This window comes from Gigantopelta aegis, chromosome 14 (assembly GCF_016097555.1).
Source record: "Gigantopelta aegis isolate Gae_Host chromosome 14, Gae_host_genome, whole genome shotgun sequence".
In the NCBI taxonomy this organism is placed as follows: Eukaryota; Metazoa; Mollusca; class Gastropoda; order Neomphalida; family Peltospiridae; genus Gigantopelta; species Gigantopelta aegis.
In genome coordinates this window covers 20,138,110-20,201,082 of record NC_054712.1, presented here as the reverse complement: position 1 = coordinate 20,201,082, position 62,973 = coordinate 20,138,110, and the positions used below count along the sequence as shown (strand labels likewise).

Sequence of the window (62,973 nt, the reverse complement as noted above, 5' to 3'; positions counted from 1 at the left end):
CAAACTAATTTGGTATTAATTAAGCCTATAAAAGCTTTATTGAACGTTTAACACGTTATTTATATATCATTTGCGGAAGTAAAATAAAAAGAAAGAAATGTTTTATTTAACGACGCACTCAACACATTTTATTTACGGTTATATGGCGCCAGACATATGGTTAAGGACCACACAGATTTTGAGAGGAAACCCGCTGTCGCCACTACATGGGCTACTCTTTCCGATTAGCAGCAAGGGATCTTTTATTTGCGCTTCCCACAGGCAGGATAGCACAAACCATGGCCTTTGTTGAACCAATTATGGATCACTGGTCGGTGCAAGTGGTTTACACCTACCCATTGAGCACTCACTCAGGGTTTGGAGTCGGTATCTGGATTAAAAATCCCATGCCTCGACTAGGATCCGAACCCAGTACCTACCAGCCTGTAGATCGATGGCTTAACCACGACGCCACCGAGGCCGGTCATTTGCGGAAGTATGCGCGTTACTATCAAGAAACACAACTACCATTACTAGCATTAGTGGCGTGTATGTCCAGAGAAGTTATATCCCTTGCAAGGTATTCCAGAGACGTTATGACCTCAGACCACAATTAATTTCACTAGGTATTCTCATGTAGCCCCAGTGGCTGTAGCACTTTTATTGATTTCACCAGGCCATTAGCATTTCACGGGAAACATTACCTGCCTGGGCCCATTGAACACTCGAAAGGACGACATCTGTTGTCCAGCTCTTTTCCGCGTTATATCAATGTAAACAAACACACGTGGGCCAAGGGACCGAATCACACCCATTTCTCTGTATTTTACACAAATTTTGCACGACTTCAATGTGCTCTGGGGGACATTATGCAGTATCCAGTGTAAACCAAGTGCACATATTCACTAACTGCATCCTCTTACCTGTCAAACCCAGTGTAACAATCCAGTATACTAAGCAGCTCCCCAGCCATTAATCACATCACAAGAAAACTACATTTTCTCGCATTAGTTTCCGTATTTTGGACAACCAAATGGGTGGATAACTCTAGTCTGAGGCCTTATGGCCCTTGCAAAGTACTTTTCCGGTCACCATAAGTACTCAGTACCAACGTTTCATAAATAAACAAACTATGAATACGATTGTTTTAAAATATGCCACTGGTGAATATCATTTATGAAAAGTATTTCCCATCATATTATAAGCATATGAAGTTGCGTCTGGATGTTTAAATACTTTTAAAGTATTTACCCATGTTTGTAAAAATAATTTCAATATCTACTTTGCACTAAAATGGCAGAATCACGTGATTTAATGCATTCATCACCCTAGTTTACATATCCGGCCCAATTCCCACGATTACCCTAGTTGTTAATGTACGTAAGGCTGGAGAAAAATGAATGTAATCGGAGACGCGATTTTGTCAAAACGGAAAAATGCGTTTAGAGTAGCGGCCCTTTGCTCGCTCATCGCTACTATAAATTACAAAAGTCAATAAATGGCAAAATGGTTTCCCCTGGGTTGTCATGCCACGATCAGAATAGATCAGGCCCTTTCTAAGGGCCCTATGGGCAACCTAGGGAGACACCTCATCATCCGAAGGTCTTAACTACGAGCTACTCTCGGCATACTAAATTCCAATCCTATACGTAGCTCCCTACCTTTTATTTTTATAACGACCATCAAAATTGCGCTAAACTCCTTCATCAAAATGCGCACTCATTTCCCTTCGGCATAATCCTTTGGCACTGTGGTCCCATTCGGTTTGCCACAAACGACCAAAGTGCGACTCGGCTATTGAGCATATCTCGCTGTGATTATAACAGACCAAAAGACCGACCCTCCCGTCAAGCAAAGTTTTCTTTGCATTGACGTCTGCCAGCTCGTTGCCGCCTATGCCGACATGGGCGGGGACCCACTCTAAGATGACCTTCACCTTCTTGGTGATCAACCTGTTGTAAAATTTGTAATTTTTAAAAATAATTTCTTGTCTGACACTAAAAGAGCCCACTATAGCCTGCAAAGCACCGAGGCTGTCAACTATTAGGGCTATTAACTTTGTGGTAATTATCAATCTATCATAGCATAAAGGATGGTCATTAATTCTGAAGTATAAACCGAAATGTTATCTGTTAGCCTAGCCCTAATAGCTATCGTTTTTGGGGTGGTTTTTTTAGAAAGTTTACAATTTTTTTAATAAAGGGCATACCGGCTTTACCAGTGGTGGGATCCTTGGACCCATCGGTAAAAATGTGTGTAAATTCAGGGTACAATTCACCCACCACAGCTAGAAAAATTAAAATTTTTAAAACCGGAAATGAGACTTTAGATACTTCCTCACGGATGTGGAAATTGACCATTAGAGTGCCGATCTGCCATGAAAATTCCAAATTAATATTAGCTCTGCTAATACCAGTGACTGCCATTTGACGGGGGCGATCGCGCCCACGCCCGTATAACGCCCGAAAATCATATCTCGGCGCGTAAAAAAAAACCCCGCTCCCCTTATATAATTGTTTGAGAAATTGAAACTGCAACCAAAAGCTTTCGTTCAGAAAAATAAAACAGTGGTGTCTTCCTTAATATAACATGCATCAACTGTTCTCATTGGATGTATATAAGCGGAAGTCGTACTGTCTATCGGAATATTCCGATCATTCGGGACACTTTGGCCTATTTCTATTCGTAATCAGCCGAGGTGTTCCGAATTATCACGAATTTGCAGAACGGGCGGGTGAGGCGTGTTGCTTTTGTAGCAATCTCGCAAAACCTATGTCAAAATAAAACGATATTGCTATGTTTATTTACTTGTTTACTTACTGGTATATTTATATTTAATTATCGGTTTTACAGGGGTGCAGAAAGTACATGCCCGCTCGCCAAATGCGAGTAAAATTCTGACGGACGAGTTAAAAAATGCATCTAGGCCTACCAGTTCGACGGGCGATCTATCTTTTTCTGATTGATTATAATTTGTTTTTATTATAATTTTATTTATTTATTTATTTATTTATTTATTTATTTATTTTGCATTGAATCCGCGTTTCCAACATCAGCCATGCAATAATTCTAAACCATTCAAACAAACGGTTCAGAAGGATGCCATACATGCACCTCATTGCCAATAGATCAGGGTTTCACATGACGTAGGAATCCTGCGTATTTGACGCAACATATACCTAAAATACTCCTAAATAAAATGGTTGACGCATGTTAATCGATTTTACATTCATTTTACTTTTTAATACATAAAAACCTAACGACTAATTCAAATTAAATTTCAAGTCAATTTATTGCACAATACCAAACGAACTGGTGTCGGCAAACAGATAGAAAAAAGAAAAGCATACATCAACGAAGTTCAATACAATAGCCGAGCGGTTTAACTGGTTCCCAACCTTATCAATACGTGATCTTGTTGTCTTGTTAGTTGAAAGAAAGAAAGAAAGAAATGTTTTTATTTAACGACGCACTCAACACATTTTATTTACGGTTATATGGCGTCAGACATATAGTTAAGGACGACACAGATTTTGAGAGGAAACCCGCTGTCGCCACTTCATGGGCTACTCTTTCCGATTAGCAGGAAGGGATCTTTTATTTGCGCTTCCCACAGACAGGATAGCACAAACCATGGCCTTTGTTGAACCAGTTATGGATCACTGGTCAGTGCAAGTGGTTTACACCTACCCATTGAGCCTTGCGGAGCACTCACTCAGGGTTTGGAGTCGGTATCTGGATTAAAAATCCCATCCCTCGACTGGGATCCGAACCCAGTACCTACCAGGCTGTTGACCGATGGCCACCGAGGCCGGTCTCTTGTTAGTTGAGACTAACACTTAACAGTTAGCATGCAGCATTGGGTGACTAAAAGTCAAAGGGTGCATAAAAAGATAGTGCAGGGCGCACAGTTAGTCAATATTTTTCTTAATGTGCAGGGTGGGTTGCTGACCTCTATTTAGCCAATTTAAAATGGCGGGCAAATGTTTTATGTTGTTGTTGGAAGATTTATTTTTACAATAATGACGCAAGTACTTCAGTCTGGATTTAGTGAATAAGGTAGGGTATACATTTTTGATTTATATGTCCATTTGTTACACTATTTCGGTTGAGAAACGGTTGAAACAGGGTGCCACACGTTTTGAATACCAGCTATATAGAGGATATGTAATAATATTCGGACGTAGAAAGAACCACACTTTCTACATCCCTTCGGACTACATAAAAAGAGAAAAAACACTAAATTATTTCTGACGGACGAGTTAAAAAATGCATCTAGGCCTACCAGTTCGACGGGCGATCTATCTTTTTCTGATTGATTATATTATAATTTTATTTATTTATTTATTTATTTTGCATTGAATCCGCGTTTCCAACATCAGCCATGCAATAATTCCAAACCATTCAAACAAACGGCTCAGAAGGATGCCATACATGCACCTCATTGCCAATAGATCAGGGTTTCACATGACGTAGGAATCCTGCGTATTTGACGCAACATATACCTAAAATACTCCTAAATAAAATGGTTGACGCATGTTAATCGATTTTACATTCATTTTACTTTTTAATACATAAAAACCTAACGACTAATTCAAATTAAATTTCAAGTCAATTTATTGCACAATACCAAACGAACTGGTGTCGGCAAACAGATAGAAAAAAGAAAAGCATACATCAACGAAGTTCAATACAATAGCCGAGCGGTTTAACTGGTTCCCAACCTTATCAATACGTTTAACGTAACTTACGTGTTAAAACTAGTGTGGCCTATGTAGTATGCCACTCCCTTTGTTTAAATTTACATCATCGCGACAATGTATAATACGCGGTCTTTATACGAATATCAGCCGCGAGTTTTTGTGTTTTGTTTTCCCACTGTCAATCGCTTTAACATTAATTATTATTTTTAATTTTTTAAACACCTAAAAACCTAACGACGAAGTTTAAGAACAATATAGCCTAGAGGTTTAATTGGTTCCCAACCGTATCAATACGTTGCGTAACATAAGTGTTAAAAACAGTGTGGCTGATGTAGCGTGCCAGTTCTTATCTAAATTTAGATAATCGCGACAATGTTGAATGCGCGGTCTGTTTACAGACATCAGATAATAGTTAACCAGCTCGGTCAGTTCGGTCTATCTGTCTAGTTTTTTGTTTTGTTATTATTATTTTTCTGTATTATAATACATGTAGATGGTTGAGCAAATCTCATTATGGAAGTTAGTCATAATTATTGCGCAGACGCAGCTACATGTATGTTACAAAAGCAGGTTAGTGTTACGTGTTGGTTTTAGTATTATCTGAACCTTTAGTGTAATACGTTAGGACTGTGGCGTCAGAGGTTTTGATGTCGATCTGATAACGTGCTGTGTGTGATCTTGTTGTCTTGTTAGTTGAAACTAACACTTAACATGGTGGTAGCTGCGGTTGACTGTATATAACATGAAACTGGTGGTAGTTGATGTTTTTTTGTGTGCTAGCTATTAAGAAAAATGCTCTTCGTTAAAAACGTTTGACAAGTTTGTTGAGTTCAGCTTTGATCTTGAAAAAGTATCGCTGACCGTGACTTGAGATATGGGAGACAACTCTTCCGATTCTGAAACTGAAACGAATATGCCCCTCCAGTCCCCCCCCCCCCCCACACACACACACCCCACCCCACCCCAGTCCGATTCCTACTCATTTCATTTCATTTCAACTTATTTTCGTGCTTGTATCCAATTAAGGTTCAAGCACGCTGTCCTGGGCACACACCTCAGCTATCTGGGCTGTCTGTCCAGGACAGTAGGTTAATTGTTAGTTGGTTAGTAGTTAGTGAGAGAGAAGAGGGTGTAGTGGCCTTACACCTACCCATTGAGCCCTTAAGAACTCGCTCTGGGTTGGAGCCGGTACCGGGCTGCGAACCTGTACCTACCAGCCTGTAGTCCGATGGCTTAACCACTACGCCACCGAGGTCGGTGATTCCTACTCGAGCTAGCGATGAAGACGGACGCTGTTTCATGCTCTCTCGTGTTACCCCCCAACCTGGGGGGATTATTTGCTTCGTATGGGACGCTGATAGAGTACCGCGTCGCGTACACCGGGTCACGGACAACCGTGACTTTGGTGTACTACGACCCTGCTCCACAAAAGAAGGGAAGAGGACCGAGGAAGAGGAAACGTGCGCCAAGGGCGGCACAGGGAGGAACAAAGCTGGCGGCTCAACCACCAGCGGCGGTCCCTTCTGCGTCGTCGCCCCTAGCCCAACCGGACAAGCCAGCCAAGCCAGCTGAGGAAACCCAGCAAGCGAAGTCTGACGAGTCGACGCCAGGAGAGGAGCTGAACATCGCCATGTGCGAGACTCCACGGCCGGCGTCTCCCGTTCCTGCACCTTCACGTTCGACTCCGTCGAGACCCCTACCCACAGGGAACTCCGTTGAGACGAGCAAGAAAGTTGGTGTTGCGAAACGGAAGGCCGTCACTCCCCCGAGTGACCAGCCAGCCAAGGCACGGCCTTCCGCCTCTGGCTGAGGCAGGGACCTTGCCGCATGGAGTCTCGCTGTCAGCAAGTTCAAGAGCCAGTACTCTAAGTACTCGGTTGCTGATACATCACACGTGGGCTCACTGCCGGGAGGTATCCAAGAGGGAAATTTCAAGCGCTTCCCCGACGGCAGTGAGGTGGCCATCCACGATACGGACTTACGAGATGGGACGCTCTGCCTAGTGGTGACGACGCGCCGGGAGGGTCTGTACAGACAAGGAATTATTTTCAGGGATATGGACAACAACACCGTCCACAGAGTACTCAAGGTCATCGCCGGCATCCATTACGTCGAGCTAGCAAAAACCCTGTTAGGCCACAGGTGGAGGAAACCTGTGCCACACTTCAACGGCAAGCAGTTCATCTCGTCTCCGTAGGCGCCAACCTCCTCGAGAACAAAACGGCCAAATCGGACTTTAAACTTTTAGACCTTCGTTCAAAATTTTATGTCGAAATTACTTTTTTTTACAAATATTATTAAATAGTCCGATCCTCTCTTCTTTCTCCTATTTATTTTTGGACTGTCCTTCTAAAATGCTCCAAATTCTTATTGGAGGTCGGACTCTGGATGGGCGTGTTCGAACCCCTAGTGGTATATGGGCACGTTAAAATAGTTATCTATCTATCTATCCACCCAGTCTTTTGACATTTGGATCGAATGCATCTGAAAATTGGAAATTTTTCAAACAACGATGGGAAACTTATAGAGTTCTATCAGAAGTCAATAAACGACCCAATCAGTACCAAGTTGCACTGTTTCTTCAGTTTGTCTGATGAAGCGTTGAACGTGTACAATGGTTTTCAGTTTGAGGGGGAAGAGAATGGTCGAACAATAAAGCAAACATTAGAACAATTTGAACTGGCTAGAGCGAGAAATAGCCCAATGGGCCCACTGACGGAGATCGATCCCAAACCGACCACTCGGATTGAAAACATCTGAACAAATGGAACTGATAAACATTCAAACTGAGAATTTTGATTGTGTTTCTCAGCTTACGCCTAGTAGAAAACTATGCTGATGTGTTTGATGACTCGCTTGGAACACTACCTGGTCTTTAACATCTTGAAGTTGACCCCAATATCAAACCTGTTATCATGCCAGACGGGCGGATTCCCATTTCTGTCCGCCCAGAATTGAAAGCAGAATTGGATAGACTTGTTAGTAAAATGAGCCTACCCCATGGATGAATCAAATTGTTGATGCAAAGAAATAGAATGACAGATTACGAGTCTGTATTGGCCCACCACAGCTAAACAAACCCTTAAACGTGAACGTTACACGCTTTCAATACTAGAAGATGTCTTTCATGAACTTGGACAGTCTACTGTTTTCTCGAAGGAAGATCTATCATCAGGTTTTTAACATGTTCAACTAGATGAAGAGCCATCTACCCTAACTACATTTCAGACATACTTTGATCATTACAAATGGCTTCGACTTCCATTTGGCATTTCATTCTCATCAGAGATTTTTCAGATTTTTGATTGTCTTACAGGAATAGTGTGTGTTGCTGATGAGGTGATAATACATGGAAAGACACTGGAAGATCAAAACAATCACCGTGACTCATTTCTGAGACGATGCCGAGAGAAACACATTAAACTAAACAAAGAAAAACTGGTTCTAAGATCTGACAGCATAACATTCATGGGACACCAAATCACGAAACAAGGACTGAAAACAGATCCACAAAAGATAGAAGTCATCAAAGACTATCCTTCATCCAAGAATCTTGAAGAACTGCGTAATTTTCTTGGGATGGTTAACTACTTGTCGCGATTTCTATCACACATCACATAAGTTATTCATCCATTGCATAACTTGTTGAAGAAGGGTGTTCCATGGATTTGGTCAAACTCTCAATAACAAGCATTCTTAAAAGTGAAAGACAAGATCATTGAAAGCCCTGTCCTGGCATTCTATGACCCAAACAAAGAGCTGAGTTAATGATGTCTGTGATTATGGACTGGGCTGTGTGTTGACACAGGAAGGCAGACCAGTAGCCTTTGCAAGTCGTACACTATCCAACACAGAGAAACAAATATGCCCAAATCGAAAAAGAGATGTTGGCTATCGTGTATGGTTTGGAAAAGTTTCAACATTACATATACAGACGTTGGGTCCATGTGGTCCATAAACCTTTGATTTCTATTATTTTGAAACCACTGTCAAAGGCCCCAAAACGCCTCCAATCGATGCTCCTTAGGGCACAGATGTACATCTTTACTCCACAGTACAAGCCAGGTACTCAGATTCCAGTAGTTGATGCTCTGGTACAAAAACCACCAGACTCAGAATTTGAAAATGTAAATTCTCTCACTTTCTCACCTTTCAACTATCAACGACTAGCAGAGATCAAGCAAGCAACTGTTTCAAACAACTCACTAACTGAACTCATGGATTCCATAGTGAAAGGATGGCCACATAAAAGAAGTCATGTTCCGCCCAGTATCACTCCCTATTTTGACTACCGAGATGAGCTTACAGTGCAAGATGGCATAGTTCTAAGAGGAGAACGAGTAATAATACCCGTATCCATGTGGAAAGACAAGGTTCATGTAGGAAATTTTGGCATCAACTCGTGTCTCCGCAGAGCCAGAGAACTCATTTTCTGGCCAAGAATGTCTTCAGAGATAAGACATTATATTGAATCTTGTGACATCTGTGCTTCTCACAGCAGAAAACAGTCCACTGAACCCTTACATATGCATGAAGTGCCAAATTGACCATGGGAAAAAGTAGGAACTGATATTTTCACAATTAGAGGAAGAAACGATCTCATAACAGTCGACTATTTCAGTCAGTTCTTCGAAGTTGACTACCTCTCAGACACCATATCAGAAACGGTGGTTCATAAGCAAAAACACCATTTCGCTCGACATGGAATTCTAGACGTAGTTGTGAGTGACAACGGACCTCAATATTCATCGGAACATTTCAAATTGTTTCCAAAGAAATGGGGGTTTTGCATATGAACCGAGCAGTCCTGGACACAGCCAAGCAAATGGGGCTGCAGAAGCTGCTGTCAAAATAGCAAAACAGATGATGTTAAAGTGCCACGATGCTGGCGAAGACCACTATCTGGGTCTTCTGAATCTCAGAAACACTACACAAGAAGGCATGACAACAAGCCCTGCTCAACGCCTGATGGGCAGAAGAACAAAAACTATCATCCCAATGACATTCGATCTCTTGAAACCATTGGCACATGAACGAATTGAAGGTGAAAAACTAAAAATGGACAACAAACGATATAAAATAGCCGAAAGTCACATGAACAAAAGAGATTTAAAACCTCTTCATGTTGGGGACGTCGTACGAATGCAGCCCATTGGTAACACCAGCCATGAATGGAGAGAGGCAACAGTAACACAGAGACTCACAGATATGTGAAAACCAGTAAAGGCAGAACATACCGACAGAACCAGGCATTTCTGCGATCAATGTCACATACTCCAACTCACGTCGATCTAGTATGGGACCAAACCTCAACCAGCCCGTCAGTGATTCATTTTCCTCTTGCCAACCAGATGATTGTAACACCAGGATACAGAATCCCTTGTAATACCAGACCCAAACCCCAAAGTGATGGACGAATCAATTGTGACTAAAAAACAAGAGGTTGTCCAAGAACCATACAAGATCTGGCAGAGTGATCAAGCCAAGAGATATATTGGACCTATAATGTATTTAACCTTCTGGAAACACAGTTACATTAATTTTGTTTAAATGTTAAACACTTCAGTTTTGTTTTTTAAGTGTTGAAAACTTTTCACTGTGAAGGGAAAAAGAAGAGAACAAATTAATTGTAATTTTATTTTTTTTGTTACACACAAGTACTAAGTTAACAAAAGTTTGGGTTTATTATTTTACATAATTAAATTGATTAATATAATTACTCTTTATTCCAAAAGGGGGAAGATGTTACATGTCATTTTTAATATTATCTTAACCTTTAGTGTAATACGTCAGGACTGTGACGTCAGAGGTTTTGTGGTATTAAGGATAACGTGCTATGGGTGATCTTGTTGTCTTGTTAGTTGAAAGAAAGAAAGAAATGTTTTTATTTAACGACGCACTCAACACATTTTATTTACGGTTATATGGCGTCAGACATATAGTTAAGGACGACACAGATTTTGAAAGGAAACCCGCTGTCGCCACTTCATGGGCTACTCTTTCTGATTAGCAGCAAGGGATCTTTTATTTGCGCTTCCCACAGGCAGGATAGAACAAACCATGGCCTTTGTTGAACCAGTTATGGATCACTGGTCGGAGTAAGTGGTTTACACCTACCCATTGAGCCTTGCGGAGCACTCACTCAGGGTTTGGAGTCGGTATCTGGATTAAAAATCCCATGCCTCGACTGGGATCCGAACCCAGTACCTACCAGGCTGTTGACCGATGGCCTAAACACGACGCCACCGAGGCCGGTCGCTTGTTAGTTGAGACTAACACTTAACGGTTAGCATGCAGCATTGGGTAACTAAAAGTCAAAGGGTGCACAAAAAGATAGTGCAGGGTGCACAGTAAGTCAATATTTTTCTTAATGTGCAGGGCGAGTTGCTTCCCTCTATTTAGCCAATTTAAAATGGCGGGCAAATGTTTTATGTTGTTGTTGGAAGATTTATTTTTACTATAATGACTGAAGTACTTCAGTCTGGATTTAGTGAATACGGTAGAGTATACATTTTTGATTTATATGTCCATTTGTTACACTATTTCGGTTGAGAAACGGTTGAAACAGGGTGCCACACGTTTTGAATACCAGCTATATAGAGGATATGTAATAATATTCGGACGTAGAAAGAACCACACTTTCTACATCACTTCGGACTACATAAAAAGAGAAAAAACACTAAATTATTTGCAAGAAGAAAAACAATGGATATAAATGTATATGTATTGTACAGATACAATAGTGGATATAATATATGCATGTAATATAAACGAGACAGTTCTTCAGTTAATTATGTGACTTAAGAAATATATATTATAGATGACTCCCATTTTTGAATGCATGACTCCCAAAATAAAACTCTGTGAGTCATGATGACTCCCATTTTCCAGATGCTAGGTGGAACGACTTCAGAGTTCAGAACTGCGCAAGCGCGACATTCCGGAAGCAGGTTATAGTGAAAACGGAACCATGCCAAAACGGCCTCATATGAAAATGGAACCAAATTGGACGAAACAGAACCTAGTGTTGGCTGAAACGGCACCACAATCTATGGCTATATGGCTAAAACGGAAACCCCAAAAATGTATTGGTAAAACGGTATCATTACACGAACGATAATATCTTCAATAAAACAACAGCTATGTTAATCATTTTTATTTATTTTTTATTTTTATGTCTCTATAGCGGAGATAGAAGTATTAGCAGTTAGCTAGAAGTCGTTCAGATGCAATCAAATGAAATGCTGTTACAGCTTTAAAAAAAAAAAAAAAAATTATTGTGGTTCCAGTTTTGCCTAATTCCCAAGAAACGGGGCCTGTCAAAGGTCAATAGTTCCTAAAAATTATTTGTTTACGTTGAAAGTATGCTAGCGATATGCAGATTTGGTAAATTTATATGAACGAAATGTGAATAACGTATACGTCGTAGTCTTGATAAGAATAAATATTATTTCAACATGTATTGATTTGTCAATCAAGGTTTGGGGTTTGATTTCGTTCTTTTGCCACGTGATGTAGATAACCTACCAAGTGTACTTAATGTTTTTGTCATTAAATATATAAATGTATATATTAAAATATTGCTAAACAAAAGTATATTTTCTAGGCTGGCGGACTAGTAGAAATTCTGGCGGGCTAGTACATTTTAGTTGGTTCTGGTCCGTCGGGCTAGTGAAATAGTTTCCATTTCTGCACCCCTGAAAAGTTTTACTTTCAAAATGTTCGCGTGTTGTCAGGAGGCGGAAATTAGCGTTTGCCGAATTTGTCGCGTACATTTACGCCTGACGTCAGTGAAAACTTCAAAAGAACAGTTATTAATAATTAACTGTTTGACAGTGGTGGTTATATAGTGATAGTCGTAAAGTTCATCAGTGAAAATGGTTACTAATTAATTATTAATGAGCAGTTAAAACTTCAAAATGACAGTGATTAAATTAATATTGGTTTGATGATTATTAGTGGTAGACTTGTTAATAGGACTATAATGAAAAGTAAGGATGGTTTGTATAATTTTAAATGACAGTGAAACATGAACAGATATTAATTTTATTGTTGAATATTATTATCAGTTTGGTGACATTTACATTTTAACAATTAAAGTATACTAATTTCTGAGGAGAGCAATGACTCTCGCAAAAAAATAAAAAATCAGGGAAACTTTTTTTTTTAGCTCCTGGAGACACTGCTAATGGGCAGACAGACAATTCGAAAGTCATTAGGGAATTTATTAAGGTATGAAACAATAGATATGTTTCTGACTCTGACAGTCTCAACCCTAATTGGCTTTAAAGGGTTAACAGGAGAATCAGACACAAGGTTTCTGGTTCTATTTAGGTATTTAATGCCCTGCCTAATTCTCCTTAAGATGAGTGGCAACACTCCTAACTCAGCCAAGACGCTATCATATGGTGTAAAGACAGTTTCCCAAACTATGATTTTAAGGGCCCTGCCATTATCAAGCCTCTTGAGCTGACTGTCAGTGGCGCAGCCAAAGGCCAGGGCTCCATACTGTAATCTGGACACAATAAATGCCTCAAAGATCATGAGCAGAGTTTTCCGGTCGGAGCCCCATGGAGTGGCTGATAATATTTTAAGTAGATTTAAATAAACTGAGGCAGTGGTCGAAGATCACACCCACAAATCTGACAGACTGTACCTGAGTAATAATTGTATCTTTTCATTTTAATTCTAGATTATAAATTGATTTAAATTTCCTTGATTTAAAAAAAAACAAAAAAAACATTAGTTTTGGCTTGGGAAATGGTAACATGGCCATCTGTTTAAATTATTTATGTCCGACTGGAGATAATGTTTAATATCATCAAAAGAATTTTCTATTCTCCAGAAAGCAGTATCGTCGGCAAAAATCCCGATACTCAAACTAGTAGTTATACTTTTGTTAGTAGTGATAAGTGCCTGAGCCAAATCATGAAAAAAATTCCAGAAAGAGTTGGCGCTATCACAGAGTCCTGTGGTATTCCATTTTAAAATTTCAAAATGGGTAATAGATAACCATTTAAATTAACAGCAAATGTTCTATTTTCCAATAAGTTCAATAAAGGCGAACATTGCTTCTCTAACTTTAATTAACAGACCGCGTCGCCAGACCATGTCGTACGCCTTTTCTATGTCCACAATGACCCCCCCCACCCACCATTCCGAAATGTATCTTTAATTTCGGTTTGAAGACGCACAAGGTAATCTGTGGTTGAGTGGTGTTTCCTAAAACCACTCTGGAAGACAGACAACAAACTGTTTATCTCCAGATAGTAGATAAGGCACTCCATGGTCTTGCAAATGCTTGCAGTTAGCGATATGGGACTATAATTTGCTGGGTTAGAGGGGTCTTTCCAGCGTTTTGGAAGACGAAACACTTCAGTGTGTTTCCAATCCAGGAGAAGATAACCCAAATTAAAAAGTTTCAGGAAGAGCTCAAGGGTTCTGGTAAGCATGTGGGTTTTTTTTTTAAAATAAATAAGTAAGCTTATCAGGCCCAGGAGCCGAGCCTTTACGTTTACCGAAAGCATTGAGCATTTAGTTCCTGGAGTTTAAATGGTGCATTATAACTACTGTCAACTGCATGCAGGTATTGGACACTGCTGAGATGATGCAGCTTGACCACATCAAATAACTCTGTGACATATTCCTGAAGAAAAGTCTCGCACTGACCGCTGAAAATTGTTTAAATTGATGGAGATTTTCTAAACTTTACAATTTACACGATTTGTCCAACAGATCATTTTCCTATTTGGCTGACGAGTTTGCTGATTTAGTTAAAATAGAAAACGTTGTTCAGATGTCAAAGGAAGAACGTATGGAAATCATTTCAAAAGAAGAGATGGAATGTACCGAAGACATTATTCTGAAAGGTGCCATGACGTGGACTGATCATAATAACCCGGATCAAGATGATGTGAAACTGATTTTTGAAAATGTGCTTCTTGATACTGTAGATTCGCATTTTTTAATTGATACTGTTGTATATTCGGATATTGCTTGCAAAACCAAATCTGTTCACGAAATGATACAAAAAGAGTTGCATTCACATTGACAAGTTACAGCTCGTTCACGAGTCAGTCCCAAGATACCTGAAGTTTTCCTTCTCCATTATAACAAGATGTCACTTCTGTCTCGCTTTACGTCAGACAACAAGTGAGAGGCACGTCCCACCAGCCCCAGTAGTCTTGTGCCCGTGCTTATAAAACGTTTAGAGTCCAGACTAACTCTTTAATGACGTCGCACGCATACCATTTGTATGGCGTTGTCATGACATTAGTCATGACATTAGTGTCTCAGACTCTATTAGTTTTATAAGCACCAGGCCTGGAGTTTGGTATTTAGCAGCAGGTTTGGATGACAATATCTATATCACTGGTGGACATATCAGGAAGAATGTGTAGACAGTAGGTCCAGATTTTACACATGACCACTGCTGTCACTGTATGGCCACATCTAACTCTAAAGTGTACTCGATAGATGGTGGTTGTAGCAACACAATAGAGGTATTGAGTGAGAGTGAGACGCACTGGAAGGTTGTTGGAGATTTGTGATTGAGACGATGGCTCACTTTCCCTGTTACAGTAGGTGAGGACATTTTCGTTATGGGAGGAGAGATAGACCCAGTCGGGTCAAACTGTCAGTCAGCTGAACACAAAGTTACCGTGTAGCTCTGAGTAACTAAGAGGCTCTGTTCACCTCCCAGATGTTTATCTGTTAGACAACGACGGCCACCTGATGCACCTCCAGGTCACCAACACGGATGGAGAAACCAAGATTCAGGTTTAATTCACAGCGGAATGGATTATGCTTTAGTGTAACATACCAAGATGGAAGCTTGCTGTGTTTTACAAAAGCTGGAATCAGCAAATTGAACCCCGCTGAAGGTAAAGGTAAATAATAGATTACATTCCCCATGTCACCTAGAAATGGCGACGTGCACAACGTGAGTACGGTGTCCAGTGGGAAAACATCGCGATGATTGTTCAGTGTGTTAGCTCTACAAACAAACTACTGGACACACTGTTAGGATTATTCATTAGCTTTCGTAGTTTGTTCTGAGACACTATTAATGCTACAAACAATGCTACTGAAGACACTATACAGATTGTTGACTTTTTACTCTTGATATCGATTTTAGTTTCACCACAACAACTAAATATTTTTTTTCAAAATGGAGTGAAACGTATACATATATGCTGCTTTACTTACACTGGTACCCGACTTACATGACTTAAAATATGTCCTGCCGTGTCCATTCTCTCACGCTACTGGGTGAACTCGTGGGTCAAGGCCATTCTTCACTATGTTGTGCAACTTTAACCGGTTCTGGGTGTCAATATAAAGTAAAGTTTGTTTTATTTAACGACGCCACTAGAGCACATTGATTTTTTATCTTATCATCGCTATTGGACGTCAAACATATGGTCATTCTGACACTGTTTTTAGAGGAAACCCGCTGTCGCTACATAGGCTACTCTTTTACGACAGGCAGCAAGGGATCTTTTGGGAAGGGATCCCACGGGCAGGATAGCACAAACCATGGCCTTTGTTGAACCAGTTATGGATCACTGGTCGGTACAAGTGGTTTACACCTACCCATTGAGCCTTGCGGAGCACTCGCTCAGGGTTTGGAATCGGTATCTGGATTAAAAATCCCATGCCTCGACTGGGAGCCGAACCCAGTACCTACCAGCCTGTAGACCGATGACCTAACCACGACGCCACCGAGGCCGGTGGGTGTCAATATACGACACAAACCCACACGTTTTAATTTCATTTGTCCAAAGTCTGTAGTATAGGCTAATTCAGCTGCAGATTATTTGAAAATTATTAGTTAGTACTTAGTGTCACGGTAACAGGGTATTTTATAAAAATGTACGTTATTTTAAAACCTTATATTTTTTTATAAATATATTGATATAGTTTTATTATAATATTGGTATAATTTGAAATGAAATATACCAGTACATTTAGAATATGTTATTCGTGTCATCTTTTGAGCGTAACCATGTCCGATCGGTAACTCGCGTAAGCGTCGATCGATCGCACTGCGACATCTGTGGATCTATTGTTAGTGTATACACTGAGAAACACCATAGTGCAGTGAAATGTACGATCACTACCATTAGGCGTATGCTTCTGAAGGGTCGGAACGTAGCCCGCTGGTAAAGCGCTCGCTTGGCATGCGGTCGGTCTAGGATCGATCCCCGTCGGTGGACCCATTGGGCTATTTCTCGTTCCAGCCAGTGCACCATAACTGGTATATTAAAGACCGTGGTATGTGCTATCCTGTCTATGGGATGGTGGATATAAAATATCCCTTGCTACTAACGGAAAAATGTAGCGGGTTTCCTTCTGAGACAATATAGAGGGCTCATATTTCACTGCCTCGTGACCATTTTTCGGGCACCAAAGTTTGAGGGTGGATTTCAAGTCTTTGGGACCATTAGAATCAATTTAGCCCCCATGTACCTCGCGAAAGTTATGGCTAACTCCACCAGAGAGCCAAATCCATGCTGTCCGCCGATGGCCATACTGGAAATAAAAATCGCCATATCTCGCTCAATATGTTAGTTAGAATCACTAAGAAGGTGTCTATTTGTATTATACTGAGGATGCCTAATCTCCTGGTGGGGTTATGTTTGCAATTTGAGGTTATCTTTACATTCAAATCCAAGATGGCCGTTGTCGATCATGTTGATAATTAAAAAACAGCAGCTGAACTTTTGAAATATTTGAGGTAAATCATAAATGAAGTGTCTATTGGCACAACCTTAGAATGTACAATATTTAGGTGAGTTTATTTTTGCAATATCAAGTCATCTTGATCTTAAAATCCAAGATGGCCGGTTTTCATTGTATTTAAAATAACAACATGCTAGAGTTCTAGAACTAACTGGGTTAGAATAATAAATGAAGTATATATTTATACAAAATAGGGGATTCATAATAATTGTTGTGTGGTCATTTGTGCAATTTGAGGTCGTTTTGACATTGGGATATAATATGAAGGGCGTGGCAGCTGTATTGAAACATTAAATAGCGCAATATATTTCAGAATAATTTTATGCACACTGGAACTGCAAATTAAATGGACGATTGGTATTAAATGGAGACCTACTCTGTTGCACAAAATTGAACTTCATTCCTCATAACTATAATCAGACTCGGACAAATCAAATTCTGATGTTGTGATGTTAGCATCTGTGTTACCATATGTGTACTGGTTGATCCACAGTTAGGATTCATGGGAGTACTGAGCAAATGTTTGCAGATGGCACATCATTTTCCAATGACCAAGTGCCAGTCAAGATCAATAGAAAAAGGTTGTGTGACAAAGGAATGGCAGAGTTGGTGATTTTCTCCGAGAGAGTCGCTGTCTGGTGGGATGTATTGATTGTTCCTCTGTTATTCTGTTGATACCACATTTCAGCCTGACCTTCTGTAAGATGTGAGCTCTTCATTTCACCATACACAAATGGTTTAAGGGCATCTTTAATTTATTGGAGATAGGAAGTGATGATACAAAGTGACGCAGGAGAGTTAGAGCTTCCTTACTCACACTGCGCTTCTCAAATTTATTCCACTTGCTATGAACCTGAAAGACCAGAGTTACTATTATCGCATTCAGTCATATTATGCTTAATCAATAGATTGATCGCCTTTCTCTCGGCCAAAGAGTTCAAAACTGACGTAGATATATCCTTATCACTATATACTTACAACTCCGCACCAGTAGTTATTGACACCAGTGATACTAAAATGTCAGAGCATGATCAGAAAGTACATGCATCATGTCATACCTTTATGTACAATATTTAGATGTTTTCTGGGGTTTCTTTCTTTATTTATTTGTGTGGACACCTCATGACTGGATTTGATACTGTATCTAAAGGAAAGGTATGGAGATCACTTTGCAATGAAATAATGACCCCAGTTATCACCATCGCACTATAGCATACATATTGACTGAATCTGGTAGTAACTGTCATATCTCTGGTCATGGCAAAGGGGCTATATACAAAAAATATACTAAGGGAAAAAAAGAAACGAGCTCTCCGAGTTCATCACTTCCAATCTCCAAGGAAACCATGAATGTTCTTAACACCTTTGTCATAAACTTTGTGTATGGTGACATGACTAGCTCAAACCTTGCAGACAAGTGACATTAACAGAATAAAAAAGAAAGTTCCCACCACACAGCGATTATTTTGAACAACACTGCATAGGCACACGTTACCTCGCCTTCATCTAGCTCTGCCATTCCCTTCTCACACACCCCTCTTCTGTTGGTCCTGGCTGGACCTTGGCCGGTGGTAAATATTTAACTGTCGCGCCGTCTAGTATACAGATGTTAAACATGGGGGCTAAATGTTTGCTAAAGGTTCAAAAGACTTAAAATCCACCCTCAAACTTTGGTCCCTAAAAAAATTGTCACGGGGCAGTCGAATATGACCCAACTAATATGTCAGAATTACTAAATGTTTGACATCCAATAGCCGATGATTAATAAATGAATGTACTCTAGTGGTGACGTTACACAAAAACTCCCACAATCCTGCATGCTTCTGAGATAAAGAAAGAAAGAAAGAAGTGTTTTATTTAACGACGCACTCAACACATTTTATTTACGGTTATATGGCGTCAGACATATGGTTAAGGACCACACAGATTTTGAGAGGAAACCCGCTGTCGCCACTACATGGGCTACTCTTCCGATTGGCAGCAAGGGATCTTTTATTTGCGCTTCCCACAGGCAGGATAGCACAAACCATGGCCTTTGTTGAACCAGTTATGGATCACTGGTCGGTGCAAGTGGTTTACACCTACCCATTGAGCCTTGCGGAGCACTCACTCAGGGTTTGGAGTCGGTATCTGGATTAAAAATCCCATGCCTCGACTGGGATCCGAACCCAGTACCTACCAGCCTGTAGACCGATGGCCTGCCACGACGCCACCGAGGCCGGTGCTTCTGAGATAAAGTCCTTACGTGAAAAGTATTGTACATGTACTGGTTATATTTCCTAATTTTAGGGAGTATTATGTTTTATTGTTATTACGTTATATTGTATTTGTTTTATGTATTCAATCATCGATATATAATTTGTTTATGGTAAAAAGTCGTTAATTATACTGGGCGCAGATAATGCAACGCTCTCATTTACTACCATTACAATATATATATATATATATATATATATATATATATATATATATATATATATATATATAAAGAGAGAGAGAGAGAGAGAGAGAGAGAGAGAGAGAGAGAGAGAGAGAGAGAGAGAGAGAGAGAGAGAGATTGATTTCGCAGAAAATAATAGTTCAACAATATTTAACTCCATGACACTCCTGCCAGTCAACAAGAACAAAACAGAACAAAAAACCGTTTGGAATGTTCAGGAATATACGATAAAATTGAACAAGAATATAATAGTTGTTGTCCGTTGGAAAACTACGTGTGATAACTATTTTAATCACTGACATTGTCTAAGACTACAGGTCTGCGACGAGCTGTGGAATGAAAATGGTTGTTAAGTGTTTTGTTGAAAGTTCCACCAGAAATATTGCTGGAGCCAAAAACTGATTCAAAGCGAGTGTCAGTCGTCGACATGGAGAAATTATTTGCCGTTTGGTGCATCTGTGAATTTTGTTCAGTAGGAAGTAACGCGTTTGAAAATGCCGATCGACGCAACTCATTCGAACTTTGACACAGTGTAGGGGCTTCACATGTGGCTCGCTGGAATGTCTGTGATCCAGATAAGATGGACGATATTTGTCAGTGTTGATCCTCATTTAAGTAAGAGTAGTTGTTAATACTGATAATATTTTTGTGACCGCTGATTTGTTGTATTTCTGTTTCTAGAATATTGAAATCTATTGGTGTCTGAGCAAGGTGTTTGCCGCCACTGCCATACGCTTCATGATCGATTCAGTTCGTGTACGCCAACCGGACTACTTTTACACTGCTGTGTACCCGGTAGAGGATTTCTTTATTGTTGTACAATACAGATACAATGGAGTTTCAGGGGAACAAGAATCAACTTAGCCACGAAATCAATATCCCCTACTTTTGGCAATAGTTTTATGTCCTTCATTACAGTCCTTTGCAGCTTTCAAGATACTGTCCTGTGCATCAATTGTCACACACCGAGAAGGAGTTTCAAATTTATTCACACCACCAGCTCGCATTCTAAAATGAGGACAAAATATGCAGTTTTTATCAAACACCCCTAAAGAAGTGGTGGCCAGAGATGAAATTGCAGAACGAAGCAGGGTTCGTCCAGTCTGGCTCTCTTTGTCATCATCAGCGGCTTTACTGGTAGGGATAGTAGGGCGTACGGTTGATGTCTTTTTCTCCAATTGCCGTGAAATTGCGACAACAGCTGTTATGGTAAACATCATATTGTCCATACTCTTCTGGAAGCGATTGGCATACCAGGATGTACTTTGAATTTTTGTAGAGACCCTCAGCCCTGGTTTTCGCAGCACACCTAACGGCATCCCATGTTTGGGCAGAAAATGGACGAGTCGATTCTGTACAGTTGGGTCCTATATGCAGGATACAGCGATATTGGCGGTTGTCAACACTTGTTGAAGGCGCATTAGCATGATCCGACATCACTGCTGAAAAAAGAACAATTACAACCTACAGACGATAGTTCTATAGAGGCTGTGCATATTTCTGATGGATAAACTGTAAAAGCTTTGACAAATATATATAAAACAACTTTGGCAAATATCTGAGGCAAATATCTGCAAATTCACTTTTGAAGTAAGAAAAGTGGCTATTTTGAAAAAAATTACAAAGTTTTTTAATGTATAAAATTTGTTCTATAAAGTTGCCAGCTATCCTAAAAACTTTCCTAGCATCTTGGCTAAGAAATAAAGGCATTAAATTGATTTTGTTTGAAATGTATTTTTGGTGAATTTTTCTTCACGTTTGTGTCTAGATTTTAGGCAGTCGTCAAAATCGGTGACCTGTTGACCTCTGGTGACCTAGTTATCAAAGTAATTTGCATATTGCATATTCCAGTTGAAAAAGTTCACCAAGCCACACATTTTGAGTGGTAGTATGATGCAGTAGAGTAAGAAATAAAGAATCTACAGCAGTTTATGTTTCCCCTACCCCATAATTTTCGGTGAAAATATGTGGTCACGAAATATGAGAAAAGTGCAAATTTTTCAGTAAAGCACAGGATACAACTTGCAAGACTGCCAATTCCTCATGCCCCAGGATGGGCTACACCAAGAAATAGCCGCAGAAATTTTGCAACAGAAAACATGATTAAAGTGGTGTCAGGTCCTGGACTAAATGTGAAAACATTCGGGTTTATGCCGAGGGTATACGAAATGATTCGGGTGAATTACGAAGTATGCCAGAAACTAATTTCAATATAAAACCGTGATGGTATAGCCATAAAATCTGTTTATACTAGTATACAATCCAGAGTTTATTACTGCACGTTTCCCCCTGTTTTTACAATGTTGAAATAGATCAACAAGTTCGCCTATTGCATAAATAGTCTCGACCGATATTTTTAGAATGTGTATGCTCCCGAATAACGTTATAAAAGGTGAAGTGTAATTGGTCGATATTTAACTTGTTATTTATATATGAAATGTCACCTGGACATGGCAGTCCACGCAATGCTGTTAGATCTACTGGCGAGACCAGTAGAGCTAATTTTAATCAGATCGATGTAAGCACTTGTAAATTATAACTTTAAAGGGCACTATTCTAGGAACTGGTCTGTCTAGGTAGGGCAGATATACATAAAAATGACAGAGCCTACTGTACATTACTAATTTTGAAGATAATATTCTTAAATTAAACTAAAGACAAGACATTTAAGTTGTGTGTGTAGGCGACAGAGACTGTACAATAACTACCTGTTTACATTCCCTACCCACTGACGCGATACTGTTTGGAACAGCCCTAGAAACCTGGCCTGGTGCTTATAACACTTTTAGAAAATAGACTCGAGTCTCTAATAAATAGAGTATGAGACATTAATGGCATTACTACGCCATACAAATTGTATCTGTGTGACCTCACGCTAGCATTATTGACATTTGTAACAACTGGGACACAAGTCTCGTGACAGCCATTTTGTCAGATGTTCTTTCTCTTTGTGTAGAACAGTAAGTAAATTATTAATATATATATATATATATATATATATATATATATATATATATATATATATATATATATATATATATATTACCAGTCATCAGTACACCGTAACTAGTCAAGTATATTATGAGCACAAAGTGTAAGTTAGATCAAGTTGTCTCTACTCTATGTTTTTAATATAAATATTATTCTCACATATAACGCGAATAGAGCTACAAGACACTCGAGCTATCTGTAACTGTTTTGGGCGGGCACAACTGATGACAGGTAGGTTCGGGGTGGCGTCAAACATTCTGCCGACCAGTGTTGAGAGAGGAAAGGGGCGCCAGGCAATGTGGGGTCGTACATTCTGCCGACCAGCGCTGAGGGAGGGACGGGGTGTCAGGCAATGTCGCTTATACTGTAAACAAACACTAAGAATTGTATAGCGATTTTAATCATGTTTTTTCTACGGCGGACACATAGGGATGGGGTGGAGGGAAGGTCGCACATACTGCAAAGACTTAGAATTGTATAGTGTTTTTAAACATTTGTAACACCCAGCATCTAGAAGTGCAACATAGATAACCGGAACCATACAGCTGACGAATCAAGGCGTGTGCATTTTAACACCCAGCATCTAGAAGTCTAGTCGTTAAACATCTGTTCTATTATGTTCTAGAAGTCTAACACATATCTCTTGAAACGTATATCTTAAAGGGACATTCCTGAGTTTGCTGCACGTTTGAAGATATTATCGAATAACAATGACTGTTTAACGATTGTAATTGAATATCAAATATATTTTTCTCCATAAAATATTAGTGGCTAAATATTAAACGCGTTTCTGGTCGGACTAGGTTAAATTTTATTTTATTTCCAAAAATATAATTTTTTCCTACGTACGAAATTATTTGAAGACAAAATCCAGTTTGGGCTTCTTACAAATATTAAGACGACCAGAAACAAATTGAATATACAGACACTGATATTCTAAACAAGAAAATATGTTTAATATGTAAGTTTAAAGTCGCACGCCCTAGTTTCAGTCCGCGAAAATTAATTCTAATTTTGGTTAATCTACAAAACTGTCACACACTTAGATCACTTTTTTATAAAATAGAGTGAAAAAGCAGGTTTTATATCGATAAATACCATGGGAATCCCCGTGACCCAATTACTTGAAATAATTTTGAAGTTAGTATTCTGATGTCACCGGTAGATGTCGTTCGAAGCACAGAAATGCCTATGTCACGACAAATTTCCCAGAGTGCACACAGACTTGGGGTGCGTTCCTTTCAACTCTCCTGGGCATGTTCTAACTGTTCTGTTCTGGCCAGCGAAAGGGATGAGTTTACTTTACCAACATGGGTGCTTCTGTTGAGGAAGTGGCTGCTGCAGCAATCATGGTACTTGAATCGGAATAAGACGACAATGATAGTCCGTCACTGACCATGTTGACTATACTACAGTGTTTGAAATAATACATTTTATATATAAACCACAATTAGCCTACATTTGCTATTCGGCACCGGGTACTAGTGGCTAACCTACTGTTATTAGCAATTAGATGCACCATTTATTATTGTTGGTAGTGGTAGTAGTAGTAGTAGTAGTGGTAGTGGTAGTGGTAGTGGTAGTGGTAGTGGTAGTGGTAGTGGTAGTGGTAGTAGTAGTAGTAGTAGTACAGTCTGTAGGAACCAGAGGTGGGGAGGCACTTCCCCTCCCCAGGACGAAAATGGAAGGTTTTTTTTGTCCTACTCTATTTAAATAAAGGTAACAATATAGTTTGTGCCCCCCCACCCCCAACCCCCAAGGTTGTATCCCCTCTCCAGATATCGTAAGACTTAGCAAAATTATTGGTTTTAAGGGTTTGTAACGTTTTGTATTGAGATACTTACTTGTCTGAACTTTATTGTTAATGAAAATGTTCACGAACTGAAGAAAAACCTCACAAATGAACGACAAGCAAACGACAACAAATCGGATATTGATTGCGTGAACCGTGCACGAGAAAACAAACCGAACCAAAATGATAACGGTCACGTGGTATACCAACGTCTCACACGCGCGTGCGTTTTAAGAAATACGATAAATGCATTTTGTGGTATTACAAACACCAGGATTACCAGGATTACCAAAAAACACTTCAGGTGAATGGAAATGTATATTCTAAATAATAAAATGTAAGTAAAGTGCAATTTTATTTGTGAGAAAATGGGTTTAATAGCGAAAAACAACGGCGTAATAGTTAACAAATAGGGCGTGTCCCTTTAATCGTAGTTTGTAGATAGAAGGGAAGAGACTGCAAAATAACTACAGAATATAATTTGTATCCTGTTTGGTAGTGCATTGTAATGCAACTATGAATAACGTTATCCAGATTCATGCATTTTCTTTTAATTCAGGCAAAAACCAGCCTACCTTCCCCCACTCCACAACAAAAATGAGAACCCGTATGCCTATGTTCTTAAAAGAAACCCCAACTAAATACAAGATATTGATGTTTAGTGTGTGAGTGATAGAGACTGTACAATAACTACGTATTTACAGTCCCTACCGACTGACGCGAGATTGTTTGGAACAGCCCTCGCAACCAGATCACGCTGTCAGTATTGACAACAACTGGGACACAAGTCTCGTGTCGGCCATTTTATCAGGTGTTCTTTCTCTGTGCGTTGAAAAGTAAGGAAATTATTAATATATTTTTGCTTACAAATCATCAGTACACTGTTAACTAGCACATAAAACACCTATAACTTTATTAATAATGAAACACGTTGACGAGATTATTGCTTGCACAGCCGACAAGTATATTTAGAGCACAGACTGTAAGTTAGGTCAACTTACCTCTAGTCGTATGTTGTACATATATTTTCGCATATATCTTAAAGGGACATTCCTGAGTTTGCTGCACTTTTTAAGATGTTATTGATTAACAGACACATTTTAACGATTGTAATTACATATCGAATACATTTTTTCTGCATAAAATATTAGTGGCTGTATATTAAACGTGTTTCTGATCATTCTAATATTTATACTAGGTTAAATTTCATCTTATTTCCTAAAACATTGTTTTTTCGTACGTATGAAATTATTTGAAGACAAAATCCAATTTGGGCTTCTTACAAATATTAAGACGACCAGAAACACATTGAATATACAGACACTGATATTCTAAACAAGAAAATATATTTAATATGTAAGTTTAATCGTAGAAATATTTTATTAGTAGGAAACGTCTTATAATGCAACAAACTCGGAAATGTCCCTTTAACATCAATTTAGTTTGAAGAATAAACAAACTCCATAAACCTATGAATGTCTGAATAAATCATGTAGTGTGTCAGTTCCAGTCATTATTATCTGGATTACTGAATTTATTTTTATATTCTTATTTAGAGACATTAGTGTATTAATGATTAATATGTGACATATTTGTTATTGCGAACTCAAGTGTTATCAATATAATGGTGTTTAACGTCAAACATGGGATTAGTCTTATATTAGAATGGGAATCTTTGCCTACCCGGCGGTAGGCAGAAATTTTGTGCATTCATTATCTCTGACTGAGAGAGCGATTCTAACTGCCCAAATGTCCATCTAGCTCTAGAACAGCAGAGCAGGCCTTTTTGGGCTAATCACTTATGATGGAAAGAGATAATTGAGACCAGGTCCAGCTAAACCACCACTGCCTACAGAGCGACAATTGGACATTTGGGACATACGTTTTAAACTAGGTTACTAGCACACGTGTTTCAAATCGATTTATAATCATTGTTGACAGTTGTGTGTTTTTAACTAGCTATTGCTGCCTACGTTAATACGTGAAACATTGTCGCTGTGACATAGCGCTTATGACATAAAATAAAATAAATAAATAATATTTTAGTAATAAAAAATAGTGTTTTACGTAACGCTGTTCAGTACACTCACCCACAACCTGTAACGCTACAAAACTTTGGACATACCCCCCCCCCCCCCCCCCCCCCCCCAAGCGTTACGTACTATTTGATGTCTAGGGCGAGCCGTAGCCCAGTGGTAAAACAATCGTCGGACGCGAAGTAGGTCTAGGATCGATCCCAGTCGGTTGGCCCATTGGGCTATTTCTCATTCACGTATGTGCACCACGACTTGTATAGCAAAGGCCGTGGTATGTGCCACTAATGAGAAAATGCAGTGGGTTTCCTCTCTAAGACTACATATCAAAATTACCAAAAGTTTGACATTCAATAGCCGATGTTTTTGTTTTTATAAAGATAAAAAATGTAGCCTGTGCCACCCCACTAGAGGCTATGTATACGCCCCCAACCCTCCAGATATCGTACCAATTCCACAGGCCCAATGAGCCATATATATAGGCTATGTGCTATGGGACAGTATCTTTAATCTCTTTTAGTAATAAATTCATGTTTATAGTAGAACAAATTTAGAAACAAAATGGCCATACTGGCAGTATTTTATTTTATGAATAAAAATGAGATAGTTGTGTTTTCGGGGGGGGGGGGGGGGGAAGCGGTTAAAGTACGTACCTCTTGACAATACCCGATCTCTACCCCATGACATTGTTTTGTAGCACATCCCATGCTATCCACTCCCTCCTCCTAACGTATCTGTATGTTTTACACTGAATACTGTTTATAATTGTTTTCCTCCCCCAACCCCCTTCTTTCCCGGACACTGGCGAAGCCAGCGATTGTGCCAGGGAGAGACGTGTTCGAACCGTAATTGGATATAGGCACGTTAATATGTTATACAATCCAATCTATAATTGTTTTGGTGTTCAACTCAAGGTTACAGCCATATAAAGACAAAGAAAACGTCATTATATGTTATTGTTGTCAAAACACTGGCGTGTGACTGTCTTTTAGGCTTTCACAACTGCCAAAAAGCTCTTTCATTTTCATAAATTCATGGCAACGTGCTCCGAGACTTTTGTATTTTTCTCTGCCAGTGACGGAGGGATGTATCATGTCGGTGCTAATATTATATCAGTAGACATAGCATCAACAAATTATCATTTCTCCACTGAATATGTTTACAATAATCCGTAAACTTTGAAATTTTAAACTAATAATGATTGTATACGGGTCATTTTCACAAAATGGGGCAAATAACGGTAAAGACATTGCAGCTCCAATATTTTCCACAAAACAGTATATAATGTAAATAAACAGGGATGTACATAAAAAGCATCATCACTTGATGCCCTGGATATGATATTTAGCCATGCAGTTGCCTTAGAAAAGCTTGTGGTTGAAATTATATACCCAAAATGTCCACTCCGTTATTGTGCACAAAAGCATATGTTATCGTTATGGAATCAAAACACTGCCTAAAATATTAAGTGTTTGTCTTTAAACTCCAAAAATGTAAGTAAACCACTCACAAATACTTAAGTTTCTTAAATTTCAATTTAAAATATTACAATAAAACTACACTGCATACAACTTTAAGTTGCACCTTTTATTTTTCATTTTATTGTCTTTACCGTTATATTATCTACAAAAAGGACCAAAATGTTATTCGTTTGAAAGTTGTCCACCAGATGGCGCTGACACATCTAGATCAAGCTTAGATCAACATGTTAAGTACACGAATACTAGATGGATATCTTTACAGACAAGTTATTTTTAATTCTTAAAACACTTTTTTCAATGATGAACGACAGGGCGAGCCCTGCAAATGTCCGATATCGCATATGTGTTGCGAACAACAAACTCGTCATCTACCATGTTTTTGTTAGTGGCAACGTTTTGAGATTCTACATACTTTGGGAAATTCCGTTATTTTTTCAAAGATTTGTTAATGGAACACAAACAATTATTAACATTTGACATTTACTATTTTGGTTTTTAGATAATTTCTTGAAATTATGTATTTTCTTTCATGACACTGATAATTTATTTCTCGGAAATTTCCGTAAAGTTATCGTGCACGGAAAGTCCCGAAGTATACCGGTACAGTACAAAACGTACCGGTCCGTACCACGACAGAAAAAAAACCCCAGTATACCGGTAATACCGCACACCTCTAACATGTGTCCAAATTTGGTCCAGTTTGCTTTATTAAAATTCCAACGATGTTTAGTTTTATCATTATCCTGCCAATCGTTCAAAACAAGTAATTTTGATAGGTAGGTGATCGCTACCTAAATCATCTAGGACCGCCCATCAACATTTAGCAGCTATGCTGTTAGAAGTCAGAATAACATCAAGACAAGACCAAGTATTATGGGAGTCAGATAAAAAAAAATATATAACTGCCATCAGCAGGGTTCAAAATTAGCAGTCGCCCGGTCGCCCGTGGTGACCTTTATTATCACCGATATTATTTTCCATGTTTGTAAATGACTACGAAATACATTTCTTATCAGATAATTGCCCCTATATTGACATCCAATCACTAAATATATTTCTACTTATGTATGCCGATGATATGGTTCTTCTAGCCGAAACACTAGAAGGGCTTCAGACAATGCTAAATTCACTATCAAAATATACAACCAAATGGGACCTAACTGTAAATACAACTAACATTAAAGGAGCTCAATCACGGATTTAGTGGGCCTTGTTTCTCTAAATATGCATTATAAATGGAAATTACATTCATTTGGAATACCAAACCTAGTTACTGTATGATCCAAAACATTTTAATTGAACTACGATCGAGGGAAATCCACGACACGCTTCATTTTTAAAATTTGGAAGTCTTCTTGTAAAAAGTCATAAAAATACGGAAAAACAGACTCGTAGTGATGAGGCTATATATACGACAACCGTATAATGTATTTGTGGATTTTATATAAACGATCGCCATGTATAGAGACTTGGCAAATGAGGGCCGGCTATATGCATGACAAATAATAAAAAAAATATTATTTCATGACGAAAATAACCGTGAATACGCTGAAATAAAATAATAAACAGTCGGAACATGAACTCACCATTTATTATTATTATTATTATTATTATTATTATTATTAGGCGCGTGTGCAAATTATTTTGACTGGTTTGCAAAGTGGTATTTCGGTTTTAATGTATAGCGTAAAAAAACAGTGTACTGTTGCAAAATGTTTTGTCGTCCAAATGTTGGCTAATTATTACTTAACCCAGTTGAATCCAGTTCTACGTGCAGGGACAAGTTCAGCCTGCCGTTTGTGCGTGTGTGCACGCACGTTAATCTTGCATTTTTATAGCCAAAACTCCTTCAGATAAAACACCGCCCCTCCACCCCAAAAAGGTAGTAGTAGGCTAATAATAATAATAATAATAGTAGTAGTAGTAGTAGTAGTAGTAGTAGTAGTAGTAGTAGTAGTAGTAGTAGTAGTAGTAGTAGTAGTAGTAGTAGTAGTTAGTTTCTCTTTCAGTTAATCTACCTCAGCCGCTAATAATTTCTAATTGTTATTTTTATTTATTTGTTTGTTTGTTTGTTTGTTTGTTTGTTTATTTATTTGTTCATCATCATCATCATCATCATCATCATCATCATTATTATTATTATTATTATTGTTATTATTATTAATTATTTATTATTTATTTATTTATTATAATTAATTTTTTGTTAGTACTGTAGGGACAATATGACGCTATTCATATATCTATGGAAAACGTACACAAAAGGGTCCGCTAAATTCATATACTCCCCCACCCCGTCCCCTGTTCAGAAAATGCACTGTTCGTACAGTATGTATTCCTCCTGTTCCAGATGGTTCGGTAATATGAAACAATCAAATGCATGTACTTATTTACCGCTTATATACATTTTTGCTGTGAATATAGCCAGCCCTCGTTAGTGGAGGCTATAGACACGGCCTTCGTATATATAGTCACATCGTATATAAACACCGTCTAGTTCAGAGTATTCTTTAAACATGTTAACAATTCCTATCCCAAGTCAGCTGTTATGGCATATTTTGTATAATAATGAATTTGACAAGGTGGAAAATGACGGTGTTTGTGATCCAGTTTTTCGCGTACGACTAACGATAAATTTACCTATAGATGCAAAGGCCTAACTAGTCGGGATTGGCGACGTTTAACATGCTTCTGTTACTAAAATAAATTAATGTATAAGCTTAATATCATTCAGTACATGTTTTTATTAATTTTTAATAACTTATTTTCATTGGGATTGTGTTTTTTTCTATTTACCCTACGTCGCAGAGGACGGTCAAGTGTTCTCGTTACACGAGCTTGGTAAATCGTTTTGGCACTGCGGTTATTCGGGGAATGCCCGTCACGTGACTCAAAATAATATGTCACATCTCTGCTCTCCAAATAGCCGTTATTTTTTTCAGAATTATGGACCGTACCCATAATTCAACTATTTTTATAAAATATCAATAATAAGTGTGATATGGTGGTTATGTAGATGGTTCAGTAAAGTACTTTTAGGTACAAATCAAATGTATATATTGTCATATAATACTTTGTTGGGTCAATAATTAGGTCAACCATCCGTGACAGAGCGCGTTTAAGGTCGTTATTTTTAGAAATGGGGGAACATTCGAGACAACGAAAAGTGGTTATACAATGGTGAACAGTTAGAGGTCGTAAATGAATTAATTTATCTTGACTTTCTATGTTGTTATAACGGTAAATTTAATCGAACACAAAAACGATTCGCTGACCAGGGACAAAAAAATCCTTGTTTTCATTATTAAATGTATGCAAAAGAAATTATTTTAATATTGAAAGAATGTTATCTGTGTTTGACACCTATGTTAACAGTATTCTTAGTTATAGGTCAGAGGTCTGGGGATTCCACTGTGCAAGGGATGTTGAAAATAGTCATACACAATTCTGTAAAAAAAAAACCTACTTGGGAGTACAACAAGGGGCATGTATTGAATTTATATATAGTGAGTTAGGACGTTTTCCTCTGTATATTATGAGAAAATTAAGAATTTTTCAATATTGGATTAAAATACGAAAGACTCAAATAACACTTTTGGAGAAAAGAAATCCAGTATAAATAAAAAAAATTCTTTACAAATTACCAGTAAATTATACATATTAAATCTCATTTTTAATACAGGGGTGAAGACAAAATGATAAAAAAGCCAAGGTATGCAGCTTGACTTGCATTGTCTGAAGTAAATAAAAAAAAAAAAAAAAAAAATGTTGTACAAAGAGAGTAAAGGTAGAACTGCACGTGCTTTAGTATATATATGTGTAATCCGGATCTCTGCGTAAACCGGTCCATTTCTAAAGTCCCGTTCAGCTACCGTTTATCTCTTAGGCATTTCTAGTTTGTTTAGCAAGACTACTTAAAAAGAAAAAAATGTTTGTAAAGTACGGATTATATTTATATTTGGGGTTTGCTCAATTATTACCGGCCTCGGTGGCGTCGTGGCAGGCCATCGGTCTACAGGCTGGTAGGTACTGGGTTCGGATCCCAGTCGAGGCATGGGATTTTTAATCCAGATACCGACTCCAAACCCTGAGTGAGTGCTCCGCAAGGCTCAATGGGTAGATGTAAACCACTTGCACCGACCAGTGATCCATAACTGGTTCAACAAAGGCCATGGTTTGTGCTATCCTGCCTGTGGGAAGCGCAAATAAAAGATCCCTTGCTGCCTGTCGAAAAAAGAGTAGCCTATGTGGCGACAGCGGGTTTCCTCTTTAAAACAGTGTCAAAATGACCATATGTTTGACGTCCAATAGCCGATGATAAGATAAAAAATCAATGTGCTCTAGTGGCGTCGTTAAATAAAACAAACTTTACTTTGCTCAATTACTTAACTATAGTTTAAGTGTAAATGATTATTTTACAGTTGCTTTTATTTTAGGTTCCTTTTAATGTTAATTTGCTACTAAAAAAAAAAAAAACGTTATTAGTGTTGTTTCTTTCTTTGCTGTTGTTATTTAGTTTGGTTTTGGGTGTGGGTTATTTTTTGTGGGGGTTTTTTTGGTGTGTTTTATATCTTTTGGTATGTTTTGTTTTCTTTTGGTGGGGAGGCTTGGTTTTCTTTTGTTTTGTTTGTTTTTTGGTGTTGGTTGTTTGGTCGGTTGATTGGGTTTTTTGGGGGGGTTTTCAATATATATTTTATTTTTATTTTTATGTTCTAACGTTAAACATGGAAGTATATAAAAAAAAGAGTTGCTCCTTTAAGATACGTTTTACAACCAATAGGGTCTTGTTAGAGACAAAAAAAAAAAAAAAAACATTTTTGAAGTTTGAATTCCATTTTACTTTCTGTAATATATATTTTTGTGCGTACGGAATTATTGGAATTATTAAGATGTTCTGTCTATATGACAAAAACTTTTTCGATTTCAGTAGCCTATGCCACGTTAGCAAGGGAATGTCCAGTCAGCTAGACTTGTTGGGGGAGGGGGGGGGGGGGGGGGGGGTTACGCTACACATTAAACCAAATTACCACTTTGAGAACCAGTCAAAATAGTTTGCAAACATTTAGCCCTTGTCTGCGTTCAGCCAGACAGAGCTAGACTGGTGCATGCGCTTCACGTTAAACCGAATTACTACTACGGTAGATAAATTAAATTGTTCGCGAACGTTGGGGTTTCTCGGTGTCGGTGAACACAGGGCAGGTTTCATCTCTCATTCTGTAGACCCAGTGTCGAAATAAGCATGCAGTCGTACATTCGACACTGGTCAAATACACCGAGGTACTATTTAACATACATGCAGCCTATATTAAACTATTTTCTTTTTGATAGCTGATGTGTGTATCCAGGTTAGCGTGCTTGAATATTGTGTGGATATAAGAATAAAAATATACATATATATGTAAACGAGAAAACACTAAATATTTTTTAATCGCTTGAGTTGTTAGGCACTATTTTTATTGTTATACTTTACATGTATTTACAGTTACAAAGCCATTTTAAAAATCAAAACAAAATGGCTAAACGTGGCACCAACGCAGACTGGCAGTCAGGGAAGGAATTCGCCGACACCAACTTACACATGCTTGAAAGCAGCATCGGGTGTGATGTGACATTTCGTGTGGGTTTAGAAGAGACCAAAGTCCACGCTCACAAGTTTATGATGATCAGTCGCAGTCACGTGTTTTCCACCATGTTTTGCGGGGGATTCACCAAAACGGGTGACATCAGTATCAGTAATACTGACGTCACGACTTTTAAACAGTTTCTTAGGTTTGTGTAACCTTTTGTAATAATTAAATATTTCATTTTGTTTAACTACACCTCAAGTTATTCGTTTAATCAATAATAACCCTAGGCCACCGGACTTAAGGATGGTAGGTACTTGGTTCGCATCTCTGTACCGGCTACCACCCAAAGCGAGTTTTAACGACTCAATGGGTAGGTGTAAGACCATTACACCCTCTTTTTCTCTCACTAACCATTAACAACTAACCCACTGTCCTGGACAGATAGCCCAGATAGCTGAGGTGTGTGCCCAGGACAGCGTGCTTGAACCTTAATTGGATATAAGCACGAAAATAAATTGCAATGAAATGAAAAAAAAAATCCTAGGCCTACTATGTTTTCCCATTTGCGAACGTAGATCGGTGGTTGTACAGCGTGTACTATTGCAAATTTTAGACGGACATTTGGACGGTTATGATCGCTCTCTCAGCCAGAAATAGCCATAGTGAAATACGGAATTGTTGACTATCACAGGGTAGGCATAGATTCCAGCTCTAATGCAACGAAAGCCCTATATTTGACGTTAAATGTCATTATTTTGATAATTTTCAACTTCACCGATAACAAATATGTGACATATTAATCACTAATACACACACTACAGGAAGAAACCCGTCAGCACCTACATATTTTAAAGTTTGTTTTGTTTAACGACACCATTAGAGCACATTGATTTATTAATCATCGGCTATTGGATGTCAAACATTTGGTAATTGTGACATATACTGTAGATCTTAAAATTGACGCGTCCCTAAATTAATGCGAGTGACGGTGGGCAGACTAAAATGCGACATGAAATTAATGCGAGTGGCCTCCCTTTGAAATATTACCTTCCTAGCAACACACGTCCGTGTACTTTTTGGTTCAATCCAAATTACTAACATATCTGTGTACACATCAGTTAAAGGGACATTCCTGAATTTGTTGCATTCTAAGATGTTTCCAACTGATAAAATATTTATACGACTAAACTTACATATTAAATATATTTTTTTTGTTTAGAATATCAGTGTCTGTATATTCAATGTGTTTCTGGTCGTCTTAATATTTGTAAGTAGCCCAAACTGGATTTTGTCTTGAAATAATTTCGTACGTACGAAAAAACAATATTTTAGGAAATTTAACCTAGTACAAATATTAGAACGATCAGAAACAAGTTTAATATACAGCCACTAATATTTTATGCAGAAAAATATATTTGATATTAATTATAATCGTTAAAAAGTCTCTGTTAGTCGATAACATCTTAAAAATTGCAGCAAACTCAGGAATGTCCCATTAACCTGTTTAGTCCTAGTGTTTTTGGTGAGATCAACTCCAAGCATATTTTGCAGCGTTCAATTACGTAACGGGTATGGTTACATAAATCTGATTAAACATTAGCATATATGTCCCATATCTTCCTAAGAATGTAGACATATCAAAGTCATAACAAAAGAACAATTCACCCAAGTCGCAGTGAACTTGAACAGTGAAATCAAAGAAACGGTCGACCTTTTAAGCGTGCTAAAACCCATTCACACGCGATGTATCGTGTCGGCTTTTGATAGGATGGCCAAAGACCCTGCAATCATCACGCGTGGCTGGCATCTTGTTAGATTATTGTTAAAATTAGTATGTCTCGTCTACAATGAATTGTGCTCCAATTGTTTTATAAATGTATTATAATTTTAATCTTTGTTTTAAAAGAGTGTGGCACATAGCTTGCTGGACTAGTCAACAATTAGTCAGACTTGCCTACAATGAATTGTTTTCCAGTTGTGTTATATTTTAGAATTTTAGTAGTCTTAGAGAGAAAACCCGCTACATTTTTCCATTAGTAGCAAGGGATCTTTTATATGCACCGCCCCACAGGTATGATAGCACATACCACGGCTTTTGATATACCAGTCGTGCTGCATTGGCTGGGCTATTTCTCGTTTCAGCCAGTGCACCACGACTGGTATATCAAAGGCCGTGGTGTGTGCTATCCTGTCTCTAGGATGGTGTATATAAAAGATCTCTTGCTACTAATAGAAATGTGTAGCGGGTTTCCTCTCTAAACGTATATTGCAAAATTACCAAATGTTTGACATTTAATAGCCGATGATTAATAAATTAATGTGTTCTAGTGGTGTCATTAAACAAAACAAACTTTAACTCTAAGCAATGCCCTAGATAGTTAGCCAAGTAGGTTTACCTGTAGACGTGTGCTCATACGTCATGCATAAAACTATTAGGCATGATGAGCTTAACCACAATACTGCATCCTGAATTGTGTTGCGCAACATATTAAATGTGTGGGATCGATCCCTGTCGGTGGCCCCATTGGTATGTACTATCCTGTCTGTGGGATGGTGCATATAAAAGGTCCATTGCTGCTAATTGAAAAGAGTAGCCCATGAAGAGGCGACAGCGGGTTTTCTCTATCAATATCTGTGTGGTTCTTAACCATATGTCTGACCCCATATAACCGTAAATAAAAATGTGTCAAGTGCGTCGTTAAATAAAGCATTTCCTTCCTTCCTTATTAAATGTGTATTTTAAAAAGGCTGCTATTTGCGTTCATTGTAAACTGCTAATGGCTCTTACAATTAATTGCATTGCATTATTTATAGATTCATCTACACAAATGATATCACTATTGAATATGACAACGTTGTGTGCATGCTGAACCTAGCAAAACGATACAGCATTGGAAAACTACAAGATGTTTGTGTAAAGTTCCTGGACATTTCTACAACTAGTGACAATGTATGCCACATTCTCTCGCAGGCAGGATGTCATGATGAGATGGATGTCCACAACCAATGTTTACACTTCATTAACCAAAATGCAAAAGATGTTTTGGCATCACCTGGATTCTTGGATTTGTCTCAAAAGTCAGTGTTTGATATTGTAAAATCGGACGACCTTGACATTGACGAAGAAGCTGTATTTCGAGCTGTCGACAAATGGGCAGAGAACACGTGCCAGAAACAGGGACTAGCAGTTACTTCACAAGCAAAACGTGACGTTCTTGGTTCAGTTACAAACCAAGTGCGGTTTTGTCTGCTGTCGAAACAATTTGTTGCCAACACTGTCAACGTGAGTGGCTACTTGACCCAGAAGGAAGAGCTCACGATTTTGCAACATTTCCTTTCTCCGAAAACCCATACCTTTCCCGGAGAATTGTCTGCGAAGCCACGGAATCGTATTCCAATATACAGACGCTTGAACCTTAGAACATTTCATAGAAAGTGCTTCGGTCTAGTACATTTCAGATCGGCCAAGTTTTGGAAGTTGATTTTGGGGTTCTTTATTGCAATATATATTGTCGTCACTCTCTCGTATCTAACTGGCAATTTGAATCGTCGAGACATGACTGGAAACGTTTTCCTCAGAAAAGGATTTAACTTTAAGGGTGTTAAAATCAGAATTGAGGATGTCAAAGAAGATTGGTATTTAGTGAGTGTTACTGCAAGCCTTTTTGATGACAAACGTCATATAGCGACGCTGGAAAAATTTGAAAGAAGACAGCTAAATGTAGTTCATGTAGTATGGCTAGAGCTACCAGAAGCTGTGGTTATACAGGAAAGTACAAAACACACCATTTTTGTTGTTGTAGACCTTTATGGATTTGAAGACATTTTTCTGAACTTCTTTAAATTGTTTGATAATAACCCGATTCCTAAAGCATGGGACATTGAATCTATAAAACTATTATCTAATTGAAAAATGAATGAATGAATGAATGAATGAATGAATGTTTAACGACACCCCAGCACGAAAAATACATCGGCTATTGGGTGTCAAACTATGGTAATGCAAATAAATAAAGTGATGATCAACATCAATATAAAAATTCAAGGTTTAAACAAAAACAGTGTAAAGAACTGTGCAAAAATACAAATACAAATATCACAGAATTTTACGGACACCGAATTTTACTCTAAACTTCAATTTGTGCTGTATTGGCCATTCTCAAAGAGAATGTTACACCCCTGCACCACGGTGAGGTTACAGCACACGCAGGGGCTAATTGAAAAAATAAGTCAGTGTAGGCGCCAACAAGCTATGGCCATGAACACCATCTTCAAACCCAATGGTTGTAATATAGGATCATCGTGACACTAATACAGTTTGGACGTGTCCATGTTTCATGAACCGCCAGCGAAATCTGCGTAAACAGAGAGCATGAGCAAAATCAGGTTTATCTTTTATTTTGAAAAAGAGAGATATTTATTATTTTCTAAATCTATTACACACTTGCATATATGTTCTATAGCTTAAAAACATCCTATATAAACTTCTTCTTTTTTTCGTTTCTCCTAACACAAAATCCGGATTCATTAACCAATGAAAAAAGAAAGAAAAGTGGGCACGAATTTATATAACTATAATATACTAGTAGCAGGGCTTGAAACTCGCCAAAAAATATGGTGGCCCAAAAAGTAATAATGGATGTTTGCAAATTATGGCAAGAGAACCACGAACAAGATTTTGATGTGGAATACAAATAATAATAGTGACTCATATGTTATACCTCTAAAGAAGATTGCCCACATAATATTATTTCGGCGACTAACACCATTATTATTTTAATATTTAAGTCGCCCAAACGGGACATTGGTCACATTTGGCTACCTGACCACAGGCCGTTTCGAGCCCTGTAGTAGTGTTTGTTATAAACACTACCCAATACCCAGTATGCATGTTTATTTTATGGCACAGCAAACTGCATGGTTAAAATGCATAATAATTACAAATTCTAACTGGAGAATATTATTATATACTGAAAGTAAAACATTAAAGAGACATACCCTTGGGATATTCACCGATACACTGAGTAAGTGTGTGTATAACCAACTTATACCCCACTTTAGGTGAGTAACTAGAAAGTAATGCAGAATGAAACGAAAATAACGTGGACCAGACGTCGTGACATTTTGTTCTCGCGTATTGATACTGTCAATTTCACAGTTGTCCGTGTCGCACGTGCAAATGTAAGTTGTACAGTTTTATCCTTGTGCGTTAGGGCTGTACTGGGGTGCGTTCAACCAAACCGAGCGGAAAAACGTCCGCTAGACTGGTTTGTGCGCTTCACGTTAAACCAAATGGCTACGTCGGGGACCAATCAAATAGTTCCCGAACATTAGCGAAACGTTCTCTGAATGAACCTGGGGCTGGTATCGGAATATATTAAAACTCAGGATATAGTTATATTTTCTAGGGATGGGAACAGTGTGGAGGAATTAAGAAGTAAAATACCATCTCCGAGACACCATTCATGATATGTAGAACTAGAAATAATATTTTAAAAATGTTTTTAAAGGTTTGGGAATTTACTGTAGTGGGGTTGCTGACACCCCTACCACGCTAAATACAATTCCGCACTTTGCATGATTTTACGTGCAAATACGTTATTTTTATTTCACGCAACTTTAATTCCAGTCCGCCATTACTAGATATTCAAATGACGTAAGAATATGTGGCATGATTGGTTTTTTTTTTTTTTTACTGGAAATGACGTCAAACTAGAATGACGTCATTTCGGATGTCCTTACATCAAAATAAACTAGTGCATAACGTTTTTAGTTTTCTGAACGCTGGACAGCTTTCAGTGTAAAATTGTTATTGAAATGTTTTTATTTGATGACTATGAATGCATACGTCAATTATGGAGTGTCACCCTAGTACGTTTTGGTTAAATGTCAATAAACCTAGTGTCGTGACCTCGATTAATTTACATCTAATTTGCAAAGTTATCAAATTCTTAAAATATCACATACTTTGATTGCACTGGAAATGTAAAATATTATATGATAAATAAATAAACATGTATGTACATGTAAATAGAGATTATTACCAGTGTTTTTCGGTATCGTCAATATCATATGTTAGTAATAAAAAGTGTGTGTGTGTGTGTGTGTGTGTGTGTGTGTGAGTGCGCGCGCGCGTGTGTACATGTATGTGCATGTAAATAGATGTTATTACCAATGTTTTTCAGTCTCGTCAATATCATATGTTAGTAATAAAATTCTGAAAGTATGTGATCTGAAAAACATCACATACTTTTATTACACTGGATATGCTAGCTAATATATGATAAAATATATATAATATATAAATCAATATGCACCTTTAGTGTCCATTTTTCTGCGACTTGTGTACATTGTGTAATATGTTTTTAAATGAGTTCTAGTTGATGCGAGAGTTTGTTTTAATTGTCGCAACTGTGTAGAAGATGAACAGCATGTCCTGCTGGCTGCTTCATTGCCCCATGTATAAAGATTTGAGGGAGATTTTATTTATTACATGTGTAGAATTATGGGATGATTTTATAATTGTTACAGACCCAGGCATACTTTGTACAGATTAAGTGCCAAGACCTATTAATTTTTAAAAAGTGTCACGGTGTTTTATACGTTAACTCGAAAAAAAAAATATATATATATATATATATATAAAATTAAATTTCAGTTACATTCATTACAACGTAACGTCATCCCATTGGTCCAGACGTAGCAACAGGAGTTTGTTCATTTTTCGATGAACGTAAACATTACGTCGTCAGGGAACGTCATATGTGATGACGTCATTTTATATGGGCAAGTTGTCTTAATGAGCGTTATTGTTTATGGATAAAAAATAATTCAAAATAAAGTATGATGTTTTAGTGTTATTATTAGCATGTATTATTCAAATTTAATTATAAGTATTGTCTGTTATTTCTTTTACGTTCATCTGGCTATGAAAAAAAAAAAATCATCCGCAACCTTATGTGAGAATGGCTTCGCCGATTCACACAGTTTGCGGATGATTTTTGTTGTTGTTTATAGCCTGATGAACGTAAAAGAAATAACAGACAATCCTTAAATATATTAGTTAAGTGTAGATACTGTGTTATTAACTACATTTTGGGGTTTTAGTTATCTTTATATATTTTATTTCATGTTAAATGTTTTAAATGTGTTTTAATGTATTATTTGTATATTTTATGTGTCGATTATTAATATTTTATAGTCTCTCTAACTCCATATGGAGTGGCTTAGTGCTATTTTAGAATAATTCCATTTTATAATTACTGTTTTGTAATAGGTGTCTTGAATGGTTAAAATGCTATTACGTGATCTAAAAAAAAAAAATTTCATTTTTTCATAAACGTGAAAACTGCACTTTTTCGGTAAACAACGGAATCCCCGTCTCTATTTTTATCCCAAGTTCGTCTGCGCTGTGAGTGAGGGTGACAATTCAGGCTTTAAACGACTCCGGTTTTGAACTGAGACACTATGTATATAGCAAGCCACGAAAACGAAGATTCTATTACAAGTTATAGCAGAGAATGCTCAACAAAACAAAAGAGAGGCACGAGCGCAGCTCTGTCACATTTGACAAAAAAAACCAAACCGACAACTTACACGCGCGAAAATACATACGCTTTCGTGCACAATTCGGCGACCTGTCCTTTCGGAGAATAATATCACACAATCACAAACTTCCTCTGAAATCCATACACACAGTACAGGCCCGTACGCAGAAATTTATATGGGGTGTGTGTAATCGACGACACAAAGGGCCGGAGTTGCTATGGGAGTCCAGGGGCATCCCCCCCCCCCCCCCCCCCCCCGAATTTTTGTAAAATCTAGAATGCAGGAGATGCATTTTCCTGTATTCTGGGAAGTAAATTTGTCACGTCGTCGGACTATTTTTTTTTTTTTTTACACATCCACGGATGGACCTCGGCAGACTATGAGGGGGGGGGGGGGGGGGGGGGGGGGGAGTGCGTAGGCACCCATCGCAAACCCCCTGCGTACGGGCCTGCAGTAACACTGAAACACTTTATCCCTTTCAAGTCAGTCTTCACATTCATTTTCACTAATTCAACTTTTGTGACATTTTATCCACATTTGATTCAGAAAATTTAAATTTATAAAACCTTATGTAAATCAATATAACGAATCGGAGATTTGACGAAAAAAAACCGAATGTAACTTTCTAAGGGAATTCCCTTATTTGTGTGTTGATACAGTTTTAAATCATTGTGGAATAGAATTCGATTGGGTTTTTTAATATAGTTTTGTATAATGGAAATATTAATCATTTGGAATTATAAGAATTGAACGTTTTATTGCTAACGCGCTACGCCATTCATACAGTGTGTAAAACGGTTTTGGTGTTTATCATTGCATGAACGTCAAAAATATAACGTTCAATTCTTAATTTTATTGTTTTTAGTGATGTTTTATGTTTTAACTGAGGTGAGACTTTAATAAACAATTTGTCTGTCTAGCTGTCTGTCTGTTATAGAGTTATATGACTATGCATTGGTTTTCTTTTGAAGCAAACAGACTATAGTTTACAATAACGTTGGGTCAAGTCAGGATTACAAAAACAATTGCCAGCCCAATAATGTTTGTTTTTTTGTTTACAAATTGTTTACAATTAGAACAACACATGCCAAGAGTAAAACATGGATTGTGTACATAAAAATAATAAAACAACATAATATAATACTTTAGGGTACTGGCTTGCAAACCCCACCCCACTCCACCCCACCCCCTCTCCATCCCCGCCTCTCTCTCTCTCTCTCTCTCTCTCTCTCTCTCTCTCTCTCTCTCTCTCTCTCTCTCTCTCTCTCTCTCTCTCTCTCTCTCTCTCTCCATATCTATTGACAATAATATAATAAGCTGTTTTTCTTCAAATGTGGAGCGGGACATAGTCCCGTGGTAATGCGCTCGCTTGATGCGCGTTCGATCTTGGATCGATCCCCATTGGTGGGCCCATTGGGCTATTTCTAGTTCCACCCAGTGCACCACGACTGGTATATCAAAGGCTGTATTATGTACTATACTCTCTGTGGGACGGTGAATATAAACGATCCCTTGCTACTAATTGAAAAATGTAGCGGGTTTCCTCTCTAAGACTATATGTCAAATTACCAAATGTTGGACATCTAATAACCGATGATTAATAAATCAATGTACTCTAGTGATGTCGTTAAACAAAACAAACTTTAGCTTTATCTCTTCAAACTTCCAAAGTTCTGTGTTGTATCCCTTTTTCGTTATTCAGCTTCAACACTTGGAATGTTTTCTATGAATAACCAATGGAACTTTGAAACTTTATTTCGGTACACTCAGGTCGTCAACCGACAGCATATGAGGAATTAACATACAATGTCTTCATAGAATATATACAAACATAATTGAAAATAGCTATCAGGCCTTGACCTTAATTTTTGTCGGTGGAAGCCCAACGGGCTACCAAGTTGTAACATCTAGTAGTCCTCATTAATAATTGATAGCCCCATAACTTTAAAAACAAAAAAGAAAATAAAGAGAAAAAAGAAAAATCGTTTATTTTTATTTTAAAATATTTTAGGGTGGGTTTTTGTAAATCATGAGCATTATACTGTGAAATATACACATTTTAAGAAAGAAGACACATGGTGACAACACACTCAAATATAGTAGAAATATGTTTACAAGTCAGTATTTTTAATCGTATCTAATGATATTGAAGATGTCTATCTAATATATACAAATATATAGCCGTAAGTCAAATGGCTTATTCACTACACCATTAACGCCGTGTGTCTATTAACACGAACCAGCCTCGGTGGCGTCGTGGTTAGGCCATCGGTCTACAGGCTGGTAAGTACTGGGTTCGGATCCCAGTCGAGGCATGGGATTTTAAATCCAGATACCGACTCCAAACCCTGAGTGAGTGCTCCGCAAGGCTCAGTGGGTAGGTGTAAACCACTTACACCGACCAGTGATCCATAACTGGTTCAACAAAGGCAATGGTTTGTGCTATCCTGCCTGTGGGAAGTGCAAATAAAAGATCCCTTGCTGCTAATCGGAAGAGTAGCTCATGTAGTGGCGACAGCGGGTTTCCTCTCAAAATCAGTCCGTAACCATATGTCTGACGCCATATAACCGTAAATAAAATGTGTTGAGTGCGTCGTTAAATAAAACATTTCTTTCTTTCTTTCTTTCCGTGTGTCTATTAACACGAACCAGCCTCGGTGGCGTCGTGGTTAGGCCATCGGTCTACAGGCTGGTAGGTACTGGGTTCGGATCCCAGTCGAGGCATGGGATTTTTAATCCAGATACCGACTCCAAACCCTGAGTGAGTGCTCCACAAGGCTCAATGGGTAGGTGTAAACCACTTACACCGACCAGTGATCCATAACTGGTTCAACAAAGGCCATGGTTTGTGCTATCCTGCCTGTGGGAAGCGCAAATAAAATATCCCTTGCTGCTAATCGGAAGAGTAGCCCATGTAGTGGCGACAGCGGGTTTCCTCTCAAAATCTGTGTATGGTCCGTAACCATATGTCTGACGCCATATAACCGTAAATAAAATGTGTTGAGTGCGTCGTTAAATAAAACATTTCTTAGTAAAATTAGTATGATACTGTTGAATTTCGAGAAGCCAGTTAGTATGATACCGACAAGTGTCAAATATAGTCACTCCGAGCTATGCCTTTGATGAGGAAAGACATGTCGCTCTGCTCTCTCTCTGAGTTGCCTCCCCCCCGGGGGGACTTATTGCAAGCTACGGCTCTTTGTTAGAGTACCGCGTCGCTTACATTGGCTCACGGGCAGCCGTGATTTTGGTGTATGGCGACGCGGTAACAAACACGATGAAGAGGAAGGAGGAAGAGGAAACCTGCACCAGGGACGGCTCAGGGGGGACCTAAACTGGCGGCTCAACCGCCAGCGGCGGTCCTGTCTGCGTTGCCGCCCGCACCCCCGGGACCCGACCAACCAGTGCCAGCCGACGCAGATAACTCTGAACAGACTGAGCCAGTGGACCAGTCGACGCCTCAGTTGGACACCGCGATCTGCGAAACTCCACGGCGTGCGTCTCCCGTTCCAACCCCTTCGAGGCGGTCGGCGTCGAGTCCCCCACCCCCGGGGGGCTCCGCCAAGACCCCTATGGATGGCGCTGCTGCGAAGCGGAAGGCCGTCACCCCACCGAGTAGTGACCAGCCAGCCAAGGCCCGGCCTTCCGCGACCGCCCAGGGCAGGGACGCCGCCTGGAGCCTAGCCATCTCCAAGATCAAGGGCCAGTACGCTCGATACTTGGTCGGGGACACCTCGGACACCAGCTCACTGCCGGGAGGCATTCTTGAGGGCAACTTTAAGAAGTTTCCTGACGGAGTTGAGTGTGCCATCAACGCCATGGAACTACGAGACGGGAAGTTTGGACTTGTGGTGACGTCGCGCCGAGATGATCTCTACAGACAAGGAATACTCTTCAAAGACATGGACAACTACACCATCCACAGAGTACTGAAGATCATCGCCGGCGCCCATTACGTCGAGCTAGCTAAGACCTTGCTAGCCCACCGTTGGAGGAAACTGGTGCCACAGTTCAACGCCAAGCACTTCATCTCGTCCCCGTAGTCACCAACCGTTCCAAGGGCTTAGTTGGACTTTAAGTTGTTGTTTTTTTGTTGTTGTTTTTTGTGTTTTTTTTGTAAACAGTCCGACGCACTTTATTTTGGCAGCCCGTCTAAATTGCTCAAATCACCTTAAAACCCTTTCGGTCGAGCAGTCTAATTTTGTTCTTTGGACTTAAATTTTTGTCCAGACATGAGTTGTATGTATGAGCTAATTTTGGCTTTAGGTCTTTGACCTAACTACTAAATTCGTATTTCAAATTCCGCCCACTTTAAACTCACACGCCCCCCCCCCCCCCCCCCCCCCCCCCCCCCCCCCCCCCCCCCCGGCCCGGACCATTTAGATTGGACTTTAAACTTTTAGACCTTCGTTCAAAATTATATGTCGAAATTATTCTCTTTTTTTTAATATTATTAAATAGTCCGATCCTCTCTTCTTTCTCTTATTTATTTTTGGACTGTCCATCTAAAATGCTCCAAATTATATAAATATTCGGCCGAGCAGTCAATTCTTTTTATTTTTGGCTTGTAACTTTTTTTTTTTTTTTTTTTTTTTTTTTAAATGCTATTAACTTTTTTACTAATAGCTATCTTCAAAATTCTGCCCATTTTCAACTCTATCCTCCCCTCATCCCGAGTCAGGCCACCGATCTTATTGGAGGTCGGACTCTGGATGGGCGTGTTCGAAACCCTAGTGGTATATGGACACGTTAAATTGTTATCTATCTATCTATCAAATATAGTTATCTGACTGGATGGGTTTTTTTGTGGGGGTTTTATAAAGTTTATTTACCCCAGCAAACAAATATAGTAGTGCCAGGGTTGGGGCCTTGGTATCGTTACTCTGCAATCATTTAATAGGTTAAACATGTACATAAGTGGATAGTACTGGTATATATACATACATACATACACACACAATTTTTTTTTTATATATATACATACACATGTATATACATTCTAAGACCACCCCGCTATAAAGACCAGGGGCTAAATTCACAAAGGTCTCTTAGGCTCTGCTAGATAACAAAGCATCCTCTTTGTAAGTCTTTTTGCCTTGCACTGTGATAACGCAAACTTGCGAGTGTTTACTTAATTAGGTCCCAGTATTTTAAAGACCGGAATATATCCATGTTATCTTATAGTAAAACTACCCCGGTATTAAGACCACCCCGCTATTACGTATTACGACCAGTAAAGTCAGACCCAATGGTCATTTTCAGTGCATTTGAACCACACAAATGCGACCACAGAATTTACTTGTCACGTCGTATAAGCGACAAACAATAAATAACGTGGTAACATATTACCTAGTTGTCCGCGCTATGGTGTTAAAGTTAATTGCACGTATATATGTTGCTCAAACTATACTAGCAATTAAATATTCATATATTTATTTAGTTCTAAAGACAGAGATATTACTTTTGAACTACGAAGTCATAGTTAATTTCTGGAAGCTACCGCGCACAGCCATTGCATTGTATAACTTACACATGTTGAAAAGTAACAATTACACAGAGTAACGGGGTTTTTTATGAAAGTAAATGCCATACTATACTATCATATATTAATGGAATTTCCAATGCAGTCAAAATATGTGATGTTTTTCAGATCAAATACTTATTTTCGTGCTTATATTCAATTAAGGTTCAATCACGCTGGGCACACACCTCACCTACCCATTGAGTCGTTAAAACTCGCTCCTGGTGAGATCCGGTACCGGGCTGCGAACCCAGTGCCTATCAGCCTTGGTGGCTTAACCATGACACCACCGAGGCCGGATGTTTAATACTAGATACTGGATGTTGTAACGGGTGGCCTCTTATGTTCAACCTCCTGCGTTAATGTGATGATAATGGGGAGACAACTCTCGTTAAAATATTTTTGTACAGGAATGTAAATAATCTTGCCTGCAACTAAACGTATGCATTTGTGAGTTTGATATGCTATAATCAACGATACCAAGGGGCGTCAAAAAGTGATTTTAAAACATTTTTTTCAATATGCATATACCTGCATTTGTCATGTTGAATTTTATTTGTCAAAGTTTTGTTTTGTTTAACGACACCACTAGAGCACATTTATTTATTAATCATCGGCTATTGGATGTTAAACATTTGGTAATTTTATATAGTCTTAGAGAGGAAATCCGCTACATGTTTCCATTAGTAGCAAGAGATCTTTTATATGCATCATCCCACAGACAGGACAGCACATACCACAGCCTTTGATATACCAGTCGTGGTGCACTGGCTGGAACGAGAAATAGCCCAATGAGTCCACCGACGGGGATCGATCCCAAACCGACTGCGCATCACGCGAGCGCAGTACCACTTGGGTACGTCCAGCCCCTCTTTATTTGTGAAATGCATCTTTTACAAATTGTGGCTACCATCAAAGATGTACTGATTGTGGACATTTGTAAAACAACAAAATTGTAAAACATTTTTGTGTAAGAACTGACATTCAGTTAAAATGACATGGTAAACAGCATGGCATCAGTCTGTGCAATTAAACAAATAACATCTACGTTTTCTATGAAATATAAGAAACATGTGAACACGATGAATTGAAACAGATACCACAACAATGAAATATCATAACACAGATCCACTGTGAAATACAGCAAAACCAAATATAGAGCAACTTAACCACTGCGCCAAGAATATTCTATATCTGTGTTTATTCAAGGACTTACGGTATTTGTACCGTGCTCCACATTCACATAATTAAACTAGACTGCGTGTATACTTTTCACATGATCTTTTAGATATCTTTTGTAGCGAAACGATTTACATTTTCCATAATTTCACACAAATAATAATTGTGAACATTTCATTACGTTTATGCTATTGATAAAAAATAAATATGAAAATGTCTGGGTTTGTTTCCACACACACACACACACGTACGCACGCACAGTTCAACATGCTGATCATTTTGAAGTTGGTCGTTTCATTTGGTTGTCTAATGAGCTGAGCTAGCGCAATTCGGCGGGGATACACCACCATATATAAAAACTGGCAATTCACCACACGGGTATTCTGAACATTTTCCAGTAAGTTTCATATGGTTACCTCATGTACCATGTATATGGTGAAGTGAATGAGTGAACACATGTACAGAATTGAATTGAATTGTTCACTCATGGAAAATGTCTGTCGCCTATACCCCAATGATCTCAGTTTTTATTTAACAACACATTTGTTACGGGCGCGTCAATATGTTTAAGGACACACAGATTTTTTTAGAGGAAACCCGCTGTCGCCACATAGGCTACACTTTTACGACAGAAAGGCAAGGGATCTTTTATTTGCATACCCCAAGGAGGCAGGATAGCACAAACCATGGCCTTTGTTGAACAGTTATGGATCACTGGTCGGTGCAACGTGGTTTACACCTACCCATGAGCCTTGCGGAGCACTCACTCAGGGTTTGGAGTCGGTATCTGGATTAAAAAATTCCATGCCTCGATGAACCCAGCCCCTATCTAGACCGCTGGCCTGCCACGACGCCGCCGAGGCCGGTTCCTATACCCCAATGCTGCGGGGAATTACTAAAAGTGCAGGCTGATTATAGTGGTTACCTTCATGAATGACAATCTAGCTGAATTTGGCGGTGGCAGATGTCCATTACTACACCCACCTTTAGCACTGGCAGATGTCGAATTCTTTATACTGGGACCATGTAAATCACACACACACACCTAAGAATTGGTGACATTCTCGGAGTCCGATATATTTTAACATGCTCCTATACCACAAAGGTTTCGAGCATGTCTGTCCCAGTTCCCGTTTCTGGATTGCCAGAAGCTTGATCGGGAAAATTCTCAATTAGGTTGACTCATCCCACTCACGCCCTCCCACGTGTTCCCGATCCAATCAAAGGTATTCAACAGCATATTTTTGAGGTGACTCAGTCTGAACGGACATTTTATACTTATTCATATGGGGAGAAAAGGTATTTGAACTGGTGGTTTCCCATTCATCGTCGCCATAGGTAATGTCTGCTTTTAAATGAATCCACTGAACCTGGGCTGGATTAGGCTAGTCCGAGCACATAGACGTTCGCTAGACTGGTTTATGGACTTCCCTTGGAATAAATAAAGGCTTCTATTGCATCCAAATTTATCATCTTGACATATTAACTTTCATGTCTCCAAGCTTTACGTAATATGAATCTGAACCATCCCTCAATTGGGATGGCGATACGAAAGTGTGTCCTTTTATTCATTGCTAATAAAGACATCGTATTATGTTCGGTGCCCAGCCATGTTGGCATCAGGGTTAATGAAAAGGCTGATTCAGCTGTCAAGTCTGCTTTGGATTTGCCTCATGGTTGGTCTTCCATATACTGATTTTAAACATAGTATTAACCAATTTATCTTTTCAATAAATATGAGTGAACTCTTGCGGTTGCGAACAAGCGCAATGCTGTCAAGCCAGTCCTGGTAGAGTGGCAGTCCTCCTATAATCAGTGCAGGGAGGATGAAATAGTCTCGTGTCGTGCTCGCATCGGTCATACATACCCCTGCGCGTGCTGTAACCTCACCGTGGTGCAGGGGTGTAACATTCTCTTTGAGAATGGCCAATACAGCACAAATTGAAGTTTAGAGTAAAATTCGGTGTCCGTAAAATTCTGTGATATTTGTATTTGTATTTTTGGCACAGTTCTTTACACTGTTTTTGTTTAAACCTTGAATTTTTATATTGATGTTGATCATCACTTTATTTATTTGCATTACCATAGTTTGACACCCAATAGCCGCTGTATTTTTCGTGCTGGGGTGTCGTTAAACATTCATTCATTCATTCATTCATTCATTCGGTCATACATACTTGGCCCATTCATTTATCCTGAAGAAGGATCCTCCACCTCAGTGTGACCACTGTCAGTGTACTCTGACGGTACGCCATATTTTGGTAGAGTGTAAGTAATTGAAAGACACTAGAAAAGATATATTTGGTCGAAGGAAGTGATGGAATCATTTTGAATTCCATCCAGAACTTTTATTACAATTTCTTCGTGATACTGACTTATTTTCTAAATTTTATCTTGTTATTTATTCTTTACATTGTGCTTTAATTTACCTTTGGACTTTTTTATGTTGATGTTGTGCATCATTTACTTGTTGCATTTACCATAGTTTGACACACAATAACCATGTATTTTTTGTCATGGGGTGTCGTTAAACATCTATTATATTGTATTCCATTGATAGTACACGAGTCGGTTGGTACATCGGTTGGTACTGTCTGGGGAACGAAAAAAAGTAAAGTTTGTTTTATTTATCGGACCCGCTAGAGCACATTGATTTTTTATCTTATCATCGGCTATTGGACGTCAAACATATGGTCATTCTGACACTGTTTTTAGAGGAAACCCGCTGTCGCCACATAGGCTACTCTTTTTACGACAGGCAGCAAGGGATATTTTATTTGCGCTTCCCACAGGCAGGATAGCACAAACCATGGCCTTTGTTGAACCAGTTATGGATCACTGGTCGGTGCAAGTGGTTTACACCTACCCATTGAGCCTTGCGGAGCACTCACTCAGGGTTTGGAGTCGGTATCTCGATTAAAAATCCCATGCCTCGACTGGGATCCGAACCCAGTACTTACCAGCCTGTAGACCGATGGCCTGCCACGACGCCACCGAGGCCGGTGTCTGGGGAACGAATGCTCATAAAGATTTTTATTAGGGCCTACATCTCTAGGGATGGAAACTTTATGATAGCTCAGAACTTGCTGTGTGTAACTACCCGTTTTGTGACCCTACCTCCATTTTCACGGCAGTTATCTTTTACAGAATTGCTAAAGGATAACTATATTAAAAGCAGTGTAAAATATTTGTCAGAGCATTTAGTAGGGTTGGGTATCACGAAAAAAACCAACGTACCTTGGTATACCGCGGGTTTTTTTTTTAAATACCGCGGTATGTACCACGGTATAACACATTAGTAGTGAAATCATACTAATTATCACTGCAATTCAGTGATACATTTAGCATACCAAAACGCGGAGGATTGGAAGTTAATGGATGGAATAATTCAGATACGTTAATAATAATAAAATCCTTCGAGGTGCAGGGCCTCATATAACACTTTTTTCCTAGAACATTACATACTCCCAGCTGAAGAAAAATGATAGCGCTTTATGTCTCCTGAAACTAGAAGCTACAACGAGTTAGCACTTTAATGTTTCAACCATCTTTAGCCTAATACAGACGAATCTAGCTTTGGACAACATTGATGGAGATGGCTCTCACTGGTGGAGCAAATGTTTGAAAGTTTATACCGGCCTCGGTAGCGTCGTGGTTAAGCCATCGGACATGAGTTTGGTAGGTACACGGTTCGCAGCCCGGTACCGGGTCCTACCCAGAGCGAGTTTTAACGACTCAGTGGGTAGGTGTAAGACCACTACACCATCTTCTCTCTCACTAACCACTAACAATTAACAACTAACCCACTGTTCTGGAAAGACAGCCCAGATAGCTGAGGTGTGTGTGCCCAGGACAGCGTGCTTGAACCTTAATTGGATATAAGCACGCAAATCAGTTGAAATGAAATGAAAGTTTATGTTTTTGGTGAATATGTTGTACCACAGTCACTGGTAATGAATGGTACCAATGATAAAATAAAAAACCCTGACTGCCTGAAAACAAATAACCTCATTTGGAGATACCGGCCTCGGTGGCGTCGTGATTAGGCCATCGGTCTACAAGCTGGTAGGTAGTGGGTTCGGATCCCAGTCGAGGCATGGGATTTTTAATCCAGATACCGACTCCAAACCCTGAGTGAGTGCTCCGCAAGGCTCATTGGGTAGGTGTAAACCACTTGCAACAACCAGTGATCCATAACTGGTTCAACAACGGTCATGGTTTGTGCTATCCTGCCTGTGGGAAGCGCAAATAAAAGATCCCTTGCTGCCTGTTGTAAAAGAGTAGCCTATGTGGCGACAGCGGGTTTCCTCTAAAAAAAAACCAGTGTCAGAATGATCATATGTTTGACGTCTAATAGCCAATAATAAGATAAAAAAAAAAATCAATGTGCTGTAGTGGCGTCGTTAAATAAAACAAACTTTACTTTTTACTTTTCATTTTGGAGACTAGCAAGGCAGACAAAGAGATAATTCGAAAATCCAAAGTTGGATAGAATTCAGTATAAGTACCAGAGACGTCAATATGAACCATCTCAAAGATACCTGCATACTATCAATACATCATATTCGACGATTGGTTTTGAAATTTCAACTAGAACATATCGGAATAAAACTACCTTTACAAAACATTGCCGTACTGATGAATCAAACAGTTTCCAAAGACATAACGACGGCTACGTCATTATTATCTTAAGAATGGAATCATTCTTATAATCTTATTAATTCTGTAGGCATCCTACGACGGTGATTTCAAGGCTTGTATACAGGAATATGATTATTGCTGAAGACATAGTTAGTTGAGTCCTTGAAGTCACGATCTACAATCATGTATATCATGAAGCTCTAAAAGTCTTATGAGGTTAGCCTGGTCAGTTTACTATTTGGACACAAAAGCCAACAAAACAAAAATCTTGTGCTAACAGAAATGTGTCAGCCTAGCATTATACCAAGTTTTAGCAGAGTTAGCAAATCTGTAGAAAGAAGTATACATACATACATAGATACATACAGAGAGAGAGAGAGAGAGAGAGAGAGAGAGAGAGAGAGAGAGAGAGAGAGAGAGAGAGAGAGAGAGAGAGAGAGAGAGAGAGAGAGAGAGAGAGAGAGAGAGAGTTAGGGAGAGAGCGGGAGAGTAGTTATTACTAGAGTGTTTTTCGGTATCGTCAATATCATATATTAGGAATAAAAATCGTACTATGCGAGCCTCTGGCGAGAAGAATACATTATTGTTATTCCTAATATATGATATTGACGATACCGAAACACACGAGGGCAATAATATCTTTATCATATAATCTCAAGCTTAATATATCGTGTTTTGTAAACAGTATTCGCAAGTTTAATTCCAGTCAGCCATTACTACGCGATATTCAAAGGACGTAAGAATATGTGGCGCGGTATCTTTGTGAATGGAAATGACGTCAAACTCGAATGACATCATTTCGGATGTCCTTACATCAAAATAAACTAGTGCATAGAGTTTTTTGTTTTCTGAACGCAGGACAACTTTCAGTGTAAAATTGCTATTGAAATGTTATTTGATGACTATGAATGCATATGTCAATTATGGAATGTCACCCTAGTACCTTTGCTTAAAAGTCAATAAACCTAGTGCCGTGACCTAGATTAATTTACATCTCATTTGCAAATTTATCAAATTCTGAAAAATATCACATACTTTGATTGCACTGGAAATGTAAGATAATATATGATAAATATGACATTTGTTGATATTAAAAATCTGATACCTCTGATATCGGCATACCGAAATGCCAAAAAAAAAACCCATAACATATGGGATCTGGCACCTGGACGATTGGATAAAACAGATCAATAAAATTAATGTCATTTTATACTTTGCCAGTAAATATCATTATCCATGCATTTGATCACATTTTGAGATCAGCACCCCGCGAACCATAACGAATCTTATATTACAAAACATAATATATTAAAAATTAAACCTAATATTACGAAAATTCTCATTTGTGGCAGTCATTTTGAATTTTGGCTACTAGTCAATATCAAACGTCCATCGGATTCAGATTCTACGGGCAAAATGGACATTGAAACAACTCTGTTAACTCAACTTTTAAGAAAACAAATTAAGTTTGCCCAAACCTATTAATAACCAGACGTTCACCAGGTGGGTAAAGAAAACCCCACATATCTAAAACCATCCACCCATCCATACAACCTATATACCCATCCATACAACCTATATACCCATCCATACAACCCATCTATCAATACATACAAACCAGTGTTGGGTATGGCGCTATGGAACTGATTGCAACCAAAATCAACAGGGGGTATGGGGTGTACCCCCAGAAAGAAAATGTTTAGGGTTGGGGTTAATAAAAGCATACAGTAATGATAAGAGTAATTAATTTTGTCAAAAGGTTAAGTTAATATAAAAACAAATCTGTAAAACAAAATTGGGTATGACGCTATACCCGTTTTACTCTGACAGAAACCCCGATAGATCCCATATATATCCATCCATACACAGCACAACCCAATAATTCTAATTAAACCTACTCTTCACTGGTTTTTTCTTTCAGTATGACGTTCTGTTATATTCACATTGGTGGTGCTCACCTTGGCTACCTTCTGTGGTCACGTGCACTCAAACACCTCGATGTGCTTACCGTTCTGCGTACAAAGGAAAATGTTGTGCATTCAAGCTAAAGGATGTGTACGACCTTCTACCCCAGGTATTGCCCAGATGACTGCTTACAACATGTGCATAGAACCCTGTTTCAAGAAATATAGGACATGTATGACAAAATGTTTCAATTATTAGACGACCACCCAATACAACATAAAAAAAACTAATCTAAATATTCATAATCTTTTCATGAGCTCATACGTTACAATATTCTATTTCTCATTCAAAAACGAGTGTTCTCTTCACATATTGAAGTTTGTATAAATAAATGTACATCTTCACCACAGACTCTGTTGCTAGTTTTTCTCCACAACATTCTATTTCGGAATTCCACATCTGCTGATTGCATACCACTTCCGGATTACACACTATCACAGAATTGTACCTCCCTTTAGATTGCACACCACTTCAGGAGTACACACTATCACAGGATTGCACACCCATCTGGATTGTACACCATGTCTGCACTGCATATCACCATCTCTGTCCACCTCGATATTCAAAACCACCTTTGAACTTCTTAAGTATTGCTCAACTCAACTCGATTAAACCCGAATAAAACAGCAGGATGAAACACTGTAACATAACAAAACTCAATGTACCTAAATTGTGTGCAATATCCATATATTAAATTACTTTACCATTATACATACATTTTAACATACTTTTATATACCTACACATTGAAAATAAAATACATATTTAAGTAAACTAATACTATGTACAGCTTATTTAACCTGTAAAACAATCAATGTATCACAATGCAAATATTATAATTGTAAACACTCGCGTCTTAACCGCAAGCCCACAAAAGCTCCTTCCCATATGAAAATCAGTAACACTCTGCCAGACACCTAACAATCCATCCTATTATGAGCATTCTCTCACACAACTTTCTCGTGCTCGTTCATACGTCATCCTCAAATTCGTATTCTCAAACTTACACACACCGCCCGTGCAATACCTTTCATACCAGCCAATACCCAACATGTGACAGTGTGTGTGTGTGTGTGTGTGTGTGTGTGTGTGTGTGACATGTGTGTGTGTGACATGTGTCTGTGTGTTCATTGTATGAACAACGCCATATCATTCTGGCACAGAAGTTGTTCCATCAGTCGCTCCAACCAGTGCATCACGACTGGTACATTTAATGCCGAGGTATGTGCTATCCTGTCTATGAGATGGTGCATATAAAAGATCCCTTGCTGCTAATCAAAAAGAGTAGCCCATGAAGTGGCGACAGTGGGTTTCCTCCCTCAATATATGTGTGGTCCTTAACCATAATATGTCATACGCCATATAACCGTAAATGAAATGTGTTGAGTGCGTCATTAAATAAACCATTTTCTTCCTTGTTCCATCAGGGTCATGGTGTCCAGGGCCTCCACAGGAAATCCCAAAAGTTTTATTGTGGACATTTTGAGAATATATCTACTAAATACGATGTAGGCCTATTACTGACCAAAAATGATGGTTGATGCTATACCATATTTTGAACTTGTGCATACGGCGTACAGGCTTCCATTTTGTGTAGACTGGTTTTTGCTCGAATTAAGCGAAAATGCCCGAATCTGGATAACAACAGGTAATCATATTAGCATTGCTGCTATCCTGTCTGTGGTGCATATAAAAGATCCCTTGCTAGTAATGGAAAAATGCAGCGTTCAAAATTACCTAATGTTTCACATCCAATAGCCGATGATTAATAAATCAATATGCTCTAGTGGTGTAATTAAACAAAGCAAACTTTGATTTTAAAAGGTCTGTTTTGTTTTTAAAAATTCCATTAGTAGCGGGCTTTTTTATATGCTGACAGGATATGCTGATGCCTATGATTTACCGGCCGTGCTGCTCTGGCTGGAAGGAGAATAAACAAAGAATCACAGCCACATGAGTGCGCCATGTGGCCTCAGATTACAGTTATCTTCCCATTTGGTTGTCCAAAATCTGGAAGTTTCACCGCGCAAGTAGTCTGCTGTTTGACTGTGATTATTTCATGGCAGACAGCTATGAAGTGGCAACTGTTTGACTGAAGTGATAGGGGATAGCATGTAGTTTGTAAACATGTGTAACTTGTTGACATTGAAGACTTGTTTGTGGTAATTCCGGCCCATGCAAAAGTAGTGCTTTTTGTGTAAAATGGGTGTACTCCGGCCTGGTTTAGAGGGTGTGTCTGTTTAAACCAATATGCTGGGAGAAAGAGCTGGACAACAGGGGTTGTCCTTTTCAGGGTATGTGTCCCCCATGCAGGCAAAGGTACATACAAAACTTCACGGGCCTGCTGATATTAATAAAAATGTTATAGCCACTAAGGCTATATAGAAACATATAGCGAAATTAATTGTGGTCTGAGGCCTGATATAGTTCACACATTACACCGGTTAAATGCTTGATTCTGATGAAAGTATTATAACCAGAGAGGTGAAATTATACAGACTGATTGTGCATACCACAAGGAATATGAAAACTAATTTATTTATTTTCTAAATATTTTATTAAATTAAAAAACATTTTTTTTGAATTTATTAAAAATTAAAATTAAAAGTTTCAACTTTTAAATTTCAATATCCTCCAAAATAGCATAAAATGACCTCTGATGTTACTACAGGTTGTTGCAATATTTTTTAACAGTTTTGAGCTAATAATTTGGTAAAAAAGAGCAAAAGTTGGATTTTGTTAGTCAATATTGAGATTTTGATTTTTTTTTACATATTGAATTTTAATGAGTTTCTCAATTATTGCAATTGGACAGAAGATCTAAATATAATGAATATATCACTACTAAATGTAATTAAACACTTTAAATAAATAGTATACAGTTTTTAACAAGATTAAGTACTCTAATAATACATTTCACCTACATTTATGTAAATTACACACTTCAGTAATTTTTCAAAAATGGTATTTTATCCTTAGAAAATCTAATAGGCTAATATTCTATGCTGTCTGAATGTATTTATTGTGTTCAGTAATCAGATGCTGGTATACTTGTCAAGTTTATTGCAGAAAATGTGCCAAAAAGGTTAACATTTGGCTTGTAATACATATGGCAGAATAATCCATAATGCATATTCAGTGGTCATTACTACAAACATCCTTCCAATCAAGAAATACTACACTGAGGTATCCCAGACACTGGCACATGACTACACTTGTTAACAGTTATCACTGGAAACTGAAAAATATGGTGCAAGTACCTCTTGGTAGGATTTATATCAGCATTTTGTAACAAAATCTTCATTTTCAAAGTTGTCGTCAACAAAAAAAATATTATGGTGTATACCTAAGTAATATCTGTAGGGCATATTCATATTAATATGCATTTATATGGACTGTTTTGCCTTTTACAAAGTGGCTACATGTCTAATACAGTAAATGAAGTAGATTAAGTAAATACAGCAGGTCAAAATTGAATATGAGGCCTATCATGTCTAATTTTCCCTGAAATTAGTGTGTAAACATTTGTTGCAAATGGCCCCAATTTTGTGACTTTCACCATCCCTCTGACACATTTCTAATAATGTATCATGAATTCAGTCACCATATCTTTACTAAGCCTCCACTTATCATATCTAAAATGCAAAATTTTACAGTTTTAGATTTTTTTTGTTTTTCAAAAATTTAAATTTAAGTTTAATATTTAATTAAAAATGAAGTAAAATCTAATGATTCATTTTTTTTCCTTTAAATATTTCAAAATCTTTCCAAGACAACACTGTGCAGATAGAACATATGTAGAAGGAAAAATAGCTGCTCATTGTATGAAGAAATTCCAAAATTTGATAAAGTTATTACATTTTGAAGTTGGTGTCCCTCAAGTTTCCATTGCTAAAATTGGCCATGGCAAGGCACTGTGGTAGGTGTTTTAACACAGCCTCTGTATACTCTCAGTTTAAAGGTGACATACCGATACTTACCGAGCATTGCTTTAATATGTATATCATTGGAATGCATTAGTGTGGGCCAGTTTTTAGGGGAAAAAATGGACCGATAGGCCTCAGATTACAGTTATCTTCCCATTTGGTTGTCCAAAATCTGGAAGTTTCACCGCGCAAGTAGTCTGCTGTTTGACTGTGATTATTTCATGGCAGACAGCTATGAAGTGGCAACTGTTTGACTGAAGTGATAGGGGATAGCATGTAGTTTGTAAACATGTGTAACTTGTTGACATTGAAGACTTGTTTGTGGTAATTCCGGCCCATGCAAAAGTAGTGCTTTTTGTGTAAAATGGGTGTACTCCGGCCTGGTTTAGAGGGTGTGTCTGTTTAAACCAATATGCTGGGAGAAAGAGCTGGACAACAGGGGTTGTCCTTTTCAGGGTATGTGTCCCCCATGCAGGCAAAGGTACATACAAAACTTCACGGGCCTGCTGATATTAATAAAAATGTTATAGCCACTAAGGCTATATAGAAACATATAGCGAAATTAATTGTGGTCTGAGGCCATGTGCCAGAACACAATTATAAAGATGGCATGTATACATATACAAATTGATTTTGGGAATAAGGTGAAAGCAGAAATTTGCAACTTTGAACGATTACGAAAATAAACGAAATGTTACAGTCACAGATGTTTCGTAGCCTCCAACTATGAACGATTATGAAAATAAATAAATGAAATGTTACAGCAACAGATGTTTCGTAGTCTCCAACATGCCGGAATACAATAATAGTAACAAGTATACTAAGCGTACTGCTAAAGCAATGGATGTTCTATACGAAGCCCAACACATTCATTAATCCATCCATTTATTCATTTCAACTTATTTTTGTATAACTTGACTTATTCTGGTAGCCAATAAACAAATCCAACAATTATTCATTTCATTTCAACTTATTTTCTTGCTTATATCCAATTAAGATTCAAGCACGCTGTCCTGGGCGCACACCTCGGCGCACACCTCGGCGATCTGGGCTGTCTGTCCAGGACAGTGGGTTAGTTGTTAGTTGGTTAGTGGAAAGTGAAATCGAAGACGGAGTAGTGGCCTTACACCTACCCATTGAGCCCTTAAGAACTCGCTCTGGGTTGGAGCCGGTTCCGGGCTGCGAGCCCTGTACCTACCAGCCTGTAGTCCGATGGCTTAACCACTGCTCCATTGTGGCCCAACACATGTTCTTATTCCTAAGTTCAAGGGCTATAATTATGTGAAAAAAGGTAAATTTCCATGAAAGCAAAACTTGACCTTTAACAATACATTATGAAACTATCTTCAGGCATTGCAAAAAAAAAAAAAAAGTCCAAAAAACTAATTTTCATATATCCTAAGTTCAGTCGCCATAATTCTGTCAACAAAGGGGGTAAATAGCCATGAAAGTCAAACTTGATATGTAACAGAACATGGTAAAGAAATACATACACTTGGTATATGCGCTCTGTATATATATATATATATATATATATATATATATATATATATATATATATATATATATATATATATATGTCTGTCTGTCTCTCTCTCTCTCTCTCTCTCTCTCTCTCTCTCTCTCTCTCTCTCTCTCTCTCTCTCTCTCTCTCTCTCTCTCTCTCTCTCTCTCTCTCTCTGTTTTTTATTTTCCTTTCTCTTCTTCTTTCCCTCTCTTTTTTCTCTCTCTTTCCCCACTCTTTCTCTTTGTGTTTTGTATATTACTCTCCCACCCCATCTGTCTGTTTTTGCTGTCACCTCCCCCCCCCCCCCCTCCCCGAAATATTTCTCAAGCTTTATTCATTCATTTGTAGTTATATTCATGCTTATATCCAATTAACGTTCAAGCAGGCTGTACTGGGCACAGACGTCAGCTATATGTACTGTCTGTCCAGGACAGATGGTTAGTTGTTAGTGGTTAGTGAGAGAGAAGTCTGTGTATGGTTTTACACTTAGCCACCGAGTAGACAAACTCGCTCTGAATGTGAGCCGGTATCAGGGGACGAACCTAGTACTTACTAGCCTTATGCCACTGGTTCAAACTGTATATCTATACTGATTAATTAGTAGTTAAAGGTTAGGCCGTTTACACGGTATCGTTTCGTTTAAAGGCATATTGTCACAGACCACTGACCTATTTAATGGTCTAACAAAGTATTACCTGAACAAAATGAATTTGATTTGTCCCTAAATGTACTTTAGTCAACCATCTTCATAACATCCATACTCCATTTATTAATAACATATTGTAAAAATAATTGAATTATGGCAATGGTCCATAATTCAAAAACTAAAATTGCCAAGAGGGATGACATGGAGTTCACACAATCATGGTTCTGTTAATGTGACGCAATAGCTAGATTTGGTTTCCAGCAATTAATGTAATTTTTATTTAGTATCTTTTTTTAGAGAAATAAGGTCCTTAAATCCGTGACAGTATGCCTTTAATAGGTTCCGTTTAAACGTTTACAAAATTTCGTAAACGTAACAATCTGCCTCGGTGGTGTAGTGTTTTACCCACTCCCCTGGACAGACAGGCCGAGGTAGCTGATGTATGTGCCCAAGACACAGCGTGCTTGAACTTTAATTGGATATAAGCACCAACATAAGTTGAAATTAATAAACGCGACGGCCGTACAGATTGCACACAACAACGTATCAGAAAATTGGAACATTGTCCTGGGGCCTAATTCACTAAACTCTCGCTAAACTCTCGCAACTTTGCGATCTCGCAGTGCAGTGCTAAAAGTCTTGCAAAGAGGATGCTTAGCAGAGCCTAAGAGACTTTTGTGAATTACGCCCCAGATGTATTGCGAAAGTCTTTTCAATAGGACTAGTTCGTGGACGTTTAGAGGATTTCAGTATTTCAATGGCATACAATTTGATTGGACGAGAACCATACAATGTACTATTCTCAGGCTGCATAAAGACGAGGTCTCAAGCCGGCCCAACGCCGATTCAATTTAATCCTGTGACACGTTTTACCGACAGCAAATTCACAGAAAGAGGACAAGATGGCCCATGAAAAGCTCATTTTCCATACACTTATTTTTGCCCTGGCAATTGGTATGTATCATTTTCCTTTTGTTTTATTTGTTGTTGTTTTGTTTGTTTGTTGTTGTTTTGTTTGTTTTGTTTGTTTTTTTTAAATATTATTTTTCAAATCATATCACATAATATACTGACTTTTTTCTGGACTTATCTTATTCTTGGTAGTTTGTTTGTATGTATAATTTTTAAATAAAAAATTATTAACTTTCAAAACATATTTTTAAAAATGTCTGGACTTATTTAGTCTTGGCAATTTGTATGTATTATTTTTAAATATTAATTTTCAAAACATATGTAAAAAAAAAAAATCCTGGACTTATCTCAGTCTTGGCAAATAAAAAAACAAATGTACTATGTACAGTTTTTAAATATTACTTTTCAAATCATGGTATGTAATACATTAATCTGATTAAAATTAGCTCCTCTGGTGTACCAGTAGACCTAACAGCATAGTAATTAACCAGTGGAGCTAATTTTAATTAGATTGGTTATACATTGGACTTTTTATCTGGGCTTCTCTTTAATGTTGGCAATTGGTATTTTATGTATAATTTTAGAAATGTTATTCTCCAAATAAAATTACCTGGTATACTAGAAACGACATACTGTTTAGCGATAGAAACGGGAAGATGCAGTTACAAAGAAAGACAAGAAAGAATTTGCTTATATTGTAATTTAAACAAAGTTGAAGATGAATATAATTTATTATTAGAATCTCCTATTTATGATCACATTAGAAGGAAGGGAATGTTTTATTTAACGACGCACTCAGCACATTTTATTTACGGTTATATGGCGTCAGACATATGGTTAAGAACAACACAGATATTGAGAGAGGAAACCCACTGTCACCACTTCATGGGCTACTCTTTTCGATTAGCAGCAAGGGATATTTTATATGCACCATCCCACAGACAGGGTAGTACATACCACGGCCTTTGATATACCAGTCGTGATGCACTGGCTGGAACGAGAAAGATATTGAGAGAGAAAACCCGCTGCCGCCACTTCATGGGCTACTCTTTCCGATTAGCAGCAAGGAATGCCACAGACAAGGTAGTAAGTACATACCACGGCCTTTGATATACCAGTCGTGGTGCACTGGCTGGAACGAGAAATATCCCAATGGGCGCACCGACGGGGATCGATCCCAGACCGACCGCGCATCGAGCGAGCGCTTTACCACTGGGCTACATCTCGCCCCTTTTTATTAGAATGTCCAAATTATGATCACATTAGAAGAAAATATTTTTTAAATTTATTATTGGAAGAAGCCATCTACTTATAAATCAATAATATTTTTAAGTGTAAAGACGATTGAAGAATTAAACTAAGAGCCACTTTATTGGTGCGATAAAACAATGTGTTTGACATA

General features: G+C 38.4%; 1 protein-coding gene across 3 annotated transcripts; it reads left to right on the top strand.

Annotated features, from left to right (window-relative positions):
- The first annotated feature begins 22,740 nt into the window (after window positions 1-22,740).
- Window positions 22,741-37,751, top strand: LOC121388554 (BTB/POZ domain-containing protein 2-like). 3 transcript variants are annotated; one of them, XM_041519935.1, is made up of 3 exons: window positions 22,741-22,826; window positions 33,643-33,929; window positions 36,542-37,751. In XM_041519935.1, the coding sequence occupies exons 2-3, from the start codon at window positions 33,673-33,675 to the stop codon at window positions 37,635-37,637; spliced, it is 1,353 nt and encodes a 450-aa protein (XP_041375869.1). In that variant the 5' UTR covers window positions 22,741-22,826; window positions 33,643-33,672; the 3' UTR covers window positions 37,638-37,751. The 3 variants fall into 3 exon arrangements, with proteins under 3 accessions (XP_041375869.1, XP_041375868.1, XP_041375870.1); XM_041519934.1 differs by lacking the exon at window positions 22,741-22,826 and adding an exon at window positions 25,389-25,485; XM_041519936.1 differs by lacking the exon at window positions 22,741-22,826 and adding an exon at window positions 25,563-25,631.
- Window positions 37,752-62,973: the final 25,222 nt, after the last annotated feature.

Bases quoted from the DNA above. Each gene is read 5' to 3' on its own strand.
- LOC121388554 (XM_041519935.1), top strand. From the start codon at position 33,673: ATGGCTAAACGTGGCACCAACGCAGACTGGCAGTCAGGGAAGGAATTC. The intron at 33,930-36,541 runs GTTTGTGTAACC...CATTATTTATAG, and splicing joins ACTTTTAAACAGTTTCTTAG to ATTCATCTACACAAATGATA.